This window comes from Mus caroli, unplaced genomic scaffold (genome assembly GCF_978045245.1).
Source record: "Mus caroli unplaced genomic scaffold, Mus_caroli_1 scaffold_8, whole genome shotgun sequence".
NCBI lineage: Eukaryota > Metazoa > Chordata > Mammalia > Rodentia > Muridae > Mus > Mus caroli.
The window spans coordinates 20,467,074-20,539,162 of NW_028227263.1; positions in this window are offsets into that span (position 1 = coordinate 20,467,074).

Below are 72,089 nucleotides of genomic sequence, written 5' to 3' on the forward strand. Positions count from 1 at the left end.
CTCAGAATACAAATGTTTCATGGATGTCATTTGTGTTTTCAGACATAGCAAGGTGTTGGGAACATAGCAAAGGTCTTGACCCTTGGGATCTGCTGTATAGGTTGAGCTCGGTGCTTGCTTGTTTTTTGTTGTTTGTTTCTTCTTCTTCTTTGTATTAGTCAGGGTTCTCTAGAGTCACAGAACTTATGGATAGTCTCTATATAGTAAAAGAATTTATTGATGACTTACAGTCGGCAGCCCAATTCCCAACAATGGTTCAGTCGCAGCTGTGAATGGAAGTCCAAGGATCTAGCAGTTACTCAGTCTCATACAGCAAGCAGGCGAAGGAGCAAGAGCTAGACTCCCTTCTTCCAATGTCCTTATATTGTCTCCAGCAGAAGGTGTAGCCCAGATTAAAGGTGTGTTCTACCACACCTTTAATCCCGGATGACCTTGAACTCGGAGATTTAATCTTCTGGAATCCATAGCCACTATGCCTCAAGATCTCCATACCAAGATCCAGATCAGAATCTTCTATCTCCAAGCCTCCAGACAAGGGTCACTGGTGAGCCTTCCAATTCTGGATTGTAATTCATTCCAAATATAGTCAAGTTGACAACCAGGAATAGCCACTACATCCTTCTTCTCCCTCTCCCTGACTTCCCACCTTCCTCCCCCTCCCCCCTCCTCCTCCTCTTCCTCTTCCTCTTCCTCCTCCTCCTCCTCTTCCTCCTCCTCCTCCTCCTTCTTCTTCTTCTTCTCTCTCTCTCTCTCTCCCTCCCCTCTCTCTCTCTCTTTCTTTCCTTCTGTCAACTTGAAACAAGCTGGAGTTGCTTGGAAAGAAGAATCAGTTGGGCAGCTGCCTCCATCAGATTGGCCCATGGGCAAGTCTTCGAGTGTTTTCTTGGTTGGTGTTTGGTGGGTCTAGCCCACTGTGAGCAGTGCCATGCCTGGGCAAGTGAGCCTGGGTTGTGTAAGGAAGCAAGCAAGCTAAAGAAGCCATGGAGAGCAAAACAGAAGCAGAATCCCTCTACAGCCTCTGCTTCAGTCCACGCGCTGACTTCCTTGAATGATGGGCTGGGATCAGGACTTTTAAGTGCAACACATCCTTTTATTTCTGAATTGCTCTCAGTCATGGTGTTTATCCCAGAGATGGTAAGCAAACTGGGACAGGCTATTACGAGACCTGTAGTTAAGTCCTGTTCAGAAAGTTCATGTACTCTTTCCTGAGTGGAAACTGGGAGTGGGAGAGGGCGCCTCCACTGCTGGATCTCGCCTTTCCTGCCTCCTTCATCTGCTTCCTTCTTGACCACCTTTTCCTCCCCATGGCTGCTTTCTCTTTTCTGGAATGACAGTTGACCATTACCATATCTTCTTATGGATGAGCCCCCCCCATCCCCCACACCTGAAGACATCCTTTCAATGCAAGGAGGGCAGAGAATGCAGCTGGAAGCTTTCCCAGTCTGCAGAGTGTTCAAAGTGAGGAAAACCCACTAGTGCTTCAGTCCTAATTGAGTGAGTTACTATCTTTTTTTTTCACTTTATGCAGCAGGAGGTGGAGACACTGAGGGAATAAATAATTCCTTGAGATTCCAGGCACAGGGCCGTGTCCCTCATCTATGACTCTTCCAGCCAGTGCATTATGCTCTAGAGACACGCCTCGCCCTAATCTATCGCTCTCGTATTTATAACAACGCAGCCACAGCTCATTTTACCTGCTCCAGGGAATCAGCTCCTGATACTTTTGATTCCCAAGAGCAAAATGCCACCTCAGTCTCTATGATCAGCCTGTGTCCTGGGAGCAGTCCCCAGGTCTGCTCTTTGCCCGAATACTCCCTCCCCCCATGCCTTATGGCCATACCACCTGATATATAGCAAAATGAGTTTGTGATTTAGCGGCAGAAAAGGTTAACTCTAAATAATGATGAGAAACTTAAAATATAGAGCCAGAATGTTGCTTTAGTTTTTATAGGTTTTAAATAATTTCACATCCTTCCCTGAAGGATTTAGCATAACTCAATGAGAAAATTGCGTTCGGATCCTGTGGGCTGCTTTGACGTGACTGGGTTGTAATGAGCAGAGGAGAGGCAGAGCTTTTCCAGGAATGAACCTAACAGTCTGAGCTCAGGAAGGGGTGACCTGGGGGGCGTGTCCTGGCTTCCCCAGGCTCCCTACCTCAGGGATCTAAGCAGCACAAGTAGAGAGAGCTCACAGCTGGAGTGGGAGGAGACAGGGCCAGGGCAAGCTTGGGGCTGGGTAAGGAGTAGTGGGGGGAACTGCATGTTCAGCATGGCTCAGAGAGGATCCTGGGACCTTTCCCATCTTCTTGCTTTGAGCTTTAGAGTGACACCCTCTGTGGGTATGTCCAGAGTCCATCCTTGCTATTTACAAATGCTCTGAGCTAGGTCTGCTTTGAGGTGCATGTAATAGAAAACCTAGGTGTGGTGTGATTGAGTTTTGCCCCTGTGACCAAACACTTGTGGACAACTTAACAGAGTAAGGCACAGGGGGTCAGAGGGGTCAGTCTTTCAGGGCTGGCTCCATTGATCCATTGATCCTGGACTTGGGGTGAGGCAGGGCTTTGTGGCATAGGGAGTTTGTGACAGAGGCTACTCAGCTCATCGCAGATGGGGAGCAGAGAGAAGGCGTATAGAAAGAGGTTTTGGGAAGGCAAGGTCCCCAAAGCATACTATCCCCATTGGCCCACTCTCTTCAATAAGATCCCCTCTTAATTTTCATGACTTCTCACTAATGCCTTTCTATTATGAGCCTATCAAAGCACAAACCCATTGATTACGCCAGAATTCTCAGCATCTAATAGTCTTCAGAAACACCCTCCCAGACACACCAGAGGGAATGAATAGTGCAATGTATGCACATGTGCTGTGTGTGTGTGTGTGTGTATGTATGTGTGTGTGTGTGTGTGTGTGTGTGTGTGTGTGAGAGAGAGAGAGAGAGAGAGAGAGAGAGAGAGAGAGAGAATCATGGGAGTGTGTGGTACGTGTGTGTGGTGTATATATATATATATATATATATATATATATATATATATATATATATATATATGTGTGTGTGTGTGTGTGTGTGTGTGTGGTGCATGTCTGTGTATGATGCATGAGAGTGTGTGTGGTACATGTGTGTGCATGTTTGTGTACACATGTGTGTGCTTGAGTGTGTATGCATGTATGTACAAGTATGTGTGTGTGTACTTGTGTACATGAGTGTGTGCAGATTTCTGTCCTTACAGAAGCCAGCTAGAATGTCAGGTGTCCTGTTCTATCATTCTGTCCTATCCCCCTGAGATGGTCTCTCATTGGACCCATACTAGGCTGATATGCATGGAGCCCAGAGACTCTCTTCTCTCTGCACTCCCATAGTGTGGCAGTTACAGGTTTGTGCTCACAGATATACCCAGTTTTTTTGTTTGTTTGTCTGATTTTTAAATTTGGGGGCTGAAATCCAAACTCAGGTTCCTATGGTAGCACAAGTCTCGGGGCTTATCTTTGATCCTGCTTCATTCTCAAATAAATCAATGAAGAATTAAGTGGATCTTTACTGAAGGTTCCATTTGTTAGACTCCACTTCTTCCTTTATCTTTGCTGTTAATTCCTGGTGAGGCTGTGGCTTTCTTTTGGACACCTCTGAGTTCCCACTTTTGACATACTGAACATCCTTTTTGGAGCAGGAATCTCCACACAGGACATCTTGGTTACTTCTCTTGGTATTCCTAGAAGGGAGGTTTTTATTGGCATCCATCTGTCAGATGAGAGAAAGACATTTGCCCAGGATCTTAGAGTGAGCAGGAAACAGTGCACATCAGGTCTAGGAATGAGCAGGCAGATGGTGGGGCATGGACTTAGCGGCCGTCTTTAACTTGAGATTCCTGTATCAGGTCACTGACCCTATCACTCCACACTGGCCCATGTCCTTGCTGTTGTAACCAGGAGCTCACATAGCAGGAGGAGAGCATCACACATGATTCACCGCAGTGCACTGCCTTTCCTGACTGCCTTCTTTAAAAGAAGCCAATTTAGTTTTTATTCAAAATCTATATGGAACAATTGAATAATAAAACTGTCAGCCCCACTGTCTCTTTCAGCAGGGAAACAGGATGGACTCTGAAATTAGTCCTCCCTCTTCTCTCCATCCCATCTCCTCCCTCCCTCCCTTTTAGTCCTTTCCCTCCACTGTATCCCTTCCCCAGCCCTCCCCTTTCTTCCTTCCATTACCTCCCATCCCTTCCTTTCATAAATATGTTTGAACACGTGTGCTGTGCCATGACTTGGGCTAAGTTTTGATTTTTCTCTCCATACACAAATCCCCCATGACCTAATTTCTACCAGAATTGTTGGTCTTCAGACTCAATTCTCAAGCCCTCAGCTGTTTTAGGGGTTTTGAGTCTTTGGACTCTCTGATGGCACAGTTGGTAGCGATACGTGGATTAGTTCAACAATGGAGGACTTGCCTGGGTCTCATCCCAGCTCTGCGGCAAAACAAAACAAAACAAAACAACCAAGCATTACATTTTATCAAAGTGGAGACCTGGACAGGAAGCTAGATTTGCCCAAGATCTGCAGACTTTGGAACCTGATTGGAAAAAGATGCCTTTAGCTAACCACTGTCATGAAGGTTCTGCTGTGCAACCCACCTTTGGAATGTTCTCTCAGGAGCAGATTGAAGCTTGGGCACCATTCATTGCCTGGAGTGATGTTCAGTGCCCAGAAGTTGCTCAGTGTGTATTTTTGGCAAATGGAAGAATAAAAGAAAGCTGGACCCTGATCCTTGTGCCCCAGGATTCCCTCCCCCTCCCATCAAACCCAGAGGCATGGGGCTCCATTCTCCATTACCTTTATGTATGGATTTTTCTGTTACTGTGAGTATAGGTCCCAGAATGGATAATGGCCACTGTGACTATGGAGCAGGCTGGGAAGAAGACTTTTGTATCTCTGTGGCACCACAATCCATTCGATGGGCTAGGTGAGGTGCTCTCAGGAGATGGAGGAGACCTTCTCAGGTCAGTTTTTATGCTGGCCCAAGGCAAGGCAGTTGCCACCTTTCCAGAACTGGGGAACATAAACCCCCTGCCTGATGACAAGCTGCTGCCGGCAGTGGTTATCGGCTCAGTTTATTTTGTGGATGTCATACATAATTGGTGTGGTCCACACCTTCAGGAGTACTGAAGGACCAAGGGGGCTCTGGGCCAGCCAAAAAAGGTCAGATGGCACTCTAGACTTGTGAGACTCAGGGACCCTTTTCCACAGCAGGTGGGGGCTGTGGTAGGCACAGCCTGAAATTTTCTGTAGTTTTCTCTCTCATTCTATTCCTCTGGTCCTGTATGATCCATTGATCACTCCAAGGGGCAGAGGAGAGAATCCAGGATGATGGGAACTGATGATGTGACACAATGAATGTGAAGAGCTCAATGGAGCTGGCCGCCTGACCAGTGAACTTGGTATAGCCTTGTGATGTCTCAGGTAGAGGGGTCCAGTTTCAAAGAATAGGGCTGGGTCACTAGTCAGGGTTCAGATCCCAGCTCCACCATTTCCAGCTGTGTTACACAAAACCCCAGTATGGCTGACAAGCCAGGAGCATTAATAACCTCTTTATCTCAATTTGGCATAGGTTATTGATTCCGCCGTCTCCTCATCCATAGGTGAAGTGCTGATAGGCAAAGGTCAGTAATGTTTGGGTCTCTTTTGTACCCTGGTTTGCTTCTCTGTAAAATGAGAAATCAATAGCACCCAGCTCATGCAGTCATCTTGACAGTTCAATGAATTCCTGTGGAGTGAGCGCTCAGAGCGGAACCTTGTATATCGACAGCTGTCCATAAGGTCTTTGGTGTCTTCTGAGGCTTCCTCTCACCCAACATGGGAACTCTGTCTTCTCTTTGGCACTAGCACTTTTTAATATTGTAAGGATGGACCCTGATTCCAAGTCTTATCTTCCCTTCTGTGATGAGATCCAGGTAGTAGCTGTTTGAGTTCACTGTTCTGAAGAGAGCAATGGCCTGGCCTTTCAAATACAGGCATATTCTAGCCCCAGCTGCCCATGATATGTGAGCATATATTGCAAAGGAGACTTTGTCGATGAAATTAAATGATATTGACTTGAGGAGATGATCCTGATCCAGTTACCCAAGGGGTACTGATGTAATCAAAATGGCCCCTATAAGAGGGATACAGAGGTGAAGGACAGGGGGAAAGGGAGAGTTTTGAGGCTAGCTTTGATGCTGTAGCAAGGAAGGCAGGCATCCTGTAGGAGCTGCAAAAGGCAAGGAAGCAGGCTTTCTCCAGGACTTCCACATCTTTCTGAGCCCCAGTGTTGAGGGAACCTTGTTATAGCATCCATAAGGACCAAATGTAGCCACCTAGCAAGAGGGGAGGGGCAACAAGAGGAGGCCCTGGATCCAGATGGGCTAGGCTCCGCCCTGGTTTGTTGGGTGGTTGAGTGAATGTTCTGGCACCTCTGAGCTTAGTTTCCTCCTCTTGACAGTGAAGAGTTACCACTATTGGAAGCCTGAGCCTCACCATACTATATACCCTAGGCTCTAAGCCAGAGACTGTAGTAGGTGGTAGGTGCTATAGAAAAGAGGCTCTGGCTCTGTCTTCCTCCCACTGAGTCCAACTAGTCCTATTGCTCCCTCTCACCTTGCTCACTCCAATGGCTGGCATGTGGTCAGAAGGCTCCCCGGGGTCATACTGAGGTGCAAGGCAGGCAGAGCTGGGATGACTGGTGCAAAGGACAAGCAGAGGCTTCATTTCTGGCTCCCACTGCACCAAGGCTTCAGCACTGTTCAGCAGACAATAATTCCCACATGTGCCACCCATGACCTCTTCAGTCCTAACAGTTCTGCACCAGGCACTCAAAACTGACTGGAGAAGTAGCACTTTGGGAAGATGGCCACTTCCTCCTCAAAACAGCTTTCAGGCTGCAGATGTCATCAAAGGTCCACTGTGTGCCAGCCACCAGATGCAAGGGAGATAGTCTCCCTTCCCTTTTCCTTCCTTTTCCTCTCCCTTCTTCCATCCCTCCCTTCTCTCTAGAGCTTAAGTTCTGATGGAAAAAGATAGACAATGAACAAATGAAGAGGGACATGAATCCACAAGCAGATGTTAAACTTCAACACCAGGAAGAAACTAAGTCAAGATGCTGATGCAGGAAGCAGGCTGGGGGCTATCTTGCTGGGAAAGATGTCTGAGCTGGGCTTCCATAGGAGACTGTTTGGGTGGAGAAAGTCCCCAGATTGGTCCTGATTGTCAGTGTGAAGCTCACAGCCAACTTTGAACCTGGGCTCTGAACAGCAGGTCTATTGGAAGAGCAGCCAGAAGCTTAGGCAGTCTCCAACTCCTCAACTGTCTTCCCTGGGAGCTCCTTGAAGGCAGGCTCTGTGTTAACTTTCCATCTGTGAGACATACCCTAGAGCAGGAGCTTTGTACTTGAACTCATGGTGTCTAGAGCATCAGTCCACAGTCCATAGGCTCCCTTGCCTGTGAAGCAGAGTGTGATGTTAGTGGTACTTGTTAACTTGACAAAAATCTAGAATCACCTTGGGCCTGCCTATGGGGGATAATTTCAGTTACATTATTTGAGATGGGAAGCCACTGTCCACTGTCCACTGTGGGTGGTGCCATTCCCTGGCTGGAACCCAGAATGGTACAGATTACTGGCTCTTAACCTGTGAGACACGGCTCCTTTGTGTGTGTGTGTGTGTGCATGCTCGTGCATGTGTGTGTGTTCTGTATATCAGATATTCAACTGGCAATTCATAACAGCAGCAAAATTACAGTTATGAAGTAGCAATGAAATAATGTTATGGTTGGTGGTCACCACAACGTGAGGAACTGTGTTAAAGGGTCGCAGCATTAGGAAGGCTGAGGACCACTGGCTTAGATGAACAAAAGGGCTGAGTGACAGCAGGCATTCATCCTTCTCCCCTTCCAGATTGCGGATGCAAGTGACCAGCCACTTTAAGTTCCTGCTGCCTTGACTTCTTCACCATGATAGGCTGTACCTTGAACTATGAGATTAAAATAAACCTTTCCTTCTCAAGTTACTTTTGTTGGAGCATTTTATTACAGCAAAAGGAAAACAAATTAATACACAGCATCATATCTGCAAGGGCCTGTGGGAGAACAAAGTTGCTTATCTCACGGTGGCCAAGAAGCAGGGGAGTGGCCTGGGAGGTAGCTCAGTTGGTAGAGTATATGCAGGAAACACTGGATGTGATCCTTATCAACATACAAAAGAGGCATGGAGGCATGGAGGCATAGAGCTGACATCCTAGCACATGGAAGGGAGGGAGAGACAGAAGGATGTGAAGTTTGCAATCATCCTCAACTACATAGAGAGTTTGGGGCCAGCCTAGGCTACCTGAGACTCTGTCTACTAAAAGTAAAGAGAAGGAAAACTATTACAAAGAAGCAGAGAAGTGGCAGGTAGAATCAGGTTGGTAGTGTAGTCTTCCAGACACACGCAACATCTACTTTTCCTAGTGAGGCTCCACACTCTCAATGCTTCTACCACCTCCTACAGTCCATTCAAGTTTTGAACCTATCAGTGGACTCATCTATCGATGAAATCAAAGTCTTTATGCTCTGCTCTGTGCCACAACCCCACACTGTGAGCCAAGCTTTCTATGCACGAGTCTGTGGGGGAAAATCCTCGTAACAGGCTCCTGCCTAGGGCTGGTGTGTGTGTGTGTGTGTGTGTGTGTGTGTGTGTGTGCACTGCTCAGCTTGGGAGATAGGGCCTCCAGTACCTGCTGCCTCTGATGATTTGCCGCTCTTGGTTGGAGGGGTGGGTATTTCTGACATCAGGACCTGAGACTCATATTTAGTGGTGGTGGGTGTCTATGTGACTCAGAATTCATCTATGGTCCCATTAGTGCACCCACAGAATGGGGCTTACAAGCCCACAGTGTTGAATAGACACCCTGAGCTCTGATCTATGCCTTCTCACTGTTCCACGGCTGTGTGATCTTGGGTGAATCCCTGAACCATATTCCCTCCTGACTTCCTCAATGGGAAACAGGGTGAATCCAGTTCCTTCCGGAGGCTGCTTTAATGCCATATGTGTGGTTGTTTATGAGGCTCTGTTACACAGTCTGCTTGGCACAATAGATGCCAGTGTGTATATCTAGGGCATGTGCACTCACAAGCAATATTCTTGTTGGAGAAATACCATTTAGACTTCTGACATCAAACTCAAAAGAGAGCTGCAAACCCGTTCTATTCAGAGATTGACCTGTGGAGTTTGAAAGAAGACATTTATTCTAAAACTTTAAATGGATGCTCCCTTCCTGGACCTCACTTGCCCACAGGGAACACAAAATTGATAATATTAGAGCACTCCCGTAATTATCATAAGAAGACTATAATTATGCTGCTCTGTGTTTTCTCCTTTCCTAAAGGTGTGAAATTGTTAATCTGTTCACTCGAGATATGCCAGGGCTGTCTGGGTAGTTTAGTTTTTAAAAATGTCAGGAGCCTCTGATCCCCCCACTTTGTACCTGCCTGACTCAGTGAGGTTGTGAATATATGGGGTATGGAGTCTCTAAAACATGCTTTGTTTAGAAAAACGTCAGAATGAGATGTAACATATCTAGTGTCCCGTGTGCTATTTATAAAAAGATTAAAACATCATTTGACAATAGTGAATGGAGGATCAATAAATAAGTCATGGGCCTCAGAGAGTGGAAGGGCTTTGAGCCCCCAGTACTTTTGCAGGTATAAACAAGAAGGAGAAGCTGCTGGCCCCGGCACTCTGAAGACAGAGGGAGCGCGCAGAAGCAGTCTCCTCTCTACAGGGCCCTCTGCTCTGCTTTTCAATCTTAAACAATTTCCCCACTTGACATACCACCTGCAGCTCTGTTAGTCATGTTGCAACCCGGAACTCAGTGTGGCAGAAGCAATTACTGTCAATGCAGTTGTATTGTCACAAGCTTGGCCCTACCCTCACCATCAAGGCCTGACACGGTTTCTTACCTCTCCCCAGCCCATCATCTGGTGTCTGGTGTTTGGAGAAATGAGCAGCCAGCCTCAGGTGCTGGGGTCGTCACCAGATATCATCCCTCTCCTGGCCCTGCTCAGCTGCCTGGGGAAACATAGTTCATTTTCCACCTTAAGTGATGCTAGCCCCAGGTGGGGAAGGCTTTAAGATCTACTGAGAAGAGTGTAGACTTGGGATTTCCTTCTTGTCCCCTGAACTTGGCCTTGGAAACATGGCCTTCTCTTCCATGTGCTTAACTGTCCTGACTTGCACAATGTTCCCCCAAACTCCTATCCCCAAGCCCCAACTTCTATCCTTATTTATTTCTTGATGGGTTTTGACTGACAGCCTTTGTGAGCCCTACCCAAAAGGCACGTGGCTGCAGGACATCCTACATGACTCCTGGCACTTAGAAAGAGCTTGATGGACTGTCAGGAGGCAGGGCTAGCATCTGATGGACTGTCAGGAGGCGGGGCTAGCATCTGATGGACTGTCAGGAGGTGGGCTAGCATCTGATGCTCAGCTCTGAACAGGAGTCTGGAGGGCCTGGAGATCTGATAGCACTGGGCTGCTTTTTTCCTCACCACAGAACACTGCTCAGCATTCTGTGTTTTTCTTCTCCTTTGCCCTCCCTCATTCATTGAGATGTACTTTCTATTTTTACCTTTTTCTTTTGAGATAGACTCTGGCTAAGCTGTCCAGGCTGGTCTTGAGCTCACTCTGTTGTCAGGTGGCCTTGAATGTTTTGTGTTTTTGTTTTAATAGTGTATATTTGTGTATGTGTGTATATGTTCATATGTGAGCATAGGTGTATACATGCTATAGCACATATGTGGAGTCCTCACATACCATCTTTTTGAGACAGGATCTCTCTTTTGTTATTTGAACATGAGATTTGGCTGCCTGTGAGCTTTTGGGAATTCTCTTGTTTCCACCCTGCATCTTGCTGTAGAGATTCTAGGGTTATAGATGCTGTTACCCTTGGCCCCATTTGGGGTCTGAGAATGGGAACTCAAATCCTCATGTCCGAAAGTCAAGGGTGTCATACATTGAGATGTCTCCCCAGCCTAGGCCTTGAACTTTTGATCCGCTCTTAGATCTTTTTACTCTGTGTTCTTTTTTTTTTTTTCTTTCTTCCAGACAGGGCTTCTCTGTATAGGCCTGGCTGTCCTGGAACTCACTTTGTAGACCAGGCTGGCCTTGAACTCAGAAATCCGCCTGCCTCTGCCTCCCGAGTGCTGGGATTAAAGGTGTGCGCCACCACGCCCCGCTACTCTGTGTTCTTAACCTCTGCTTGGCCTTCATCCTGCTGTAGCCCATCCTCCTGGGGAAGCAGAACTCATTCTGTGGCTTCTTCTCATCATGAGTGCCCCAGGCGACTCACTGGATACTGAGCTCTTTGACTTTGTGAGACACAGGGTGGTGACTATTGGCATAGCTGTCTGGATCTAGTTTTGCAGTCATCAGCCCTAGGGGCTGCTGCATTGCCCAGTGCCTAGAACCTCCTAGTTATAGCGCTGTGAATGACTTCACCATAGCAGCAAGAGGCCAGGCCAGCTGTCAAGGGTCTCTATTTCCTGGTAACCACAGACACAGGGGACCACCAGTACCAATAGCAAGTACTGTGGGGTTTCTCTCTCCAGTAAGGAGTGAACTCTTCCATTGGTGAGGCACAGGCATGGGCTGCTGCATGGCATAATCCCGAGGAACCTTATAACATCACACTTTCAATTTTTAGACGAATTATCAGTGAGGTATAATGGCACACACTTGTAATTTCAGCACTCAAGAAACTGAGGCAGAAGGGTCTTGAGCCTGGACTACAAAGTGAGGCCTCATCTCCAAGCATTTCCTCCCCCGCCCCCCACTTCCCCAGAATGACTTCCACAGAGTTGTGGCCCAGTTTCTAATTCGAATACCCCAGCTAATGCCGTATTTCTCAGAACTAAGAAATGAACTTCGGTACAACGCTGTGCGCTAAACCACAGACTTTATTCGATTTTACCATCCCTCCCATGAATGTTTTTGTTTGTATCTTGGGTTTGACTTTTTTACTTGTTATACTTTCAAAGCAAAGGGTCACGATGGACCCTGTTGGTGAGCTTTCCCACACAGCAGGTCTGGAGTCCCTTTATCTCTCTACTCTGCTCCCAAGCTGCATACAGCATCCCCTGGGAGCCGTTGGAGTCCCTGGAGTCCCCTCTACCACCAGAGAAAGCCACCATTCCTGTATGACAACCCTCCGTATAATAGGTGCATCAATGCAACATTGGCTCAGGCAGACTACAGTTTACTCTGCATTGTGTATGCTGATCCCTGATCTAATGTTCGTGTCTCTGCTCTCTGCCTCAGTTTCCTTCTCAATTAAACTGAATTGAAATCACATCTGTTCTCCCACAAATTGCTGAAATTTATTGCATTCTTTATGTTAATCAGTACTTATCAGTTTTTATATCTGGCTACAGAAGACAGAGAACACCTAAGACACTCACTCAGCAATGGAAAACTGAAGTTGTGTAGGTAAAAGGATTTTGCTTGTGCATGTGTATATATGTGTTCATCTGTGTACACAGGTGCATGTGCACATGTGTGTAGGGCAGAAGCTGATGTTGGTGTCTTCCTCCATCAATCTCTGCCATATTTTCTGAGACAGTGTTTCTCATTGAATCTGGAACTGACAACTGGCAAGTCCCTGGGTTCCTCCTGTCTCTGCCTTCTCAGCTCTGATATTACAGGTGTACACTCAGCTTTTACATGGGTGTTGAAGGTTGAATGCAAGTCCTCACGCTTGTGTGACAGAGCACTGTACTGACTAGCCATCTCTCCCCAGCTCTTGGGTATAAGGATTTTAAAAACTCTGCCCATGATTTTAACATGCAACCAGGACAGGGTACAGTGGTTTAGATAAACATTCCTCCTTGGCCTGATTCCAGTCCCTGCAATGAGCAGCCTCAGAAAAGAAGCAATAGTCTCAGTTATGAATGTCTGGCATGAGGAGAGACCAAGGGCAGGGCCCCACCTTGCCCAGTGATGGCAGTGTCAGCCTCTGCATTGGCTGGAGCTTCTTTCCTAGTACTTTACACACACTGCTCTCATGACCCTATGGCCAGGTCCTGCTAATAACACTGTTGCACCTTGAGGAAACAGAGGTCACTTGTTTAAGGATGCACCGCTGTTGAGTGACTGTTAGCTATGCTGTAGCCAGTGTTGTCTCCCAGCAGTGAGCTGGCCTCAAGCTGTCAGTCTATGGCACAGCTTTAATTATAGATCAGAGCAGCAACCATTTGTGCTTCTGCCTTGTGCTTGGTACTGAGCATGACTTCATCTCTCCAACATGCTTGAGCAGTGGCTCATTTCTCTCCAGGAGATGAAGTGACTCACCTCAGGCCACACAGCTGATGGGCAGTGGTGGAGCTGGGAACCCAAAGCTCCCTGGGCTCTCAGCCTCCAGGGAGAAGCCGCTTGAGTAGAAGGAGAGAAAGCCTGAAACATAAGACCAATGCAGGAGCGCTAAGAGGGTTTAGGAGAGCTGGGAACAGGTATACATGTCTCCACAATATTCCCCATCTGCAGAAAGTGATTAACACACCGCTCCATCGACTGACTGTTAAGCATCCTGGGAATATTGTACCTTGCTGTTTTCCACTACCATGGCATCTCAAGCAGAACTTTGGGCACATCTGCCAGTGGCTTCCTGGCTGTGACTTGCTGAACTTGTTGGTGACGGACTCAGCCTTGGAATTCTCCTTTCTGTCCTTAACCTGTATTGGGGGAAGGAGGATGGACCTCCCCTGCATCCCTCCCAACCAAGCCTTATGATTCTATAGCTCCAGGTCTTAAATTGCTTACACCCAGCCTTAGATGCAGAAGAACAGTGGTGGGGTGGGAGGAGGAAAGATAATTATAATGCCAGAGGTGGATATGGACTGCACAAAGATCATGATCCCCCCAACCCCCGCCACTATGTAGAATTAATTGCTGAAAACAGTCTTCTAAACAGTTCAATTTCCCAGTGTTTTTTTTTTTTTTTTTTTTTTTTTTTTTTTGCATCTAAGCAGACCATAAGGCCATTCCTGGCCAATCAATGTGAGCAAAAGTGGTAAGTATCATTTCTTGGATTAAGTAGTTGTGTGGAGAGGATTCTAGAAGAGAGATCTAAAAGACTCTGGATCCTAGAAGGATTTCAGCAAAACCTGGCTAAGCAGAAGTTCCATATTGGGAGAACATTTTCTTGTAGTCTGTCTGTCGTGGCACCCATCTGTCCTTTGACTATAGCAGACCATGGACCATCAGTACACCAGGAGCAGGGCATGTGTCATCTCAGTGTGCCTATGAGATGGATATATGGAGTCAAGGAAGAGGCTCAGAAACAAGACATGCCTCACCCAAAGCAGCAGGACAAAGGAGAGAGGCAGAATGTGTCTCCTATGGTGTCTAGGACCAGACAAGCCCATACACGGTGTTGGGAGGCTATCTTTCCACAATCTGTTTTTCCTCTCCTGAGTTGATCCACCCCGAAGACTTGGACTTCTGCTGTCTCTTGCCTGAGCTCAGGGACCCTGCTCTAATTGTATTGTCTTTCCAAACCTAGTCACCTTCCTCCCACTCATGGATGGAGTCTGAGGCACCACCCTGTAGAGAAAGTTCCTAGAGGAACTGACCTGTTGCCATACTGACCCCATCTCTCAGTGGCACATGATAGAGAGAATGTGGTGTCTATTCCAGGAGGCAAGGCTAGGTACAGATACACATAACTCCAGACAAGGGCAGGGCAGCATTCAAAGGTGGAGGCCAAATGTAGAGGCCAAGCTTAGCTGGGATGAGGCAAGACAAGAGCAGGGTGGATGAGAGCAAGAGACAGGGTTGGAAGAGAGAGTACTAGAGAGAGTGACTGCTGTCCTGGCTCTGAAAGGCACATGAAGCAGGACTCCCAAGTGCTTCTGTTGGCATCTTTCCACATTCATCAGTGGCTATGTAGGACATAGGGGATTTTTCATTTCTCCAGAATTTTCTTCTTAGGAACTATTGATCACCCCTTTATAAGCTGTGGCTCTAACTGGATATCATTTAGAACACCCTGCTTTGACGATTCAGGATGGTCTTGTGACCCTGCTGCAGCCAATCATAGCCTAGCCTTCTGATCTTTGGAGCATAGTGGCAGATTAAAAAATCAGCACATGAGTAAAAACAGACGAATTACAATCATCCCTTGGAATTTAAAATGTTTAACTTTTGGCAGAAGGAAGGATGGGGCTGCATTTACTTAGGGCTCAGGAACTGAGAGGATGCCACACTCTCCCAGATCACTGGGTCTAGAATCAGTCAATATCAAACATGAAGAGGAGTCAGGGAGGAGGGAGTGGGGTGTGCATATTTAATGTGGTTGGGGAGGAGAGTGAGAAGAATAAGAAGAAGAAGAGGAAGAAGAAGAAGAAGAAAGAAGAAGAAGGAGGAGGAGGAGGAGGAAGAAGAGGGGGAGGGGCAGGAGGAGGAGAAGGGGGAGGGGAGGGGGAGGAGGAGGAGGAGGAGGAGAGAGAGAGAGGGAGAGAGAGAGAGAGAGAGAGAGAGAGAGAGAGAGAGAGAGAGAGAGAGAGAGAGAGAGAGACTGAGAGATTGAGTGCTAGTTTACTTAAAAGCTGGACCTGCCTGTTCCTGAAGGTAACGCCATATTAAATCTTTCAGTTGTGTGGACCGGTACAGCAAGGACTGCACTACATAACTCCAGAAATGAGAACGTGTGCTGCTGTTCTGGTCTGAGCATCATGCATCCTGTGTGGAGTGTCCACAGATGTTGGAGGTCACATGTTGGGAGCAAAAAAAAAAAAGGGGGGGGGGCCTGGGGGCCCTGGGGAAAAGTGGGGGAGAAAAAGGGGCCTAACATCCTAGAGTTCCTATGCTCTGGGCAGACGGACGCTTTTCCACTCGGCCCTGGGTGAGCATGCCTGACCCACACGGCAGGGGGTGGAGAAAGGGGCAGCCCCTGACGGGGGACCCCCCCCCCCCACTGGAGCTACCTTGCTAAGTCTCAGGGTTGTGGGAGAGAGGGAATAGGGGAAGAAGTTCCCAACACTGACCAGAGTGCACAGCAGGTCTTGAAGGAGCAGAGACTCTCTATGGTTTAAGAGCTTTATTATAGAAAGCATGGAGAAAGATAGAAAGTAGAAGAGAGAGAGGGGGGGACAGGAAAGGCTAGAGAGAAAGAGAGAGAAAGAGAGAGAGGAGAGGAGAAGACAAAGAGAAAGGGAAGAGGAGAGAGAAGTGAGAGAAGTAAGAGGTAAAGGAACAAAGGAATAAGAGTAAGAGAGCATGGTGGGGGCTGAGCACCTCTTTTTATGATCTTCACTGTTGCTAGGTAACTGGGGAGGAGTTTAGCCTGAAGGTCAGTAGCTTGGGTCATTGCTTATGTGGAGGCTGTGGGAGGTGGTACCTTAGGCAGGGGCCAGAGTTCCAGGAACATGAGGGAACACCTACCGTGTCATGTAGGTGGATTATGACCATCGGGGTTCAGACCTCAGCTCGACTGGATACCAGCCTGCAATTCCCCACAGTCACACACTAGTAGTTTGTGGAAGGGGCCACATGCAAGAGCCCCACGTAGGATTAAGGGCAACCAGAGAAAAAAGGATGGCCTTTGGAGCTGACAGTGATGGAGAGCCATTATTACTTTAGGATTCAACAGGTGTGGGAGGGAAGACTTCCCAGAACCCAAAGGAAACATTAGGGAAGGGAGGGCCATTCAGGAAGATCCAGAGTTTCTAAAGAGAAGGTGTATAGCCACTCATCCCAACCATGACCTGCTAGGAGACTAGAGGACTAATCTTTTCTCAGATTCTCTGATCTGTCTACATTTCTTAGCTAAACCCAATAGGAAGATGGAGATGAGGCCATGGGTAGATGAAACTGGAAATGGTCACCCCTGTGGTGGGCAGTAGGTAGCAAAGGTGGAACAAATCTAGAGGGACCAACAGAACATGTCCCAGACCTTTTGGAAGTGACCCATGGCTCCCTGGACTGGCCTACATTTCAGTACCCACTTAAGTCCAGCCATGATGATGCCACTTCAGAGCAGTACAGGCTGGGAGGGCCATCTACCTCAGATATCCTGAAGACCTGATCACACACCCATGTCAGGTGACCTGATGCCAGCCACCATCTCTTCCATGGGATGAACAATATCCAGACATACTCCATGACTCAATCCCTCATCTAATCTTTGGGGACAAGGTGGCATAACGTAGCCCGAGGATAGTTACTGTTTCAAGTTAAGACATGAAAATACAGCTTGGGCTGAAAAACAAACCAAATCAGGTGAGGACAGACTTCACAGAGCTGAATACCATGAAGTTCCATGCCTAAGAAGACAGCTATCAGACAAAGAGCCTTCAACCTGATGTTGAGAATGGCTACGAAATGCAGCCATGTTCTCTCTAACACAAGGATTCTGTTTATCTTCAGGGAAAAGTTTTTCTTTTTCAGGTGAAATACTTTGGCATGAGGTAGGCAGTTAGAACACACATGAGGTGTTTTGTGAATTACCTGGACTTGAATAGTGAGTGACCCCTCAAACTGTGTGCACATCTGCCAGCTGTATATATCTCTGTCTCATTAGTGTGAGCCAACTAGCCTATTCTGGACCCAGGGAGTTATTTCATTCACAGTTCCTTAAGTACCTCTATGAACACAGCACTGGTGTGCTGCTGTGGACATGATCAACAATACTGTTATACCTTAAGCTTACTGTGTGGCACGAGAGAGAGAGAGAGAGAGAGAGAGAGAGAGAGAGAGAGAGAGAGAGAGAGAGAGAGAGAGAGAGAGAGAGAGAGAACCAAGAACAGACCCCAATACATAATATGAAAGGAAAGTATCAGACTGAGGGTCTGAGGGCTGCTTGAGATAGGGAGGTAAGGATGTGTGTGTATGTGTGTGTGTGGGGGGGGGAACTCTGAGTAACATCAGCCTGTGCAAAGGTTGAGCATGGTGAGGACTGGCAAGCCAGTGTGACCATAGTACATCAGTAGAGTGGACATATTGGGAAGGGGTAGGAGAGGAGGCCTGAGAGAACCTTTGGCTCATGGCAGACTGAGTAAATGATCTGTTAAAGATGAGAAGTCACACCAGGCTGAAGGCTGTGTGAAGGCTGGAGATGAGGAAGGAACTGCTGGCACTGGAGCATTCCTTGTAGACTTCCAGACTGTGACCATATGTTCCTACACACCCCTGGCAGCACCTGGCCAAACTACATCTGTTGCTAGCTAATAGCTAATCAGCCCACTGGAACATGAAGGTCCCCAAGTTGAGGACACTGGTGAGAACAGCGTTGACTATAGCCCAAGCAGACAGAATGCTCTTCTCTTGAGATCACCAAGAATGTATTTGCTGACTCTAGGACCTCACATGTCTTTATTTCATTTATCTATTGTATCCTTTGTGAGTATAACACTAGGTGTGCTCAAAATACTTTTACTATAGTAGAACTTACATTTGGGCTTAAGAGTCAGGAGACAGTTGGCAATCAAGATAGTTTTAGAATATGGTCGATATCGGGACAATATGAATCAGAAAGCCGTGAGGCTTTGCATGGGGGTGGTGCTTTTGGTGGGCAGGGAAGGCTTCTCAGAGGAGGTGACATTTGCAATGGAACTACTGTCATGAGAAGTAAGCCAAGAAACACCAATGGGCAGACTAGTTCAGGCCAAATAAACAGCAGGCACTAAGGTCTAGTATACCACCTAGGTTGGCCTATGCTTCAGTTGCCAGTGGCTGTGTAACAAACTACCCCTAAGTCTAATGGCTTGAAACAAGTTTTTATTTCGTAGGCTTCTATGGACCATTACTACCTAGGCTGGCTGGGCTGTTCTATCTGTGGAAGAGTATCTGTGGGGACTTACAGAGCTGCATTCACCCAGGGCATGGGCAGAGCTGGGGTACCCAAGAAGGCTCTGCTCATGTGTTTTCAAGTTGCTACCAGGTGTTGGCATCTGTTCACTCGCCTATGCCTTGTTCCCTCAGGAGACTGTCCTAGATGCCCAACATGATCTGCTAGTCATTTTTCTGTTACTATGAGAAATATCATAACTTGAAACAAGAGGCCTTTATTGTTGACTCCTAGTTTTAGAGGTTTTGGTCCTTGGTTACTTGGCTCTGCTGCTTTTGGGCCTGAGTGAAGAATGTGTCACAATGGGAGTGTGGGGAAGAGAGAGCTGTGCTCCCATGGTGTCTGGGAACAAGGAAGAGGAGAAGTAGTGGGGAGGGAGTGGAAGATTTGGAAGGAGGAGGGGGAGGATGGGGATAAAAATGGGGGAAGAAGTGGAGGAAGGAGATGAAGATGGGAAAGTGAAGGAAGGGTAGGAGGATGAGGAGGGGATGAAGATGGGATGGAGATGATGATGGTGATGATGATGAGGAGGAGGATGAGGAGGAGGATGGTGAGGAGGGAGGGGAAAGGCAGAAGAGGAGCCATGCCTCCTGGGGCCACAACATCCTCCCCTAGATCACATCATACTTTCTTACTCTAGCTCCCACCTCCTAATGGTTTACCACCTCCCAGAAGCACCATGGACTAACTGTCAAGCCTTTAACACACAGGCCTTTGGGAGACACTCCAGGGTTGACTCCAAAGGATTTATTTATAGAAGTGACAGAAGAGGAGGGACAAACATTTCCCCAGGCTCACATGTAGTATTTTCTTCACAGGGAATGAACACAGAAACCCACAATGAACGACACGAAAGACATTCAGAGAGTGACTTAGGAGCACTTAGACCTCAGTGGGATGCCTTCCTCAGACTCCTCCCCTCAGGGTTCAGGGAGCTCTCTGGAAGAGGATGATAAGAGCCAGAGGGGACAGAGGACTCATGACGGGAAGGAAACAGTGTCCTCCAGACACAACAAGACTGACGCACGTATGAAGTCAGACACTGTAACAGCATGCACAATGCCTGTACAGGTTCAAGCCAGATGGATTCTAATCCTGCAAGGAGGAAGTGGGCACAAGTTCCATCCCTGACCAAGAAGTTATCCAACCTCAATCGATAACTGCTTGCAAAGGAAAACTTAGATTTGTCCAATGGAGTTTCACTGGGATTATTAACCAACCACACTTCAGGGCAGGCCCCCTGCCCAGCAGTAGATGGCTAGTACTAAATGAATCTAATGGTATTTTTGTAGACTTTTGATCTTACAATGCTTTGTTTGAGTGTGTGTGTGTGTGTGTGTGTGTGTGTGTGTATGTTACTGGTCTTTTACTAGTGTGTTATAGTTTTTGATTTTATGGTTTGATATATATGTATGTTTCTTGTGATTTTTCTTTTAAAATGTTATTCTCTTCTCTTTTTGCCTGTTTGTTTTTTAAACAAGAGAAAGAAATCATGTAGATGGGTGGATGGGGAGGCAGAGGGGAGCTGGGAGGAGCTGGGGGAGGGAGATCATAATCAGAATATGTTGTATGAAAAAAATGTTTTCAATGAAAGAATACATTAAAAAACAAGCAAAAAATCACAGCAGACTGTTTACTGCCATCCTAACAATAAAATAGAGAGAGAAACTGAAAACAAGAGAGTTCTTCTTCAGATAAATTACAGAAGGATCCGTGACTGCCCTGGGGGGTGTGAGTAAGAAGTTCCTTTGGGTGCACCACATGGCAGATGCTCTCAGGAGCCAAGAAATTCAGCACTATACTTGGATATGAAAGTCTAGAGATTTGGGCACCTATATAACTGCCTTAGTTTGAGTTTTATTATTGTGAAGAGCCGCCATGATCAAGACAACTCTTATAAAGGGACCTTAATTAGGGCTGGCTTAGGGTTCAGAAGTTAGTTCATGATCATCACTGTGGGAAGCATGGTGACATGTAGGCAGGCAGGCAGCAGGAAGAGACAATGAGCCACTAGGCCTGGCTTTCAGCTTCTGAAACCTCAAAGCTCCAGTGAAGTCCTTCCTCCAACAAGGCCACACCTACTGCAACAAGACCCCACCCTCTACAACAAGGCCACACCCACTGCAACAAGACCACACCCTCTACAAGGCAACACCTACTGCAGCAAGACCCCACCCTCTACAGCAAGGCCACACTTACTGTGACAAGTTCACACCTCCAACAATACCACTCTCTGTGAGTCTGCCGGACCATTTTTATTCAGACCAGCACAACTGACTTCATCCTAAAGATCATGTCCCTTATTTGTGTTGAGCCACTTGGCTCCAGCATCAGGAAGATATGGCTTTTCCTGGCCAGTTCTCTTGTAGCCCTGGAAGCAATGCTGACATCCATGGCGTAAGCACTTGGTGCTTTTCTTAACCATTACTTTACAGATGGAGAAACCGAGATGGAGACCAGGCAGCATGCTAATGGCAGAACTGCATGCTGATGGCAGAACTGTCACATCCTTGCTCACAGCTCAGAGCATTTTTATATTCTTCCATGCACTGTGGGGAAAAATCCCAATATTAGCACCAAGGCCTTAAAGATGGAGAATACATTTTAGCTCTTGGTTTCACAGGTTTTAGTTCAAAGCTCTTGGCTCTGTTGACTTTGGACCTGTAGTGAGGCGACACATCGTGGGGGTGACATCATGTGACAAAAAACTGCTCACCTCAGGGCAGACAGGAAGCAATTGTGGACAGGCCCTTTTGCTAAGGGAATGGTTTAGTGCATAAAATGCTTGCCTCACAAGCATGAGAACTTGAGTTTGGATCTCCAGATGAACATGTAAAAAGTCCAGCATGAGGGCGTATGCCAGTGATTTCAGTGCTATGGGAATGGAGGCAGGAGGATCCCTGGGGCTCACTGGCCAGCTAGTCTTGTTGAGTTGGTGAGCTCCAGGTAGAGTGAGAGTCTGTCTCAAAAACTAAGGTAGGCAGTAATAGAGGCAGACACTTGGTGTTGACCTCTGGCCTCTGTATGCACACATAATTGCATGCATACAGCCTTCCCCCAAACATGCACAAACACACAAACAACAACCACACATACATCCATATACCACACACACACACACACACACACACACACACACACACACACACACACACATACAAATGGCCCTTGCCTCCTCTATGATTCCTGCTTCAGTTGCTTCGCCCTCTACTGGCAGGTAAGTGTCAGACGCTTTTACATCACCAAAATAAGCCACTTGGAGTCTTGTGAGACCAAGGCTGGCACATCGTGACTGTTCTCCCTCCCTTACCCATGGCTGACAGTGCCAGTTGGGTCTCAGAACTCCTTGTGAGAGATCCCTCAGGTCACTTTCCGCCTAGCATTCCAGGCAGCTCCAGGGTTAGCAGGTGAAGTTAGCCCAGGGGATGGCTTTCCTATGTGGTATGGAAGACAACATGTAAAGAGAAAATAACACAGAGCCAAAATTTCAGAAAAGTGTGTCAAATTACCCATGAAGACTCACAAAGTCTGTTATTTGGTACAAATTGGGCTTTTTCCTCTGTGAGTCTGACTTGGCCAGTTTTTCACTGAAATTCATTTTAGATGATTGAACGCTATTGGAAGGGAATGACCTGCAATTAGAAGCCATTTTGGGTCTACCTTGAATCCCTGAAGTAAAACTCACAGGGACGTTCCTCAACTGTCCTCCGTCATCTCTCTTCCACAACACTCCTCCAGGCTGTATCTTTGTCTCCTCTCACCAACATTAGCTAATGTTTGTGGGTTGCTTACCACTTAGCTGAATGCTTTCTAGAGGCTTAACTTGTGCCGAACCACTTGTGAGCCTTATCACAACCCTTTGAGTGACTATTTAATCCTTGTGACAACACTTGTGACAGCTGTCACTCTTTTCAAGTGGAAAAACAAAAAGAAAATCAGAGAGGGTGAGTATTTTCTTGTTCCATGATGCTTCTCAGTGGTAGTCATGATTTCAGCCTAGAACTTTCAGTTTACCACTTGAACTCTTTGCTGCCCCAAGAGCCAGCTATGTTGAATAGCGCTCCTAGCTGGACATCTTGGCTTCCCTGCCTTGTCTGGGCCCGCCAGTTGTTGGATTTATCACCATTGCTTGCCATGGTCTCTGGCGCTTTGGCTAAGCATGTATTGCGAATCCTACTTGGGCAGTCTGTTCAGCTTTATCGGTCTTGCCTGGCATTTACTTCTCTCAGGCTCTCAGTCTGGTGCAGATGGACTAGTGCCCTCCAAGCCAGAGTCCCACAGCCACAACTGTTTATACAACTCAAGGCTCTTGCTTAATGGAGAGGGCATGGCATGGAGCTCACTGAAGCAGTTGGGAAAGGAAGTTGGTGTCCCAGGAACCCCAGAACTCTAGAGACTTCAAGAGGCATTGTTGCAGAACTTTTATGTTTTAAGAGAAGTTTTCAGCTGGGTGTGGTGGCACATGCCTTTAATCCCAGCATTTGGAAGGCGGAGGCAGGTGAATTTCTGAGTTCGAGGCCAGCCTGGTCTACAGAGTGAGTTCCAGGACTGCCAAGGCTACACAGAGAAACCCTGTCTCAAAAATACTAAAAAAAAAAAGAAGCATTTTCTCTGAGGTCCTATGACATGAAACTGCTTCATAAGGGTTTCTGAAGTGGGACCAGGGCCCACTCTTCACTCTTGATGGTGATGAAGATGGAGACGCAGGTTCCAGGGAAGTAAGGCTGAGATGCTCTTGTAGATGAACTGCAGGTGGTCATTACTTAGCTGGCATCTCGGTGTCACTTCCTGCACTGTCTCCTGACTCACTGCACACTTGGCCTCCCAGAGCAAAAAATGTGGCAAAAGCTGGTGAATTAAAAAAAAAAAAGAAATTAAAAGGAGGACATGACTGCTCCTGGGTATGGTGAGGGGAGAAAGTTTATTGTAGATGTGAGGGAGAGCATAGCCAGAGGCAGAGACATTTGTGAGAGTCCAGAGTGGGCTCTGAGCTGGGCCATGTGTGGAGGAGTGGAGGTGGGATAGGAGATCCAGGAGACCAAGAGGCCAAAATGACAAAAGAGTAAAAGATAAAAAGGACTAGCGTAAGTAGCCTAAATGTCTGGATTACATAGAGAAGAACTGCTAGGGGAAAGGCAGTCCAGCCCCTGAGCTGGAGTGTTCAGGGTAGGGGGCAGGTATGCCAGCCATACCCAGTAACAGGTAGGGAGTGAGGAATACTGGGAGAACCTGGTGGACAGAACAGCTTTGATATGTTAAATAGGCACCACAGTTGGCCATTTGTCTCTAGTTTGAGACTAACAGCTGGAACATTCTTCTGCATTAGAGATGCATTACCTAATTGCCAACCAGAAAATAGCCTCTGCCCTCATCTTGGGTTTTGAAGTCGGAGCTCCAAAGATCTCCTTGACTGTCAGTGCACAGAGGGAAAGCTGGGTTTCTGAGAGCATGACTTGAAGCAGTATGAGGCATGCCTCGGGCAAAATGCTCAGTCAGTGACAAGCAGAAACCACTTCTGCAGAGCCACGCATGCTTCTGCCAGCTGTAACATTAGCTCTTGTGTGATATTAGCTCCCCTCACAGTGTGGACACCATGATGTGTGTGCTACTGCATCTCTCACACATAAGGAGAAGGAGAACACCTAACAGATAATTTCACATCTGCTTAGGAATTTGCAAGGAGAGGTGAGTTCCCCCATCTCCATCTCTGCCTGGGCTATGGTTACCTACTCTTTTCTGACTTCTTCTCATGGCAAAGGGAGTTTCCTGCTTCCCCTTCCTTAGTGGTGCTCAGGTGTTTGTAAGGCCTTCTTCCGACTGATCTAAGGATTTTGAGGATAGAATCCAAGCAGATCAAGTGACCATAGGTGTGTGGGTTCACTTCTGGGTCTTCAATTTTATTCCACTGACCTACCTGCCTCTCACTGTACCAGTACCATGCAGTTTTTATCACAATTGCTCTGTAGTACAGCTTGAGGTCAGGGATGGTGATTCCACCAGAAGTTCTTTTATTGTTGAGAATAGTTTTCGCTATCCTAGGTTTTTTGTTATTCCAGATGAATTTGCTAATTGCTCTTTCTAACTCTGTGAAGAATTGAGTTGGGATTTTGATGGGGCTTGCATTTAATCTGTAGATCTCTTTCGGCAAGATGGCCATTTTTACTATATTAATCCTGTCAATCCATGAGCATGGGAGATCTTTCTATCTTCTGAGATCTTCAGTTTCCTTCTTCAGACACTTGATGTTCTTGTCATACAGATCTTTCACTTGCTTGGTTAGAGTCACACCAAGGTATTTTATATTATTTGTGACTATTGTGAAGGGTGTCATTTCCCTAATTTCTTTCTCAGTCTGTTTATCCTTTGTGTAGAGAAAGGCCACTGATTTGTTTGAGTTAATTTTATATCCAGATACTTTGCTGAAGTTGTTTATCAGGTTTAGGAGTTCTCTGGTGGAATTTTTAGGGTCACTTAAGTATACTATCATATCACCTGCAAATAGTGATATTTTGACTTCTTTCTTTCCAATTTGTATCCCTTTGATCTCCCTTTGTTGTCTAATTGCTCTGACTAGGACTTCAAGTACTATATTGAATAGGTAGGGAGAAAGTGGGCAGCCTTGTCTAGTCCCTGATTTTAGTGGGATTGCTTTAGGTTTCTCTCCATTTAGTTTGATGTCAGCTACTGGTTTTCTGTATATTGCTTTTATTATGTTTAGGTATGGGCTTTGAATTCCTGATCTTTCTAAGACTTTTATCATGAAGGGGTGTTGGATTTTGTCAAATGCTTTCTCAGCATCTAATGAGATGATCGTATGGTTATTTTCTTTGCGTTTGTTTATATAGTGGGTTATGTTGATGGATTTCTGTATATTGAACCATCCCTGCATCCCTGGATGAAGCCTACTTGATCATGATGGATGTTCGTTTTGATGTGTTCCTGGATTCGCTTTGCAAGAATTTTATTGAGTATATTTGCATCAATATTCTTAATGGAAATTGATATGAAGTTCTCTTTCTTTGTTGGGTCTTTGTATGGTTGCCCTCTGATTCTCATGTGTATGCTGTGGCATGTCTGCACATCCCTGTACTCCCACATTGGGGGAGAGGAGTGGGGATAAATACGTAGATATAAATAAGGTAGATATGACCTGGTAGGGGAGATGCCAAGATAAAAATGTTAGTTCTATAAGGTGCAGCTTATCAATTGGACTCCTGATGACTGCTGTATAATTTGTCATAGTCTGGGATTGCATTCGTGCTCTCCCCTAAACAATAAAGTGTAGAGTGTGTGAAGAAAGCCCTCCATGTCAATCTCTGCCTCCACATGCACACACATGTACATGTTTGCATGTGCACTGGCATACACATGAATACATGTGTGCACATGTAAGTTGGCAGTTATGTGAAAAAGCTTCTTTGGAAAGAGGTAAACCCAGTTTATATCTGTTCGACATCGTTTGTTGATTGTAAGAAAAAAACAAAACAAAGCAAAACAAAATATTGGCAGTTCATTAACAACCTCTGAAAACAGACTGAAAAGGATGGGTCTAGTGTGTGACTCTGGCCAGTAGGCAGCCATGTGAGTGGAGCTCCTGTCTGTGTGGATGACTGGAAGCCTCTTTTTGTGGTCAGTCCTTTCCCCAGATGTGCACTGTGCCTGGCACAGAGCCAGGATTGAGAGAAGGGTGCTTTATTCAGTTGGCATACATGGGCAGAACTTGGGCTCAATGTCTGCCCAAGGCCAACTCTGTCCTCCAAGGGAAAGAAGAGGCTAAGGGATGGTTAGGAGACGTTGTCTGCTGCTTTGTAGTAGAGGAAGAGCAACTGGGGGAAAAAGGACCAGAAGAAGTCTAGAAGGGAAAGACATCCATCAAAGGGTCCAAGAGAGCCCGGTGGGACTAGGTTTCAAGCCCTGGATAGCAGTGCAAACAAAAGCCTGAGAACACAGTGCCAGGGGCAACCCAGGCAGTGGTTGGAGGTTGCCTCAGTCCTTTGGGGCCAGTGACCTGAGCTGTATATGCCTCAGTGTTCCCAAGGGCCTGATATTGTAATTGGTAGCTGGGTCAGCTAATATAATATGTTGAGAAGCAGACACACATGGTTTTGACTCGAATGCCTGGGAGGGCCCTGGTCACCCAGCCTCTTTTCTCCCATGTCAGCCCAGGCTTAGGGCACTGCCTGCCCTTGTCTGTGTTCTCTGGTCCTGTAGTTCTCATCTCTAGCTACTAAGAGTGAGTGTGGCAGATCCCTTCCTGGAGAGATGTCAGGAGGAATTTACAACCTTTCTATGGAGGGGTAAAATATTACGATTGGCTTGAGGCTTCTCATCCAGCTGGGCTCCTCCCACGGTCTCTCAGAGATGGGATTTTGAGTGATGTGGGGAGGAACAACCAGTGGGGTGGGGTGGGGACAGAGAGATATGGGGATGGAGGTAGATTGATGAAGGCATCTCTCTCTCTCTCTCTCTCTCTCTCTCTCTCTCTCTCTCTCCCTCTCTCTCTCACACACACACATACACACACACACACACAGAGTCTGTGTTGTGGTTTGGATAGGAAGTGTCCCCTCCCCCAAAGCTTAATCCACTGAAAGGTTGATGTTCAGCTAGCAGCACTATCCAGGATGCTGGAAGGAAGGAGCTAGCAGAGGAAGTACATGGATCCACAAGGGGTTCTATTCCTTGCTCCTTCTTGTCTCACTCATTGCATCCTGCTGTGCTCTGTGCAACCTACCTGCCAAGAAGTAAACTACAGCTTTAGTCACACACAATCCCTCCACTCCCCTGAGGTTCCGCTCAAGCACACAGGACCACACAACTATCTACCCAGCACTCCAAAACTGTGAGCCAAAATAAATATAAGCCCACTGTAAGCTGCTTCTGTCCAGTGTTCTGGTTCAGTGTTTTGCAAATGTATGTGCCTACTGTAGTGGCTATGTAGAGCAGGATATCATAGTCCCCCTAGCCCTAGGATGCCCTGGACAATAGAGAACGGGATCATGAGCCAGATACTTACCTTTGAGTCTAGGCTGTGCACCAGTGTTCTCCACACTTCCTGATTTTGTCAGTCAAGGGAAGGGAGGCTGCAGAGTGTGGCTGAGCAGATAGTGGTGACATGAGTGGCTTGGTCAAGTTTATGTCCATCTCTAGAACCTTATCTGCAGTCACCTCTGAGGTTGGTTACCACCCCACCCTCTGGAAGCAGTATCTGAGTTTGAATAAAACTGTTAAGCTGTTTCATGAAGGTCTGGTAGGGTATACAATGTTGCAAAGTGACGAATTTAAGAGGCTGAGGCTGCTCATAAAGGTTTTTAGGGACTGGAGAGCCCTGGCCACCCAGGTCCTACTGGGGAAAGCTCTAGGAAGAAGCAGGTGTCACCAATTTTCAAAGACATCAAGAGAAGCCTTCAAGTTCAAACTTTAGGTGCAGTGTCATTTTATTTGTTTATTTTGTGTGTGTTGTATGTGTCTATGTGTGTGTAAGTATGTGCATTTATATATACATGAGGTCATGTACTAGGCTGGAAGGCATCCAGCAAACCTCTGCAACTGTCCTGTCTCTAGTCCCCACAGTGCTGGGATTACAGTTGCACACAGCCATGCCCAGATTTCAACACAGGTACTGGGGATTTGAACTCAGGTCCTCGAGTTTGCAGAGCAAGCATTCTTATCCACTGAGACACTCCTCCAGCACCAAATTGCCGAATTTAATGCCATCAACAAATATTGTAAAACATACTCAATATGCAGGTGGGCTGCTTCCCAAAGTTCCCTGCAGAGAAGCTAAGTCCTGTACCCTCCCCAAAGCTGGGTCCTTCCCAGCTCACAGAAGGGGCCCAGCACCTACTCATGACACCCTTCTGGGCACACAGGAAAACATAACAAAGTGTTAAATAAACACTAATTACCCTGAGATATTTCTATGTTGAGGTTCCCTCATGTTGAAAAAGAAATTATTGAAACATACATTACCCACCGTGCTGTAAATCACTGGCAAATATATTTTAAATACAGCCATACATTAGTAATTTAGCCTGTCTCCTGGAGAATATGCCCCACATCAGACAAATGTCCCAAGCTTCAGAGCCAAGGGAAAAATTTCCCCACCTAGTTAATCTTTATGTTCTCTCTGCAAGGAAATCCCAGCTGCACCAGCAGGAGAAATGTTCCCCTGGGGCCAGTACTGATGGCCACTGCCCTTGAGGAGCTTGTGAGTGAGGAGGGGAAGCCACATCTCTGGGGAGGGGCCAGGAGTGGGTGGGATGACCAAGGCATGCTTGTCACATTCCTAGTTAGTTAACGCAAATGCAAACTTGGAGAGCTGAAGATGCTCTAATGCATGTTTTGGAAGTCAGTGGTCACCATAGATGTGTCTGGTTGAGATACTAGTTATAGGGTTCTTTATTGTCCTCTGTGCAGGCCATTTGCCTGACTCTTCCTCTAAGTCCGTTTCTGGGACCGATCTGAAAGGTACAGTAACAATGCAATAAGAAACACCCCATCAGCTTCAGCTTTGGAGACCAGCACACGAGCTTCTCGGGACCCTGTAAGCTATTTGTTTAGTTAACAAACATCTGCTGAGCATCCGTTACGGACCAGGGACTGCTTTAGACTTGGGGGAATGAGTGAACCATGACAAATGCTGTCTTAGGGAACCTACCTGTGAGGTGTGGAAAATAAATAGCAAACACGTCAAATAGCTAGTTAGTATGTAAGCCTTTTTCAGAGCAGATGCTAAGAATCCAGACAGTTTCACAGGGGACCAATGATGGCAGAGTGGAGGAGGTGGTGGCTAGGAAAAATCTGGTTTGGCACTTAGAATCCAATTTTGATCCTAGAGGAGAGAGAGAGGGAGAAACTGATATCTTTGAGGTTGTAAAAATCGAGTAGATGGTGCGTTCTTTCCTGTATTCTGGAACTCACAAAGGAAAGGGAAGACATTGGGTAAAGAGAAGGACAGTGCTCAGTGTAGAAGACACTGAGCAATGATGTGGGTAGCTGGGCCGGCTGTTCAGGAGAAAGGACACAGGGGCAGGTACTGAGTTGCTCCTTTTGGTACATCTGAGTTCTCTGTATAGGGGTCAACAGTTCCCTTTGCTTACACTCCTGGGTGTGTGTGCATGTGTATGCGTGTGTATGTGTGTTTAGCACTGACAGAGGTTCTGGGTAAATACCTGTCCTTCCTGGGGATAGCTTCCCACAAAAACTCCTGTGGGACCGAGCCCAGCTGCCCGTAGAACCCCTTTGTCTGTCACTGGGCACTTGCCCGTAGAACCCATTTGTCTGTCACTGGGCACTTCTCCAGGCTTTCTTCCTCACTCTCCCCCAACCCCTTGTCCCACTGGATTCAATACACCCTCAAGCTCCCTGGGCTTCAGTCTGTCTCAGGTTCTTCTTTGTGGTGTGATGAAGTCAGGATGGACATTTCTCAACTGCCTGAGGGGACACATAGGATTGCTCATCACCATGCTGACTGGCATGGGATGGAAATGGAGGGATGATGGTGCAGGAAACTATGGCATGTGGATGCTGGGGGGAAGAGTGAGTTCTCAGTGCACACAAATAAACTACTGGGAGTCGGTACCAACACCCAAACACTTGGGAAAGTCTCACCTGCTGCTCTTCCTTCTTCTGTTTCCTCCATGGGCTTTGAGGTCAGAGCCATTTTCAAAATAGCTTGGTGGCTTGTTTCTCCCCACATCACCCAAATTCTGCAGGTTCAAAATGTGGTAAGATTGGAGTGAGATATGTGTGTGTACATGCTTGAGTGCTAGTGTACATGCGTGTGTGTGTTGTAGCAGTTAAATCCACCTACATGACGCCCCTGAGGATGAAGTAGGCCTGGTGGATTTCCAAAGTCATCTCTAGTTCTTGCAATTCCTTTCTTGGCTGTCTCTAGTGAAGAACCCCCTCATTGGCACCCCTACACAAGCAGTCATACCTGGTCTGTGGCTTTGCAGATTGGCGTGGATGGCTTGCTCTATGCATTTCCAGTGTTCAACTGGAAGGACAGTAGACAACATGGTGAATCCCTCTTCTTCCTTCTTTCCCTTTCTGCCTTCTCCTCTTCTCCTCCTACAGTGCTGGAGCTCAATCCTAGGGCCTCACACATACTATAAAAGCACCATACTGAATGATATCCTCCCCTGCCCATGCTCTTCTTGAGGAGAAAATTGAATAGTCCCCTGGGGTGTGTGTCTTGACTCTGATTTCACAAACCTGCTTACCTTACCGGATAAAGCAAGTCCTGAGTCAAGTCCCCTGAGACATGCATACAAGGTAGCACGTACCCTGCACAAGGAATGAGCACACGGACCCGTAAACATGCTTGTTAAGCTTTTGCCTTGATTCGGGTCCCAGTGTGCACCATGCTATCTCTGCGTTCCTTATGGGATTTACAACCTGCTCCCCTCCACGGTATGCTTGTCAATTACACGTGCACTTTATCTCCATGCCACACTAGACATGTCTTCGGGGTAGAATCCATGTCCAACCCCTCTCAGCACCTCCCCACCAATCACATTAGGAAAGGGCTATTGTGTACAGTCCTCTGGGGTCACACACTGGGTGTTTTGAAGGGGGAGTAAAAGGAATGTGCTGATGGACCGGACATGTGTGATGTATGGGAACAAGGCAGATGGTGAGGTTGGCTTTGACCTGAGCAACTGAGAAAATTGAGTTGCCTTACACAGATACAGGGGAAATGGGGGAGGAACCCACACTCTGAGAATGGAAGGCCATTAATATCTATTTTATTGCTTACAGCAGTGTAGGATGCTCAATATTTATGAGTGGTGGAGTGTCTAGGTGATATTTTGACCCAAGATCAGTTAACATGGAGTCTGAGAGTTAGAAGCTATTTATCTTTCAGTTCTTTATTGGCTTCTTTGATTAGTTAAAAGCAGTCTCAGCTTGGTTGTGAATATGTCTTTAAATGTTTGCTGATTTCTCATTTTGCAGGCGTGGGGCTATGGTTGGCAACAGTGTCCAGCTCAGTTTAATAACAGTGCTTTCTCTTTCTATTCAATATATGTGTGCGTGTATGTGTGTATTTTTCTTTTCTTTCTTTTTTTGGGGGGCATTCTCTTTATGACTTTGAATGCTCATTCATTTACAGTCCAGATATTCTGTTTCCTTTAAGATAAATTTACTTATGTTAAAAAGGAAATCAATTTGCAAAGAAGCTCTTAAATAAATTTACCCGTCCACATATTTAGTGATGAGGATCGAGTGCTAAGTACACTATGGGGTCCCAGGGATTCGGGAAACAGGCACACATACATGCAAAGGTCATAATGAAACCCAGCATTTTGCATGCTTATTAGGAAAAATGGTAATTAAAAAAAAAAAGAAAACTCTGGGTCTGGAGCCCAGTGGTAATGAGGGGTGCGGGAGTGGGGGTGGGGGTGGGGGGCGGGGACAAGAAGCATGAGGATCAGAACAGAAGAAGCAAGGGAGGGCTTAGGAGAGGTAACATCAAAGAGGGTGTAGGTAGAAGATCCTGAGTGACATTTGCAGCCTGTGGGGAATTCTGAGTAGAGAAGTGACATGATCTGACATTTCCCCTCAAAGCATCCCTCTGGTTGGATCTGGAACACGCTTGGGGAGCTGGGACAGGAAACTGAACTATGCAAGGAGAGAATGCTGCAGACATCCAGGCTGGAGCCTGACACCTTGGGTTTGAATGATGATCGTAGGGCAAATGGCCAGGTTTGAAGGTGGGAACTTCTAGTTTGCTGAAACTGGGTGTGAGCTGGGGACATGAACAAAGGTGGCCTTGATGCATTTTTGACCTGAGCAACTGAATAAATTGAATTGATATGTTTAGATTTCTCAGGACTAGTGACACACGGGCAGGGGAGATGGGAGGAGTCCCCTGGGGCCTGCTGACCTTAAAGGACTTGGGCATCTTGGTGATCATGTTAAGTGAATCAGGGCAGAGGTCCCAGCCAGGGACATAAATGACATGAGACTGCTGGATGAGCCAATGCTGGGCGGCTGAGGGGAGGCATGGTTTTCTCCCGCGGCCTTGTGTTCTCAGTATTTCGGGTGGTTAAAGGCTCAAGTCTGTATTCCAGAGTGTCAATGCAGTTGACACAAGGCTATCTTCCTGGTGACTCTGGGAAAACACCTCATTTTTGTGTGGCTGCAAAAGACAAAAGAAGATTTGCTTTGAAAAGCTGCCCTCTTGGCCCAGGTACTGTGTGCCCATCTTTCCATGGTCAGCTTTGCAAACCAATCCTGCCGTTATTCAGACTTCTTAGACCTTGCCTTTTCTTTGCGCGGCTCACATTTCCACAGGGAAGGGCTTGTCTGAAGCCTGAACTGTATGTGTCAAAACACCGTGTTAGGTGTTTCTGAGGGTTCTGATGTTGGGCAATTTGGGGCATTATTTTGTTTCCACATCACAGGAAGAAAACTTCTCCCTGTCATTACATTTCTGCTGAAGATCAGGTATAACTGCTTCAGGTCTTGGGGCCAAAAGCAGATGCCTGGGATGTGTATGACTTTTGCTCAGCCTGAGGACAGGGAGGAAAACAGCTTAAATAATAACAGGCAATGCCTCGTGGCCATTTGCCAGATTCTGTTCTGTAGCATGTGACAGGAACGTCTTTGCTGTGTGCTTATCCATCTGCAGCTGCTGTGAGCGGGGGCTCTGGGTAGAGGAGTCCAGGCAGATGTGGATTTCTAGAGCAGGAAGCAGCCATTAGTGGTGACTGTGGGCTGAAGGGTAATAGATGTCTGGACCCTTGGGGGAGCAAAGAAAAATGGTTAATTAATCATGGAGATGCGTTGAGTTGCTATGGCCAGAGTAAGTAGATAATCTGAGAAAATCCAGACCCACTCCCACTAGATTTGGAGTTCTGCTGTCTCCAGATTTTGTACATCACTCACAAGCAGCACCAGTTGCTCTAGGCTCCAACTCAGAGGCCACTGGGTAGAGTTATGGATCTTACGAAAAGAAGCACAGCCTCAGGTATAGGAGCTGTGCTTATTTCTCTAGGAGCTATCAGTAACTAGCAAGTCTCCTCCTGCGAGTTTGCAGAGCAGGGGAAATGGATCTGTCTTCTCATCTGTGAAGCTGGGAAGAACAGGAAGTGATCTCTCTCCTGGTCTCTATGATAACCACTGCACGCCAACAAAGGAGTACAAGCTGCTCTTATAAGAGAGGAGCTTGGATGGTTGAGCCTGCTGGGTGAGGATTAGGTCTGACCCTTGTATAACTCATCCAAGAGTGTGGCCTAAGGGCCTCTGTTGCACCAAGGCCAACAAGAACAAATGTGACTACGGTTCAAACATTTGTGACACACATACTGGATGTGAGAAGGTTGGCGAGAGGACAAGCCATGCACAGAAATAGATGGAAGGCTTTTTTGATGGTCAGCAAGGTCAGTATCTGTCAATCGTGATGGTGAAGAGGAATGTATACAAAGGAGCATAAACGTCACTTTCCACCGTAGAGAATGTGCTGCACCATGAGGTAGAGATTATGAGGAAACCCAGGAGCAATGTACCCGCCATTTGCTGACTTCATACACTGCATCTTGCATGGGCATGTCTTCAATTTTTACTGCCTCATGTGCCCTATGAAGGAACATTTTTGCCCTCAGATGATGAAGTCAGAACTTAGAGAAGCCATTCGCACTGTGCCCCAGCCAGTGAGTCAGTCCTCACCATGGACGGAATGTTCTGGAGTGAGCGTGTATACTGTGGGTCAGGAGATTAAGCTTCTGAGTTGGGGTCAGATATCAGAAACTATCACTGCGCACTGTGAGTAGTAAAGTTTAGCTTGTGAAATGACCTTTGGAACAGAACCCGGACTGGGGCACCTGTGTGGGTATGATGTAAAATATGTCACTTACTGTAAACTGTAATTTAAAATTTTGACTCAACACGCACATATGTTTCATGCCCACTTTGGGCTTCTGACTTTATGAGGAACAGAATAACACAAGACGTGCCCTGGAGGGTGACTATGGGACAGGAGAATACAGCAGGCAGAGCAATGCCTCCTGCCCTACCCTTTCCTCTTCTACATTTAATTTTTTTTTCAGTAGATTCCGTGTTTGAGAGAAAACAAGAGATGTTTGTTTTTCCTTAGCATTTTGGTGTGTGTGTGTGTGTTCATGGCATATATGTGTATGTGTATAGAAGCCACAGGCTGGCATGGGGTATCTTCTTCTATTGCTCTCTACCTTTTGAGATACTGGTCTCTTGCTAAGCCTGGAGTTTCCCAGTTCACTAGACTGACTGCAGCAATCCCCCAGGGATCCTTCTCTCCCTCCCCCTCCTTCCCCTCCCCTCCCTCTCCCTCTCCCTTTCTCTCTCCCTGTTCCCTCCCCCCTCTCTCCCTCTATCTCTCCCAGTCCCTCTCTCTCCCTCTCTCTCTCTCTCCCCCACTCCCTCTACCCTCTCTCTCCCTGTCTCTCTCTCCCTCTCCCTCTCTCTCTCTCTCCTACTCCCCCTCTCTCTCTCTGTCCCTCTTCCTCCTTCCCTCTCTCTCTCTCTCCCACTCCCTCTCTCTCTGTCCCTCTTCCTCCTCCCCCCCTCCAGCAGGTTTCCCTCATCCTTTCTTTCTTCATAGCATGCACATGCTCTGTTACCCCCCTCTCTCCCACACCCCTAACAAATCTTCCCCCTCTCATGATTCCCACTGTAGTTCCATGACTCCCCCCCACAATCTGTGACTACATGTAAATTTAAATCTAGGTTTCACTGTATGAGAAAACTCTTACCCATCTACTTCCCTGAGATGCCTTGCCTCCATAGTTCTTTAGAGAAGCCTCCGACTCTCTACCTGTTCCATTGATGGGCACCTAGGCTGGCTCTGAACATGTTGCAATAAACACAGATGTCAAGTATGTCTGTGATATGCAGGATTAGGATCATTCCAAGACATACCCAGGAGTGGGGTCAATATGACAGCTATGGTTTCATTTTGCTGAGGATCCATAATGGCTGCACGAGCATGTACATTCCCTGAAACCCATCTTTCTGTGTCTGGGATATTTCACATAGCACGGTGACATCCGGGAGCATTTATTTATTTGCTACAGATGGCATAGTTCCCCTTTTCTTTATTTCAGTCCTTTGCAGGAGGCTAGAACCCATCTGTAGGTCACCACTTTCCAGGCTACCATGATCTGCCTGTCGCAGTGTGCCACAGTGCAGGTAATGTCAATGCAGGTAGCTCCCTTGGGCACTGGTCACCACCCATCAGAGTGTAGGTCTGATGTATAGGCCAAAAGGAGGGTGTGAGCAAGGAAACTGCACCACAGTGAAGAGTCATGGCTGGAGGTTAAGGACAAGGCCAGGTCTGGGGCGGGATGTTATCTTAGACGTCGTAATGGCCGCAACAGAGGGGAAGTTGGCAAGGAAGTAGAGAAGGTTTTGGGGGAATAGTGGGTTTGAATTTTAAGTCCTGTTCTTGATGAGAGAAGGAGAAAGAATGGCACTGCAAACAGAAACTTGAGCTTACAAAGCCAGTGATTGATGAGAAAGCATCGAAGGTGGGAGAAGAGCAAGATATTAACCAAGGTCATTGGCTCTGGAGCCAAGCTGATGCTAACCTTCACTTCCCCATGATGTCATAACAAGGGGGCTGTGCCTCTCCAGGTAGAATTGGGGGAGAGTCAGTAGGGTCACTGAGACATGTGAGACATGGCCACCTGGAACCTAACTGTAATGGTTAATCTCAATTGTTAAGTTGGTGAAATTTAGGGTGACTTGGGAGCTGGGCTTCTGGGTGTGTCTATGAGTAATTAGGTTAATTGAACTAGGAGGACCCACACACTGTGGGCATCCCTCAAGCTGGGATCCTGTACCAACGGAGGAAGGGAAGTGTGCACGAGCATTCATTGCTCTCTGCTTCCTGACTGTGGATGTGATGTGACCAGCCGCTTAAACCTTCTGTGGCTCTGACTCCTCCTGCCATGATGTAATTTTAAACTGAACTAAACCAATCCTTTTCTCCTTTGAGTTGTGTTTGTCAGACCATCTTATCATGGTAACTGGAAAAAGAAATACCAAGTTTTTTTGTTATAGACACAACAACCTGTGACTCCCACCCAGATATTTCCAGACATTTTCCAGAGCCTGCATGAACCTCCTCTGAGTTCCTGCCCCTGAGTCGTCTTCTGGTGGGTACCTTTGGGAATGTACACATTGTAATGATGTCCTTTAGTGGGAAATGGATCCAAGATGGAAGTGAAGGGATCAGGAGTTCATGGCTCTCCACTACATAAGGAAGTCTACTCTTTGAGTTCCTATGTCTTCATTTCCTCTTCTATAAGGTGGGGCTCCAGAAAAACTCTGTAGCATTAGAATTAAATAACAGAGCATCTATCTATCTATCTATCTATCTATCTATCTATCTATCTATCTATCTATCTATCTATCTATCTATCTATTCAACATAACAGTTTGCTCCCAATTCAATGGACACTCAAGAGGCAGCCTTGCAGATGGGGTAGCATGCTGGGTTTAGGGCTGGAATTAGAGCAGACAAAGGCAGAAGGTTCCACCCAGAGGCAGAGTACCAGTTAAGAGCTGGAAACTGTTGGCAGACATTTAAGTGGACTTGAGGTATCCAGACAATGGGCCCAAGATGAGCCCGTTGTGTCACCGGAGTTGGGAAAGCACACTGACTCTCTGATGGAGGAGGAAAGCAGGTTTTCTTCAGCTGAGCCTCAGAATGCCAGCATGAGAGTCTGTCATGGCTTTGCTAAGTGCAGGGTCTGTGGGGCCCAGTCCAGTCAGTCATTGAGAGCACCAATACTCACAGTTGCGTTTGTGGACCACAGGCACAGACGTAAGGCCAGCTGGGGACTACTGACTGGGTGTTAGAAATGTGGAATGGCGTTGAAAAGAAGGGAGCCTTACAGGTAAGGGAAGAAGAAGCTGTTATATAATATATACTGGCTGCAGGGTCATTTTCCAAACATAAAGTGAGAAGCAAAGCTGAGTAAGAAGAATCGGCGGCAAAGATGTTGGAAGCCACTGTTTTGAAAGTGGTTCGTGTGTGTGTGTGTGTGTGTGTGTGTGTGTGTGTGTGTGTGTATGTGTGTGTTTCTAAGAGATTGCAAATCGATATCCCATTTCCCTTGGAGTTTACACAGCTGCCCACAGGGCGATTCCTGACGGGAGGATAAATAGGACCATATAGGTCGGCTACAGAACAATGAATTTTCCAGATGGGCCACACATCCTCTCCATGGGCCTTTCAGGAGCCAGGCCGGCCCCTGAGAAGTGCAGTTAATACTTTTGTACCCCTCCCAGCCCCAGCTAGTTCCCTAAGGTGCATGGATGGCCAGAGTCATTGTGTGTGTAAGAATGGTGATATTTGGTGGCTGTGCCAGCTCCTTGGGAGTCACAGGAATGTTGTTATTCATGGGAGCCAGGTTCTACCTAGATGGTGGCTGTATTTATGGCAAGGACATCTTCTGTTTCTCAAGCCACTCTGTATTTGTTAGAATGAGCCAGCCTATACTTTGTTATCTGTGGCAAAGGTTGACTCCTCTTTCTAATAATGTCTCTATCATGTGTCAAATTAGGGCTGGGTTTTATGTGACACCCTCACTCAGGGACCTGGACTGATTGGTGGCATTGTGAGTGTCTGGCTATTGTCTGTTGCCAGAGAGGGAGGGAGATGTGGTAGAACTCCACACTGAATCCCAGCGTCTTCAGAGACTGTCAAGCAATATCACATATGGTTCCCGAAGATGGAAATCACACGGTCTCAGCATACCTCAAGTACAGTGTTGTAGGTTTTCCATAGATGAGCTCACAGAAACCCTCAGGAAGTGAATCATGATCAGAGAGGTCATGCCACCTGGTTGAGGTCACACAGCGCATGCTGAAGATGAGAATTGAACCCAACTCCCATGTAGCATATATACTCCAGACCGTGGGGGTTCAGCTTGCGTTCTTTGGGGATTTATTTGTGTCTGGACATACATATGTCTGCATGTTCATCTGTTTACCATGTGTGTGCCTGGCATTTGTGGAAGTCAGAAGGCGGCACTAGATTTCCTGGAACTGGAGTTATAGGTAGTTATGAGCCATGGTGTGGGTGCTGAGACTCAAATCTGGCTTCTCTGCAAGAACAGCAAGTACTTTGAACTGATTAAGTGCATTTCTGGCCCCTGTTCTAGTTTTTGGAAAGGGAGGCAGCTGTATTGAGGACTGACCTGAGTTCTCTGCCTGGTTTCCCAGTTGTGCACACCTGAAGTCTCCTTTACCTGGGCACACAGTTGCAAGTGTTGGTTCTAGCATTTTACCAGAAGGCTGTGCGGGGCATTCACAATTAAAAATCTTGAAGCTCAAGATGTGAATGCAGTCATTCCACACTTCCTTGCTTATGGAGGTAGGTAGAATCTGAAATGTGAATGTGGCATGTGTTTGTAGTGTAAGTATGTGAGTGTGGTATGCCTGTCTGTGGTATGTGTTGGTCTATGTATGTGTGTACTGAGTATGTGTGTGTATGGTGTGTGCATGTGATATGGATGGTGTATAAGTGTCTCTGTGGTGTGTGTTGAGTGTGGCAGGTGTGTGTATGTGATGTTATGTGTGTGTCTCTGTGGTGGGCATGAAGTCTGTGTGATTTATGTAGGTGTTTATGGATTGTGTTAAGTGTGTGTGTGTGTGTGTGTGTGTGTGTGTGTGTATGTGGAATATGACCTACTGGTGTCTTTGAACTAACCCAATCTCAAGATGCTTCTCTGGAAACTAATGATGGCTTCTGCACCAGAAGGTCAGATGGTCTGCATCAGCATCAGCCTTTGGAGCTACCAATGACAAACAAGAGATGTGAGTGCCCACTCCAGCCAGGAGACACTAATACCCTCTAGAAGACAGTCAGAAACTCTCCAACTCCTACTTGAGTACCAGGTACCACACACACACACACACACACACACACACACACACACACACACACACAGTGCTGGGACTCAGCAAGCATGTAGTGAGACTTCTGGACATGGTTGTTGGGAACTGGTCCTCTGAACTTATGGATGAGGATCAGGATGTAGGCTCAGGCCTCCAGTCTCAGATCACGTGACTCCCCATCAGGTCCTGCAGAAGCACATGGGTACCAATGGGAGCACAGGTTCTTCTCCCTCTTCTGTTTTCTCCTCTCTAGGAGTTCAACACCAACCTATGATATAGCCCAGTAGGGAGCTGAGTGACAGATTGATAGAGAACTATAAAGTATCATACTGGGGAAAAAAGGCTTGCTCTATTTCTTTCTTTTTTTTTCAGTAGTCTGGCTTTGAGTATTGTTCCACTGGGTTGTGTGAATCAACCACAAAGTCCACGGACTCAGAGAAAGCCTCCCTTTAGTCTTCTCTACCTTGTGCTGGGACCACACATTGTTCCATATATCACAGAGGAGGTCTTAATAGTGATGTTACCTTCAGTAAAATGAACATGTCAGGGCACACTTACTGAAAGCCCCTGGGGAGGGACAGTTAGATGAACCAACTGGGCAGCAGCCAGGAAGGTGTATAAGAGTACACTTACCTTTTGCTACCTAAAGGGGGCAGCACCCCTCAGCATCTGCTACTGAGCCAGAAATATAGGAATAATCCTGTATGTTTTTCAGGTATTTCAAGGACAGCAGGTAAGGTTTATTCTCCAAGCCACTGGGTACTAAGCAGAATCAAGAACTGGGTCAAATGTGGCCAGATTCTCTTCTTCCTCTCTTTCTTTTTCCTCTTCTCCCTCTCCCCTTCCTTCCCATCTCTTCTCCCTTCCTCTCTTGTCCTTCCCCTTCCCCTTCCTTCAAGACAACAATCTCATTTTAGAGTCAGGGTTGACCCCAAACTCACCATCCCCGTGCCTCAGCCTTCTGAGTCCCAGAATCACAAATATGGCACAGGGCAGCATTTGTGAATGTGTCCCCACACAACGCCAGCATGTAGCCAGCTTTCAGCTGCTGCAAAGTATGCGGGGAACCTTGGTGTCATCAGAAGGAAAAGAGAGGAATCCCATGATAGGTGGAAGCTGTGTGCTTGCTATCTTAATGGGTTAAGTCTTACCATTAAATTTTCCTGAGTGGATAAGGCTTTCTAGAGAAACATCAGCCAGGCCCTGGACACCCTGAGAGCTCTATTAATCTCTCTGTAACCCCATTAACACTCACTGCATATTTTCTGTGAAAAGGATTGGGGATGACCGTAGCCTGCAGAATGGAAATATCTGTCACATATGAGGCAGCTGGAGGACGGCTCTGTGGGCACAAAGGGAAAGGAGGCTGGTACAGGCTTCCTTCAGGATTGGTAAAGGCTGGGGGGTGGGGTGGGGTCTGTTAGCCTGGAGAATCTTACAACTTGACAATCATTACAATGGAGCCTCTTGCACTTTCTATCTAGAAATATCTATTACCTTGAACCTGGGGTGAGATGCCCACTCCCCGGGGAGCCTCTGGAACGGGAGGTTTATTCGGGCGGCAATAATTGAGGAGTTCATTTGACTCCAGTGTGGATCTTTCAACAGCAATCAATTTCACACTCTGTCATAAATAATAGAGGTCGCGGAGGCAGTCAGGCGGGGCGGGGGATTGGCTGGCAGTGTTGACAGTATTCAAACAGCATCAACACAGAGAGGGATGGAGCCCACTGTGACAGCTGCTCCAGAGAGTGACTGGCAGGCTTCTTCTGCTCCCACCCTTTAAAAGAAGAAAGTCTTGGGCTACTGCAGTTGGGCCACGTGGGGGCAGTGAGGGCTCATTGGTGGACCCTGCACTCCACCAGAGCCTGGAGGTGGGGTGGTGGTGGTGTGTGTGTGTGTGTGTGTGGGGGGGGGATGTGCTGTGTGAACCACTTCATACTGGGTCCCTCAGGCCTTCAGGCCCATTTCTTAGGGAAAGCTGTCAGTGGAGAATTAATAAGTGACTGCTGTAATTGGCAGAGTTTCTGAGATGCTTCAGGTTAGGTGCCCCAGGCAGTGTAGGAAATGACTGTTTGAAGTCAGAATTATATGAGAATAGGGAAGAGGGGGCAAGAAAAAAAACACCCTCAGTCTGAGCTGCTTTATAGAGATTTTCTTACACTTATAATAAAATGAAATGCAGAATTTTAAAACTTCATGTATGGACGATACTGACTTAAATACCTTCCAGCAAGGGCCTTCCCCTTAGCCCAAGGGACAAGGACTGCTGGCTGCTTCCCAGCCCCAGGGTCTTTACACACTGCCTCCCTGGCTTTGCCCCGCCCCCTCCACCTGCCAAGCTTTACTGAGCTTTCTCATTTGGGCTTCAGCAGAAGTTTGTCTTCCAGATGGAGTTGTGCTGTCTTCTTTGCAACCTGCATCATACTCTCCTGGAGCCAGTCTCGGTTTGTGTAAGGAATGGGCGTCCTCCTTATTCTGTAGCCTGTTAGAGAGCCAAGGTTGGATCTCTCTTGCTTCATGTTAACTCCACCCAGCAGCTGATGGAAACAGATGCAGAGACCCACAGCCCAACATTAGATGGAGCTCTTGTTGGAAGAGTTGGGGAAAGGATTGAAGGACCTGAAGAAGATATGGACTCCATAGGAAGACCAACAGAGTCAACTAACCTGGACCCTTGGGGGCTCCCTGACACTGAACCACCAACCAAAGAGTGAGCAAGGGCTGGATCTAGCCCCTCACCCCCATGTTACTATCCATATAGATGGGTAACTTGGTCTTCATGCAGGTCCCTAAACAACTGGAGAGAGGGCTAGTCCTGAATCTGTTGCCTGCCTATGGATCCTGTTTCCCCTAGCTGCCTTGTCTTGCCTCAGTGGGATAGGGTACACCTAGTTCTGCAGTGACTTGATGTGCCAGGGTGGGGTGATACCCAGGGTGGGGCTTCCTCTTCTCAGAGGAAAAGAGACGGAAGGAATGAGGAAGGAGCTGTGTGTGTGTGTGTGGGGGGGGAGGCTGGAGGAGGGGAGCAGATATTGGGATGTAAAGTGAATAAATCAATGGGTGAATGAATGAATGAAAGCAAACCAGAGGACATACTAATGTGTCAGGAGCTGTCACATGCTTCTTTGTATTGTTAGAGTCTAGGAACCAGGCTGGGCAAGAGAAAGAGGTCTTGGGAATGAGCAGAGTTTATTTGGGACACTAGACCCTACTTTTTGACTTCTTTTAGAGGATGTAGCCATCACTCATCACACTGTACCTGGAAGTCAGCTGGCCTGGGCATAGATGGAATACCTGGGAAAGGATACCAGAGTTGGCTGGAGGCAGCACCATTAATTATGTTACTGTGAGGGGGTAGCAGACAGGTGGGGCAGATAACTCTCAGCTCAATTCTTGGACTGAGCACCAAGAAGTATGGAATTAGGTGTAGGTGTGGAGCCCTGAGATCCCAAGCTTCTCAAAGCTCTGATGTCACTTGGAGGTGGAGATCCACGTGGGAGACCCGAGGAAGAGGCTCTGACCTTCGCTAAAGGCAGCTGTTTTCACAGCTGGCCTGACTTCTGGAGCCTTCACTCAAATCTCAGTAAAGGCCCTGGGCTGCCTGAGGCAGAGGCTGGTGTTTTATTATGTACTTCATAGGTGAGGACCAGATTAATGGAGAGGCTGGGTGCTAAGTGTTGATGGGACACCTGAGTTCATGTGCTGGAGGCTTAATCACCAAGGACAGGGTGGGGCCTAGTGATAGGCCTTTAGGGATGTGTGAATGTTGTCATGGGTCATGACAAACATGATGGGGCTGATCCTCTCTTTCTTCATCCTCATGTGCTCTCATACTGCTCTGGCCTCTTCCCAAGGCTGAGCCAGCATGAAGGCCCTCAGCAGATCCCCATCCCATGCTCACGTTCTTCCTGGGATCCAGAGAAATCTCTACCATTTATGAGCCTCTCACCTAAGGTGCATCATTAGCCACCAAGGCATGAGGCGCCGTGACCTATGTCAGCTGTAAGCAGGAGGCAGAGTCAAGACAGAACACAAGGACAAAGGCTTGTTTCATGGCAAACCCTTTGCTGTTAGGGACTGAAGGCTCACCTAGGCTCACAGGAGGAGGGATGGTGACCTAGTTTGGGCCTGTACACTCTTGCGTGTGTGTGTGTGTGCGTGCGTGTGTCTATCTTTTCTGTGAATGGGGGGGGGTCACTTCTTTCTTTCTCACTGATTCCAGTTAAGTGTCTGCTCTCATTTCCCTCTGTTTACAGTTACAAGCTGAGGTGATTTTTATTTTTTTATTTATATCATGAAAAGGTGTTGAATTTTGTTGGATGCTCTTTTTTCTTTAGTTGAGTTACCCATGTGCCCCATCAGTGTGGCCACATCCACCAGCTTTTGCATATTTAACTATTCTTGCATTCCACTAACAAACTCCACTTGGTCATGCACTGTGACATCCTTAATATCTTTTTATTACTTTTTTTTGAGATTGTATCAACATCTTTCTCCATTTGTAAAATTCCTTTAATATGTTGTTCATCTTGTTTACTAGTATTTTGTTGAGAATTTTCTTCCTAATATTCAGATGGGACATTGGTAGGCGTTTTGTTTCCTGGTAGCGCCTCAGTGGCTGAGGTATTGAGGTAATGCTGGCTCCATAGGACAGGCTAAGAAGGGCTTCCAACTCCTTGCTTTTAGGACTAGCGTAGGAAGGGATGACTTACTGCAGTTTTAGTGGAATTCATCAGGACCAATCAATCCTCATTTGTTTTTCTGAGGTTTTAAGTGACTGGCAAGCAGATCTGTTCAGATTTTCTATCTCTTTAAAAATATTATAGTTAATTAATTTGTGTGTGAATGTGTTTGTGTGTGTAGACACATGTGTGCATGCATGCGTGCCACAATACATGTGTAGCCATCAGAGGACAGCTTGAAGGAATTGGTTCTCTCTTTCTACCAGGTGGTAACTGGGATTGGAGTCAGCTCATCATGCTTGCTGGCACGTGCCTTAACCCACTGAGCTAATGCATTGATGCAGACATTTTTTTATTCATAATTCAGTCTTGGTAGGCTATGAACTTCCAGAAATTTCATCAAAGTTATCCAAATGGCTAGCACGCAATTATTCATTATATTTTCTTACAATTCACTTTCTTTCTATAAGATTATTACCAGTGTGTCTTCTCTCTCTTTTTTTAAATTATGGTATACTATTTTCCCCCTTTAACCAATCCAGTAAAATTTTGTCAAATAAAAACAAACAAGCAAACAAACTTGAAGAACTGACTCCTACTTTAGTTGATTTTATTTTCCTTTTAAAATCTTCTACTTGGGGCTTGGAGAGTTGGCTCAGTGGTTAAGAGCTCTAGCTGCTCTTGCAGATGGCCCAGGTTCAGTTCCCAGCATCCACATGGTGACTCACAACCATCTGCAACTTTAGTTCCTGGGGATCCAATTTCTTCTTCTAGCCTCTGTGGGCACCAGACACATATATGGTCCACTGACACATGTGCAGGCAAGACACACACATACATAAAATAAAAGTGAAAAAATTAAAATAAAATTCTCTACTGTACCTTAGGACAATGTTTCGAATTGTTCTTCTCTATCCTCTAGCTCTTACGTTCTTTCTACGTTCAACTTTCACTGTCAGAATTGATGTGTTATTTCAAACATGTTTGTTTGTGTTCTCTTGGAATTTATGCAAAAGTCCCTCATCCCTTTCTCTTCCTCTCCACCCATGTATTAATATATATTATATGTGCTATTATATATAAAATATGTTATGCAATTATGCAATATGTTTTAATATATAATATAAATATCCAAAAATGAGAACTGAATGGTCCTGATGAATTCCACTAAAAATGCAGTAATTCAGTCCTTCCCAAACTAGCTGTAAGAGCAAGGAGTAGGAGCCCTTCTTAGTCTGGCCTATGGAACCAAAACTACCTCAACGCCTCAGCCACATGAAGGTACTACATAGACACAACATTTTAAAAATATATTTTTTTTCTTGAATTCTTTGTCTGGGATTCTATCCAATTCACTCTCATCTGAGGACCCTACTATAGGACTAATAATGCTGGAGGAGTCATTCTGCTTTGCACTATCCTGGTTTTTTTTTTCTTTTTCTGTCCTGTGTTGTGAATTGCACATTTCGGGCTTGTTGCTGGTTGGACTCACTTCATCCTTCTGTTCTTTCAATGAAAGTATTTGCATTTTCCAGAGAGACTAGGTTCCAAGAGTTGAAATGTCATAGTTCTTTGCTAAAGTGGTGTAAGAGCCAGCGTGCAATTATTATTTACCTGAAATTAGGATATACTCTTCAAAAACCATTCATCATTAAAGAGAGGCCCACAGTGAAATACAATAATAGACAAATAACAATAACCCTTTGGTGTCAAGCATTTGGAAGAATAAAGGTGCATTGTCAGTGCAGTCTAAAGTCACAGATTTGTTTCTATGGGTACAAGGGGGAAGGAAATGATGAGAGGAATACTTGCCATTAATAACTTACTGATTAAGAAAAAAACAATAGACAAACAGGAGAGCAGCAGAGACAGGGTGCAGAATGCATTTATGACTGAAGACGGAATGAGAAAGAAAAGGGACAGTCATGTGATCAGGTGATCTAGAAGAGTCCTACCTGACAAGAAGCTGAGATGCAACCAACCATACAATCCAGCCAGCCTATGGTGTTTGTGAAAGGTTATCAGAATGAAAATGTCAAGAATAGAGAAAAATAGGAAAAAGGTAGAAAGAGGGAGAGAGGGAAAGAGGGAGAAAGGAAGAGATGAAAAGATGGATGGAGGGAAGGAGGGAGAGACAGGAGGAGGTGGGGTGGAGCTGCCCTGTTAAGTTGACATTGGATAATATATGGGGGGAGGGGGTAAATGGGGAGGGGAGAAAGCTGGTGGAGCTGTAGAGTCTGAATGAACACTTGTCGGATAGCTGGTCGCAGCCTCTACTCTCTTAGAATTCTTCCCCATGTTTCCACATCCCTGGGTAGGCTTTTGAAAGACCAGGTCACGGACATTGATTCTGTAGTGCAGTCCTTCATGAGCTGGGTCATGGTTGCTCTTAGAACTTTTGGGCTGTCCTTCAGAAGTCTGGTTGCTAGTGCTGGCCCCTGTACCGGGGATGTTCTTCCTAATATTGGGCCACCCATTTGGATTTTGTGTCCAAGTTCCTCTACAGACTCTGCCTCTGACATTGTGCTGAATGCTGCACACCTCCGGTCTGATGTTTCTTCCCTGAAGTGCAGAGGTGTTTCAGTGTCTGGCCCCATTGTTTACCTGGCTGTTAGACTAAAGGTTTGTTTGTTTGTTTGTTTTGACGGTCATTGGCTTCTTCTGATAGCTCTTTTCTACCTTGTCCCACTCTATTCCTCTCAGAGTCAAGCAGACAGTGTCCGCCTACCATCTACCAGCATGCATTTCATGGTGCAGCATCGTAACTGTTACAGTTAGATCTCCCCAGCATCTCCAGGCTCCTGCTTACCTCTCTTCAACTCTTCTTCATCTCTGTTATATTTTCTCTGGGGTTTCCAGAGACCCTTACTTACATGGAAACAAAACTTTAGTATACACAGGGATTGTTCAAGCCTGTGGCTGAGAAGGATTTCTTTCCTCTTGACTAAGAGCTGGAGGGAAAAGATAGTCTATTAACAAACAGCATTGTCACAGGAATTATATCTCGCAGGACTCTAACAAAGGATACTTCTCATTTGATGTCATTGTAACGTCATGAGGTGAGGGAAGGAAGGAGTAGATGAGAGGGACTTACCCTGGTCCTCCAAGGAGATCAGGGAGAGTCTGACTCATAGACTTAGATCTTCAGATTCCTGGTTTAGTAGTGCTAAGCACAATGGCTCCTCCTTCTAACGGGGTCTCACCATGTATCCCAGGCTGTCCTTGAGCTTCGATCCTGCTGCCTCTGCCTCCTGAATTCTGGGATTGCAAATGTGTGTTACTACACCCAGAGACAGTGGCTCATTTGGTGCAGACCTAGTGGTGGTACTCATGTTCATTCGTTTTTCTGAGAATGAACTGAAAGGGGCCATGGGTTTCACATTCAACCGGGGTGAGTGTTCCCTGTTGTTTAAGGAAGCTAATGTCTTCCATAACTTATACTGTTCCATGCCGATGAGGACTTGCCTTAGGGCTCAGCCTGGCAGAGCACAACTGGATGTTCATGAATGAGAAGGTCTGCTTAGACGTCTAAGTTTTCATAATGGGTTATAGAAATATTGCCTGCCAGACTCCAAATCTGAGAATAATCTGGTCCCCTGGTGTGCTTTGGTGCAGTCCTGAATATGTGACAGAAGTCTGAGAATAGATGAAATTAGGCTGCTTGAGATTCTCTATGATCCCGCCCCAGCAGCAAGAGAGGAACAGTTTCTCAGAAGGGGATCTCTCTGGTCTCCCACATCAACTGGCTCAGAAATGAAGCCAGAACAATTCTCTCAACTTAACTGTCTTCAAACCTTATCTTTACCTCCCATGCCACCACTATCCAAAGATGGCCACGTGCCTATCCTACTGAACAAATATATAAGACAGCAGACATCAGGTGCGGCACCAATTCAAGTCTTTTCTCGGAGTGTAGGATGTCAGCAGATTCTCACCTTCATCGGCATTGCCACAGAATCATCTCTATCAGCATCATAAGCAGCACGTAAGGCTTTGAGAATTGACATTTATTGAGCAGCATTAGGCATGCCCTAGGCACTTTCTGCATGTCATTTCACTTAAGTTTCATGACCTAGATTCAGATATGGTCTATCTAGAGTTACAGATTCATTCATGTAAAAAGTGGATTTTGATCCTTAGTCTCTCTCATCCCCTCCCCTTTCCCCAGTGATTAGGGCTAATTTTTAACAGGACAGGATCTAGAATCACTCTGCAGATAGGACTCTGAGCATATCTGTGAGACAGTCTCTTGACTGTGTTAATTGGGAAGACCTGCCTACTGTGGGTGATACCATTCCCTAGTCAGGGGATTCTGTTCTCTATAAAAGTGGAGAAAGGGGGCTGAGGACTAGCATGCATTCACTAATTCACTACTTTCTTTTTCTGACTGAGGTTGTGATGTGGCATGATCAGTTGCTTCAGGCTCCTGGTACATTGGCTTTCCTATCATAGTAGACTCTAAGCTGGAGCTGTCGTGGGGACAGGCGCTGCTGTGCGAACAGGAGCTGCCATCGGATCAGGAGCTGCTGTGGGGTTAAAGAGGCTAAATGAAAGCTCGAGGCACTGTCCAAGCAGATCTGGACAATGTACCAAGGAGGAGCAGAACTCTCCTCTCAGAGGGAGGCAAGTCCAAGCTCCCTTTCTGGAGGCATGTGGCATCCTCTCCCAGAGGTGGTGCTGTGCACACACCCTTCTTTCCCTAGGCTTTTGGCAGACATCTTCAGAACTCCTAGAGCCTGTCCATTCTCCACCAACAGGGCTGCTCGCACACCTACTCTCAGAAAGGAGAGAAATTTGTGTAACAGAGCCCCTCCTCCGAATCTCTCTGTGGAGGCTCCAGCCATGCGTGCTAGCTTTGGCACATGTCTCACAGGAGTGTGAAGGGCATGGGGGTATCTTGTTCTCATCTGCTGACCCTGGAGTCTCCATCTCCAGCAAAGTCGCTTGTGGGAGGCTTTGGAGTTTATCACAAGTCTCCGCACCAGCTGACAGTGAGGTGGATTGTGCTGGCAAGAGAGAGAGAGAGCCCTTAGCCACTTGTCAAAGCATCATGGAGGCCCTGGTTGGTGTTGCTGATGTGCTGGCACCTTCTCACCTCAGCCAAACAATACACCTACTCTTCTGTCTTGGGAATGCCCGTGACTCTGAATAGGACAAGGCCCCTTTAAGAAGCAAGTCTCCTGCTTCAGTGCTGCATCAAAGAAATGTCAGAGGCTGAGTCGGCTCCAGAATGTAATGCACACTGTCAATCAAGCTGCTGCCCGCAGACCTGCCAGGCTCATTGACAGAGGCCCAAGAAGATTTATTTTGTCTCACTTAATTGCCCTTTTTGCTTTGCAAACATAAAGGTTGCAGCTTATGGTCTGACAGCTAGAGCAGCCCTTTCCTTATTGGAAAAAAATGACATTTGGGTTCTTAGAAACTGTTTCTCTCACACCTATTGAATAGCCCCCTTGCTGAACACAGGGCTTTGGAAGCTTGTCTGGGAAGACCCCTGCATTGGAGTCTGTTGTAGCTTCAGGACCTCAGGCGAGCAGCCATTCTTCTCTGGCCTCAGCTTATTCTCCTACGATGTGGAGGTGCTAATAAGCCTTACTTCAGGAGGGTTCTGTGAGATACTTAGGCATGGTGCCCTGGAGGGACTTACTTAGTCTAAGCTAGGAACTGGAGATTCTGGACTCCAGGCTCAGCCTCATCTCTCACTAGCTATGTAGTTTAACCTCTCTCTGCCTCAGTTTCCTTCCCTGTCAATCAAGGTTAGCAGCAAGTGATGCTACCACCCCGGCTGTTAGGTGGGTTTCCTGAGTTCATGAGGGTAAGTTTAGAGCAGAGCCTGGCAAGTGATCAGGGATGCTGCATGATAGTTGTTTAAATAAGCATTCAGAGTCTACTGAGCTGGAACCTCACTCATGAAGGAGGGAAGCTGATATTAAATTTGGGATGATGCTGTAAGGAATGCTTTGTTTATTTGGGATTAATGATTAGCATCTAGGAGTGGAGGCCCATATCTGTAGTCCCAGCACCCTGAGGTCGAGGCAAGAAGATTATGAATTTAAGGCTAGCTTGGGCTACACAGTGAGACACTGTCCCAAATAACAAACAATAGAACTTGTGCATTCCACGTGAAATACAGATTTCTGGCTCTTTCTTTCTTTCTTTCTTTCTTTCTTTCTTTCTTTCTTTCTTTCTTTCTTTCTTTCTTTCTTTCTTTCTTTCTTTTCTCGACACAGGGTTTCTCTGTATAGCCCTGGCTGTCCTGGAACTCACTCTGTAGACCAGGCTGGCCTCAAACTCAGAAATTTGCCTGCCTCTGCCTCCCAAGTGCTGGGATTAAAGGCGTGAGGCACCGCGCCTGGCCCTGATTTCTGGCTTTTCTTGAGAAGCTGGACACAGCTGAGGCAGTAGCAGACTGCACTGCTGAGCAGGGCTTCTGCTGTGCTCTCAAGCCCCTGGCCAGTTTCCCCACAGCAAAGCCATGGATGCTCTAGAGTTATTGTTGAAGCCATGGCCTCCAGAATCTATCCTCTCTTCTAAGGTTTGCATCCAGCATCAACTACCCGAGCTGATATATCTTCTTGCTGTGAATGAGCTTCTGGGTTTTAGATATGACCATGCCCTAGCTTCAGTTTCTGAGAAGGTCCCATTCCTCTTAGATAACACTGGGCTTGCTGAACACCACCCTCCCAAAGGCTCTCTCTCTCTCTCTCTTTCTCTCTCTTTCTGGAATTTCAAGATACAAAGTCCCAAAGAATTGCCATGTTGCAGCTAATGAAACCCAGGCCCCTGTGCATGCTGGGTAAATGTTCTTTTCCTGAGCTGTTTGCCTAGCTGGTTGCTGCTTTCAAATATACCTGGCCATCATGGTATAAAACATGCTTTTCATTTTGGCTACAGGAAATGTGGTAATCCATAAACAAGTGTGTGTGTGTGTGTCTGTGTGTGTGTGTGCGCGTGTGTGTGTGCATGTGTGTTGTGTAAATACCCCCATACTCCTATCTGTACCCTCTCAAAAGTTATTCATCTATTAAAAATTAGATTGGCCTATTTTTATTACTTCATGTGCATGAGTGTTTTGTCTGCATGTATGTATGCGCACCATGTGCATGCCTGGTCCCTGCAGAGCTCAGAAGAGAGTATTAGATCGTTTAGAACTGGAGTTACAGACAGCAGTGATCCACCATGTGGGTGCTGAATATTGAAACTGGATCCTCTTCAGGAGAAGCTAGTGCTCTTAACCCCTGAACCATGTCTACAGGCCTCATCTCCTCTTTTGTCCTGTCTTGTCAGACACATCAGCTTGGCTGTATAATAGTCTAGGAACAAATGCCAGCAGTTGGAGCCTGGAGAGGTTCTCCTTGAAAGACAGAGGGAGGAGGAGGAGAAGAAGGGATAGATTAGGAAAAAATCCCCAAAGTTGCAGCAGGTACCAGGTCAACCATACAAATAATTCAAAGTGCTGGGCATATGGAAGTGGATGGCGATGAATGTGGTAAGCAGGGCACGAGCCCCTGGGAGAGGCAGCAGGACTGAGATCTGAGGTCTGGCTAACAGTCTCCGAGTGGCAAAGATAGGGTGTCTGAGTCACTAGACAGTCTAGTTTACAAAGTCAGAATTCTTGATTCTTTTACATTTAAATCAGAAATCTTCTAATTTTTAGATGTTGGCAATTACATCACAGTTTTAAAAAACCACTTGTGAGCCAAGAAAACTCATCGGTAGTATCAGCTTAGACTTGATGCAGAGTGGACTCTGCAGTGCGTACTCCCAGTGGACAGTGGGATCATGGAACTGGGAGATTGGGGGACTGGTGGATTGTGGGATCAGGGAACTGGAAGATTTGGCAACTGGTGGATGGAGACCTGGGGACTGAGGATTTGGATGGCTGGGGAACTGGGGGATCAGGGGACCAAGGAACAGGGCGGGGGGGGGTTGCCACCAGGTGATGCCACTTAGGAGCCCTTCAACTGTCTCTGCTTTGGTTTACTTTCTTAGTGGACATGACATGATACGGACATGACTCCCCACTGCAAGAGTTATGGGTGTGGTGAGATGAGAGACTCCCATGTACTGCTCTCAGATTGTAAGCAACTAAAACATAACCTTAGTCACTGTGGGAGTCCTGGGTGGGAGACTCTTGTCATCTTTTGGTGGCCCATAGCTTGTTGCCACAGCCAGAACAGTGGGTTGTAACTAATTAACCAATCAAATGAGGACAGGACTTGACTTGGTCACACCGGGGCACATACCAAAACTAACAACTTCCAGCTCTTCTGCTTCCCTCTCTCCTCCTGCTGGCTTCTTCAGAATTGAGCTGGGCAGGCAATTCTGCAGCTCCCCTTCTCCCTCATGCTTGGACAGAGAGGCTCTGTTGTTTGTCTGCCACTGACTTATTCAGGGAGGACCAAATTGGGGGCAGTGTGACATCACACAGAGTCCAAGAGGCCCTGGGTAAGGCTGCTGTTGCCAAGTCCTTCCTTGGCACAAAATGAGCAGTCAGCAGAAGGTGTTTTATACACTGCCTCAAATCCCTGCAAATTAGCCTGCCGTTAGCATGAAAAATATTAAGCAATAAACAGTTGCGATATTTAACACTCGCTACAGAGGGTGGTTGCCACCAGTGCAGACTGCGTTAATGAGCTGTGGCAAGCTATGCTGCAGGAAGGACCACACTAGTTCTGCATAAGCAAGCCCAGGCATTGTACTCTGTCCCAGGCTGAAGAAGGGTGTGTGTCTGTACAGGAGCTTGTGTATCTCATTATTCTTCCATTGGGCAGGTATCTATACTAACACAAACATGCACACATACATACACCTGTTCACAGCAAACATACACTGAAGCACAAGCACATATATATGGCACCTTTCCTATCCTATAGTGAGGTATGGTGGCTTGATCTGCCTTGAGAGGTCATTGGTGTCTTTCTATGTACAGAGCTGGACATCTGATGACTTTACTTAGCAATAGAAAAATCTTACTAATAACTCCATGGGGTGGATTTTTTTTTTAAGAAATGAGAGTTAGCTCTATTAGAAATGGCTGTGAAGAGCCAGGGATACAGACATTTAGGTTAAAGGAATATGAGCCCATGTGACCTCCCCCTGGCCCTTAAAAAATGTATTTATTTTCACTTTACATGTATGAGTGTTTTGCCTGTGTATCTGTTTATGCCCTACATGGATGCAATGCTCACAAAGCCTGAAGAGGGCATTGGATCCCCTGGAATTAGAATTTGTTGTTATATATGGACTGTCATTAGCTATCATGTGGGTGCTCGGTCTTAAACCTGGCTCCTTTGGAAGAGCAGCTAGTGCTAGTTACTGTTGAGCCATGCCCCTCCCCCTAAGCCCTCTAAATACCAACAGCAGAGGTGACTCAAAGCAGGAAGACCCAGATCATTTGATATATTTTAAATGTGCTAAGAGCCAGGTTGATCCAAGGCTTTAACAGAGGCCCTCAAAAAAGGACAAAGGGAAGCTAGTTCTTTGTCTTCAAAGCTGTGTCTTTGTCCAGGGACAGACTTGGTAAGGTCCAGGTCTGGGTCTGGGTCTGGGTCTGGGTCTGGAGCCAGAGCCTTGAAGGAGTTAAGGTTTTTGATTTCTGGGAACTTTGCTTTTTTCTCCTTTAGGGGACTGGAGTTACCTGTTCCAAGGCTGTTGTATACTTGGTATGTTATGCTGTGTTGGTGTTGTGTGTTGGTCTGTGACACACCTGAGATATTGTGTTCCCTTTGTGAAACACTGCTAGACTTTGTCTTGTTGTATAATAGCTTTCTGCTGGATTTGTCTCATTTCCCTCTGTAAACTGCATATAAGATGCCATACAGCTTGTGCAAGATCTCCTGACACCAAACTTTCCTATCTTCTTGATTTTCTGATCTCCTGGCCCTTTCACTGAAGAGTGGCCTGCTGGTCCAGGCATGGCCGTATAGTACATACCAGGAATCTTAGTAGTAAGGAGGCTGACACTGGAGGATCAGGATCAGTAGTTTGAGGTCAACCTGTGCTGCCTAGGGAGTACAAGGGCAATTTCTGCTACACAGTGATGCACTCATGCATGCACACACACACACACACACACACACACACACGTGCGTGTGTGCACGCTCAGATGGAGATACTGCAGTTTGCGGGGATGCTTTGACTATTGCATCAGACACAGTGCTGAGACTGTGCTCATGTCTCTGTGCCCCTACAGCAGCTTCCTGAGATTTCCCATCCCCATTTTCCCCTCCTATGTAGTTAATAAATTAACCTAAAAAGTTAAATAAAATACTAAACATATACCCCAGTGTTTACAACCCCATTAATCAAGGTTTCCCTTTCTCTATCTCCCTCCTCCTGCAACTCTTATCCCACTTTCGGGTGCTAGGAGCCTGATGTGTTTTCAGGCTGCACATATAAATGAGGTTGTGTGGGGTTTCTATTCTTGTGCTTCCTTTATTTCACTTAGCACGATGCTCTTCAAGTTCATCCTTATTGTCACAAATTATAGTTTTTTTTTCTTTTTTGACGTTGAATAACGTCTCATTGTGTATATCCCCGCAAACTGCAGTATCTCCATCTGAGTGTGCGTGCGCGCATGCGTGCGTGCATGCGTGCGTGTGCGTGTGTGCATGAGTGCATCACTGTGTAGCAGAAATTGCCCTTGTACTCCCTAGGCAGCAGAGAGGTTGGCCTCAAACTACTGATCCTCCAGTGTCAGCTCCAGGTTTTGTGCATTTATTCTTGAGTCGATGGGCACTTGAGTTACTTCCATGTCTCAGCTGCCGTGAACAGCACTAAAAGAGGGCTGTTCAAGGAGAATCCTGCACTGGGTGGTTATTGCAATGACAATGTATTGTGTGTTTTGAACTGCTTAAAGAGTAGATTATAAATGTTCTCACTATTAAAGATGAGTGTGAGGTGAAGGATATGCTAATTAGCATATAAGCATTCCACTAAGCAGATGTCAACACACCATGCCTCAGGCATGTATATTTTATATGTAAACAGGCTCTAGCTCTATGCGCATGCGCCTTCTGTGGCTCCCCATCATGCGCAAAACAAATTCATGGGCAGAGTGCTTGCTTGGTGTCCTGCCTTCAGTGTCCCTTTTGTCACATTGACTTCCTGCTGTTCTCTAGTCATGCTAAGATGCCTCCACATTGTGTATTTTTACCTGGACTGTTCTTTGCTGAGTGGTTGGCATGGCTGATTCCCTACCTTCATTCAGGTCTCAAATCTGGTGTCCCCTCCTTCACCCTAGGCCCACTCCTGCTCAGCCTGCCACTCTGCCCTGCCCCCTCTCTAGGATATATTTACTCCTTGCTGTGTCACAGCTTGTTGGTTTGTCATCAGTTTCTGGCATGAGTGAAGGAGTTCCAGGAGGGCAGGAAACAGTACTTGTCACCTTCAGCTGAATCAGGCACATGCGTACTATGACACCGTACTATGACACAGGTAGGCAGATAAGCACCCAACTTACTAAGCAGGAATTTCACCTAGATAATAACTCTCCCTTGAAACTCAATGTGTCCCAGACTAAGCTCTCCACTTGGCTGCCCTTCAGCAGATGTCCACACCTATTGTCATCCAACTACCTTGCAATAGATGTCCTCACATGTGATTAATCTAGACTTCATATAGATGTCTACACCTATATTCAACATGACTACCTTGAAACAGATGTTCCCATCCTGGATCTTGGGCCAGCCTTCCCTGACCTCTTGAGGATTCTGATGTCGGTTGCTTTGTTACACACATCTCCCGCTAGCTACTCTCCTCTATTTACCCAGTTACAGAAAGACTGAGGGGATCTGTCCTCACGGAGGCTGCTTTCAGCCAGGATGCATGCTTTCAATGTGCAGCACCCTCCCCAAAGGCTCGTGTGTTTAGTTCCCAGTGCAAACAATGCTCAGAGAAGGGACCTTGGAGAAGTGATGGGTCTGTAAAAGTTCGCACTTCATGAGTGACATAATCCATTGATGGGTTCCGAGTTTAACAGAATTATGGAGAGGAACTAGGGTCTGGGACCTCCTGAAGAAAGCTTACTTTCTTTGGGAAGATTAAGCTCATTCCTGCTTCTCTCTCTCTCTCTCTCTCTCTCTCTCTCTCTCTCTCTCTCTCTCTCCTTCTTGGTGTGCCAGGAGGTGAGCTATTTTGCCCCTTTTCACCATAATTTTCTGCCCCCCACACTCAAAAACAGTAAGGTTGATTGACTATGACCTGAAAGAGCGAGCCAAAGCAAAGCTCCCTTACACTAAGCAGTTTTTCAAGTGTTTTGTTGTTGTACCATGGTTTGAACATATACAGTCCTCATAGACTCGTGTGTCTGAATGCTTAGTCTATAGGGAGTGACATTATTAGGAGGTGTGGACTTGGGGTAGGAATGGCCTTGTTGGAGGTAGTGTGTCACTATGACACAGGCAGGCTTTGAGGCCTTGTATGCTCAAGCTACACCCAGTGTGGCTCACAGTCTCCTGCTGCTGCTTGCAGATCAATATGTAGATGCAAGCTCATGTCTGCTTGCACACTGCCATGCTTTCTGCTATGATGATAACTGGACAGAACTTCTTGAAACTGTAAGCCAGGCCCAATTAAATGTTTTCCTTCCTAAGAGTTGCCGTGGTCATGGTGTCTCTTCACAGCAATAAAACCCAAACTAAGACAGTAACTAAAGGTGACTAACATAGGCAGGTAAATGGGGCCTTTTGCCAAAATAGAGATATCAGTCAGAGAAGTTATCATGTCAAGTTCCTGTTTGGTTACATCATAAGAAGCTTCCAGTGGTCAGGCAAATGTTATGCTGTATAGAAGTCAGATTTCAGGGAGGAGTGAAGAATTTTCATCTTATAGACAGTGGTTAAATACAAGGTGTTGAGATGCCTAAGGGAGTACAGACAGAGAAGAGGTCTGAGGTCAGAATTCCCCAGGGCATTCTGAGATACAATGGCTGGAAGCAAGAGGTAAAAGCAGCAAAGAAGACAGAGATGAAGGCACTTCAGACAGGAGGAGATGTTCCAGCAAGCACACATGTTGAACTTGCTGAGCAGTAGAGTCAGGCAGAGGAACAGGATGGAGGTGGTGACCAGTATGGAGGGAAGCTTTAGAAAGCTGGCTGGAGAGGGTTCAGAAGGATTGAACTTGGAAGGGAGGCAGGAGAGGAACTCAGAATGGACTTCCACATCAGGCTACATGCATACAATGAAATATGATCACTTCTGCCCCCACTTCTCCTTTGGCTCTCCTCCACACCCTTCCAACACACCCAATGGAAATCTGAAAATCTCCCAATGGGCGTACCCGCAAAGAAGAGTGATTCTTCCTCTCCCAGCTGCCATCAACGACCAACCGCTCCTCAGTAACGCAAGGGACACAGAGATCACCTATCCGTTTGCTCTGGGATTTTGGCTGGCTTGATCCTGTTTAGGTCTTGTTGAGGAGGCAATCATAGCTGCTGTGAGTTTGTGAGTACAGCAGCCATGGCATATCTAGGGGACAGGGTTTCACACTTTCTCCTCTGGCTCCTACATCCTTTGCCTCGTCTCGTCTAAGATGCTTCCTGAGCCTTGGTGATGGTGGGCTTCATAGAGATGTCCCATTTGGGGTCGAGCACTCGAGCTTTTATTCTCAGCACTCTGGTTGCTCATCATACAGAAAGAAGCTTCTCTGACCAACGTTGAAAGCAGTCCAGGCCTATGGGGACAAACATAAATATTCAGAAGGCAAGTTGACAGTGACATAATTGGACAAAATAACTATGGTAGGTTCTAGATTTCTGGGAATAATCCTATGTGCAGAGCCTGATACTCAGGAAGCAAGTCTAGGCTAGAGACAGAAATCTGAGAATGCCTGTGGCTCCAAGTAGTAGATTTTAATAGCCCAAGCTGACACAAACAATAGGGGGACTTCTCATTATGAAGAAGTGATGGGGCAGCTCCAGAGTTGATGTTCTAGCAGCTCAGTGGCATCCCTCAAGATGAAAAAAATCCATCTGTCTTTGTTCTTTGTTGTTTGGATTTCATCTTAGGGATGCCAGTGGCCATAGAGGCCACACACTTCCGTGTTCAAATAAAGCCGATTCAAATGTTCAAATAGAACAAACCTTTTGCCCATTGGTCACAAAAGCTTTCTTCCTCTGTCTGTTTAGTCATGTGACACAGTCCTAGTTGGGATATGCAGACTGGTTAACTGAACTTTACTTTTGAAGCTGGAGATGAGGTCAGCCTCCCACGGCTCTCACAGATCCATGTGGAAAATATAAATACTACCTGTTGGGAAGGCAAGAGGGAAGCTGCTGGATGGGTGCTGACAAAGCAAACATCAGGTTTACCTGTGGTGACATCAGGACACAAGGGGCAATGAGTGTTCTTACAGAGTTTGATGTTGATTCCCCAGCCAAGATGCTTAGACACAGAAGGGCCAGGCCTCTCTAGACATGAGGTTCTTTGGAAAGACCTGTTGGGTAGAACAAGCATGTCACTGTTGTATGACACTGCTGATAATTTTTGAACCAATCCCCATGGCTCAGGAGAGGCTAAGAAGTAGGAATGAACCTCTTCTAAATGCAAGGGCAGTCGTTTACCTTATTCAAGGGAAGGGCTGAGATGACACCAACATCAATACGCTGCTTAAATCTCCACACTGTAGGGATAATAGAAGAGAGCATAACAATGGTGGAGGAACTCTGCCTTCTTTGTGCACTTCATCATGGACAGGGAGCGAGCACGTATTCTATCCAGTTCTCCTGGGCCCATTGCTATTCCTGGTGCAAGCTCACGGTCTGTTCACACCCGCAATTACTCACCCCCGCTGACAGGAACAAGTTTCCAATCCTTCATTTGACTTTAAGATCTCTTCATGACCTAGAATCCTCCTTACAGTTGCTATGCTTGGCTCTTTCTTCTCTGTTCTTTCATTTGTACTACTGAGCCAGGCACCTTCACACTTCTGGACGTTTGCACTTGGCATCATGTCAGCTTAAATTGCTCCTTCCTGAACCCTTCTATGACATCTAGCCCTCTCCTTCTGGCCTCATGCAACCTTTAGGTGTGAACTTAGGTGGTGGCACCAAGTTTTGCTTGGAGAGACCTATTCTATGCCTCACACTACTTGAGTCAGTGCTCCAAGGGCCAGGGCACTTGAAAAATTAAAACCTGAAATGTTCCAAAGTCCAAAATGTTTTTAGGTGACAGCATGAAGCTACAAATTGAAAATTCCATACCTGATTTCATACAATGAACCACAGCAAAAATTCAGGTTCACTAAGATCTCATACAAGATTCTCTCCACGCTGTGGGAATGAGGGATATAGGAAACAATAGTGAGTTTCATATCTGCACTCTAATCCCACCCCCAGAGTTTCCTTCTGTCTGTACAAATACACTTAAATCTGAAAAAGTCAGAGGTTTGAAATACTCCCTATGTCAAGGACATTTGTTAACCCTTAGCACCTTGGCATTTTTTATTGTATCTGACTAGTTAAAATTACTTATTGGGGTGATTTTTAAGAATTTCTTTCTTGCTGGTTTGCAAGCTTTATAAGGATGGACAGACTATTTCCCAGAGAAAAAGATACACTGTGTGTGGTAAGTGAATCAGTGGACAAGGATTCTTAATTTTTCATCCATCCATTATCTAGGTCCATACACCCACGCGTTCATCCATCTACACATCTATGCATTCGTTTAGTACCACCCACACTCACATGACAAAAACTTGGAAGAACTGCTATGAATTGGTCCTGAGGACATTCAGCGACTGTGCCATGCCTTTAAAATATGTTACTAGGTGCACTTCTATGCCGTGTGAGAGCACGGGCAAATAGGAAAACATGTAGGTTATCTGAGGAGAATGTTGAGGTGTCAAAACCACTAATTTAACTGGTGTTTTCAATCAAGAGATGGGGCAGGGTAGTGGACTGTCCATGGTGACCTGGAAAAAATTCAACTGGGAAGATGCTATTGGTGAGTGGTAGCAAGTCTGATGGACAGGAAAGCTGAGAGTGTGCAAGGCTCTCAGTTTCTGAGATGTACTATAGTCTGTAAGCTGTGTACTTCATATCCCAGAGAAGGCCATCAGCTCTTGACCTTTCAGATGGCTACCTGCTGGCAGCCCCTAGTTTGCCCATGTTAGCCCAAGCCTCTTGCCTACATGTTTGCCTTTGTTTTTATGGCAAGGAATTGAGCCCAATCATTTGAGTTGGACCCTTGATCTCTTCTATGCACCCCAATCCCTGTATTCTTAAACTCAGGGGGGGGGGTTGTACAGATGAAATCCTCATCACACTGACAAAATACCTGATGGAAGCAACCTAAGGGAGGTAAGGCTTGTTTTGACTCACAGTTCAGAGTGCATCCATCATGGCAGCCAGAATTTGTGGGTGCTGGTGATGTCATATGGCAAGAACTAGAGAGTTGATTAGAAGCTTGGCTAAGAGCGCCCCTCAAGATCTCATCCACAGTGACCCTCTCCTTCCCCAGATGTGCCTCCTACTCTCAAAATTTATAACCTTCTGTATTAGTCAGGGTTCTCTAGAGTCACAGAATTTATGGATAGTCTCTATACAGTAAAAGAATTTATTGATGACTTACAGTCGGCAGCCCAATTCCCAACAATGGTTCAGTCGCAGCTGTGAATGGAAGTTCAAGGATCTAGCAGTTACTCAGTCTCACACGGCAAGCAGGCGAAGGAGCAAGAGCTAGACTCCCTTCTTCCAATGTCCTTATATTGTCTCCAGCAGAAGGTGTAGCCCAGATTAAAGGTGTGTTCCACCACACCTTTAATCCCAGATGAAAGGTGTAGCCCAGATTAAATCTCCTTAAACTCGGAGATTTAATCTTCTGGAATCCATAGCCACTATGTCTCAAGATCTCCATACCAAGATCCAGATAAGGATCTCCAAGCCTCCAGATAAGGGTCACTGGTGAGCCTTCCAATTCTGGATTGTAGTTCATTCCAAATATAGTCAAGTTGACAACCAAGAATAGCCACTACACCTTCCAAACAGCATCAAGAGCTGGAGAGCAAATGTTCAAACATATAAGCCCATGGGAGACATTTTTTATTCAAACCACAGCATGAGCCTTCCACTAGAAGATGATGTCATCCCTATTAGAATTAAGAAGCCTGAGGGTGTGAGATCAGGAGGGCTGACCCACCCTCTTGCCAGCTCAGCACTCAGGACAGCAGGCCTATACTTCACCTGGGCAGCACAGTAGAGCTAGCTCCAGTGGTGTGGGCATTGGTGAACTGGCTCAAGGGCATGAGTCTGCGAAAGCTGGCCCATCCGTAAAATCTGTGGAATTGGGTAAGCTAGCCAGAGTAGTGCTGGAGACCTCATTCTGGTGGTGTGAGATAGCTGGCAGACTGACAGATTCGGTTGGCTCACACCAACATCTACCCCATCTATGATCTGATGGGGCACACGAAGGGGATGGTTCCACAGATCCAAAGCTGCAGGATCTTCATGATACGGGGCAAAAATAGGATATCTGAGAGGAGTCTCAGTAAGGATCCAGTATTGACAGTGCAGCAGAAGCCGGAAGCCTCCAACCAGACCAATGACTCATGGTAACAAACATTTGTAAATAAAGAAGTAGGGACAAAATAGTATCCCGTGAGACACAGTGACGCACTACAGCTTCTATCATGAGATGCTTGGGGAGTTTGTTGTTGTTGTTTTGTTTTTTATTTGTTTTTTTTTTTTTAATTTTCTTTTGGGGGCAGGTTGCAAAGGCAGAGGGATGGGAGGATACATGGATTGGGGAGCATGATGTGAAAGAATTGAAGAAAGAAACTGGGTCCACCAAGGCTGCAGCTTCACTCTTAGGTCTTCTAGCTGTGTGGATGCCTCCCAGCCCAGCCTGGCCTGAACTGGGACTCAGTTATGACTCTCTGATCCAGCTGGCTTTCAGATGGTAAATGCCATTTGTTTCTTCTCTCAGGATCCCCATTCTCCATGATACATTTTAATCTCATATACCTGCTGAACAATTCCCTATCCTTCAGGAACTTTGGGAACTGGGCTTCAGCTCCCACAGCGAGGCGTCCCTTCCTCCACATTCCCATAAAACTGTACCTTCATCTGCAGTGAGGAACTCTCTGTGGTGCCGGTCTTCACCATTTATCTGTGAGTCCCCAAAGTCGGTGCTATGAGCTTTATCTTTGTTGCTTTCACACATGCAGTAGTGGAGGTACACAGTAGGCACTCAATAAATACGGCATTAAAGAGTTTCCACCAAGCTGCAGTTTGCTTAAGCTTTGCCACTCCCCCAAATGCATATTTTTTTCCTTATGCACTAGAGGATGCTGGGTAGATCAGCATAATATTGTGAAGACCTGGAAGAGAAGAAGAGAAACTGCTGGTGGATGGTGGATTTGGAGTTTTGTTATCCAACTGATGTTGCTGCTAGGAGTCGCTGCACTCTGTATCTGCCAGGGGCCAGACAAGAGAATGAGAAAGTTGTGAGGGGAATATGATGGGAATGGCAAATTGGGGGAAAGTTCAGTTGGCAAAAGCTGAGACCTGCAGCCTACAAGCCCCTCATTTACATTAGATTAGCAGGGGAAAGATGAAGGGGCCGCCACAACAATTCCTTCCTGCCGCATGAACTTCTCATTTATAAAAATATTGATCCCACTTCTTTGGACATAATTGATTAATTATATTTTGTGAGAGAAAAATCGTTTCCAGGTCTCTGCAGGGCTTGCCTGGCCTCATCTCACAATGTCCCATTCCCTCAACTATTGATACCTTATTTTTCAAGACTGCAGCTCCTCCCTCTCTGGACAGGGAATGGAGTTTAAAAGATGGCATGAATCTGTCTCTGAGAACTTGGGAGTTTAGGAAAAGCCATAGCCTAAGTGTGGAACAGTAGGGTGAGGATCTTAGAGATGAGAATGTAGGAGCCATCCAACATAGAAGTCTTACAAACCGGCAACAATTGCATTTCTGGAGAGGAGGCTGAGGAAGGAACACCTCCAGAACTGCTTTTCTAGTGATTAAGTGCCCAGTATCCACTCTGATGGTTAGAAGCATATAGAACAAAGACGACGACGACAATGACAACAACAACAACAACAACAACAACAACAACAACATCCAAAGTGAAAATGGTTTTCTATTGCCACATCTCATTAAGAAGCCACTGTTAATGGATGCTTTAAGTATATATCTCTAAGTATACAATCTTATGTATAACACTTTCTGACATCACACTCGCTCTTCTCACTGCTGCACAGCCTCTCTTTTGCTCACTATGAATGTTGTATAATTTCCTATTATGACCTTTTAATTTTTATTACATTTTATTTACTTATTTGTGTGTGTGCACATGCACACACATGCTTATAAGCCGTGGCTCCCATGTGGAGGTCAGAGAAGACATTCTGTGTATTGGTTTTCTTCTTCCACTGTGTGGACTCCAGGGATTGGAGAATCCAGGCCATCGGGCTTGGTGGCAAATGCCTTTTCACATCAAGCCATCTCACTGGCATGGCTTTTATGCCTTAAACATGTCTTAAAATAGATGGCTAATATTTTGTTATGGATTTGTACAGCAATATCCTCAAATAGTTCCCTGTGGTTGGATAATTAGGGTATTTATAGTTTTCTTGTTTTGCTACTAAAATAACCACACAATTGATATTGTTGTATATGAAGTTCTGAGGATCTCTCTAAGTACTCCCAAAGGCTATATTTTCTAGAGAGGAATTGCTTGAATAAAGACTATTTGTATTCTTCAAGATTTTGATATATTCATAAAGACTGCGTCCAACAGATATGCATCGGTTTGCTCTTCTCTAAGATCTGACTCTTTTTTTTTTTTTATCGATGTGAAGGGATGAACTCGTTTAAAAAGTGAACTTTAAAGTTCGAGGAAATGTCTTACTGTTTTCCTTGTGTTTCTCTTTATAAATGCTTAATTGAAATGCAGCTGGATGACTCCATGCATTTAACTCTGGGAGAAACTGCTCAACTGTTCTGCAAAACCACAGTGCTCTTCACTCCTGGCTCCACGCCACTCACTTCCATAGCACTAGCGAGCACTCTCAGCTCCTCACAGCCCTCTCCAAACACAGTATGCTTGCTCTGATCCTTCCCCATTTAAATATCGGATTGTCTTTTCACTTGTAGGTTGAAGATGTTTTTAATAAGTTTACATGTAAATTCCTTAGTATATCAATTATTTGAAAATGTTACTTTCTCTCAAACTGAGTTGTATAGTTCTACTTTCCTGAGAATATTATTGTGTGTGTGAGCATGTGTGAGAGCATGCGCACATGCATGGAGTATATGTGATTTGTTGACGTGAGGTGTCCTCCTTAATCAAAGATGGGGTTTCTTGATGAAACTGGAATTTACCAATTCGACTGGGACCCTTCTGTCCCTGTCTCCCAGTGCTGGGATTTAGCTGTGCTTGGTCACATAGGACTTTTTATATGTGTACTGGCGATCTGAACTCATGTCACCATGACTGTACAGCAAGTACTTGAAAAGCAGAGCTGAGTCCCTGGTCCTTCTGATGGCTGCCTCTGGAGCATACTTGTTGTTTTTTTTCCCGCATGTTTGTTTATTTGGAACAGAATCTCAGTAATTCAGATTGTCCTGAAAGTGACTATTCGATGCAACCTGGCTTCGAACTCATGCGACTCCTCCTGCCTCACTTTCCCAAGTGTTGGGATTATTGGTATGAGTCGCCAAGTCTAACTGTAGTGGCAATTCCTGGTTGTCAACTTGACTATATTTGGAATGAACTACAATCCAGAATTGGAAGGCTCACCAGTGACCCTTAGCTGGAGGCTTGGAGATCCTTATCTGGATCTTGGTATGGAGATCTTGAGGCATAGTGGCTATGGATTCCAAAAGATTTAATCTCCGAGTTCAAGGTCATCTGGGATTAAAGGTGTGGTGGAACACACCTTTAATTTGGGCTACACCTTCTGCTGGAGACAAGGACATTGGAAGAAGGGAGTCTCGCTCTTGCTTTCTTGCCTGCTTGCCGTGTGGGACTGAGTAACTGCTAGATCCTTGGACTTCCATTCACAGCTGCGACTGAACCATTGTTGGGAATTGGGCTGCAGACTATAAGTCATCAATAAATTCCTTTACTATATAGAGACTACCCATAAGTTCTGTGACTCTAGAGAACCCTGACTAATACACCGACTCTTTGTAACATACAGAATTTAAAGTTTGATGACGTCCAGTTCATTAATTTTTTTGTGTCATTTTTTTCCACTAGAGAATGTTTTATTGGCCTCTGTAACAGAACCCACACAGTCAAGACTTTACATATTTAATACAATGAGTTACCATGTACAAATGGAAAAATATGTTTAGAGTTTAAAGTTTGTAGAACAGCATGGATGTTCATTTCGGTAAACGTCAACTCAACAAGGTAACCTAGGATACCTTTTTCCAAAGTTGACAGCATTGCTAAAGTTTTCCAAAATTCAAATATAAGGAGACCAGCAATATGTGTTATATATTTTCTGGGTTCACAGTCACATGAACAATACTTACAGAGAGATTCAGCAGACACCATTTTAAAAAAGGAGTAAAAACAAAATTTCTCCAATGTTTTTTGATGTCTTTGAAGAAACTGTAGCCTTCATCCTGATTTTTGACACAACTCCTGGGGAGATGAGAACAATGTCTCTTCTCTCAGACAGGGAACCAAGGACAGACCAAAGTAACAATATCACCTAAGTCCAACTTGGTGAAACAATGGGTTTATTGGCATTACTTACAGGTGTATTGGTAAGGGCTTCATGGAGGGACAGAGAGGACTTTAAGACAGCTGCATCACCAAAGCCCACCCAGCGTGAGTGACAGCTCACCAAATCGAGAAACCCGGAGCTCACTGCACAGCTTACAGGCAGCTCAAACAGTTGAAGAGTCTTCTCTGCAGATAGCTCTATTCGTCTGAGCCTTGACCAGATCACTGGGCTGCTCTCTGCTTATTCTAGGCAGCTTGGCTAATCTTTGTACTTGGCTAATCTTGGTGACTCAGCTGGTCTGACTCTCTTTTAGACAACTCAGCTTGTTAGAGAGTCTTCTGGGCAGGTTGACTGATCTGTGAGTGACTTCCAGCACTTCCTACTGCTTATATCCACTCTTGGGGAGGGAAGGGCCTAGTGAATCCTACCAGTTTCAAGGGACTTCCTGAAGCTCTTTTGACCTGTTTACTTCTTGTGTTTATGACTCTCCTTCCAAGATAGAAGGTTAACCTCAGAGGAGACTCCCACATGAGTCCAAATCAGGCAGGTTTGCTTGTTTTCTTCTAGCAGTTTGATGCACTCAGCTCTCAGACTAGGTCAGCTGAATTCAAAGTGCAGGCCCAGGCTGTATATTCTCATGGTCCTTCTTATGAATTTTACCCTCATCTGCTTTGCTCATTTTCTTACTAGGCTATTTTTTGTTTTCCTTATTGATTTAAAAAAAATCGATGAATGAAATGCTTGTACTTTGTTTTATTTGCTGAAGTTTAGGTTTTTGGTTTTAATTTTGCCTAATAGTTTTAGTTACTGTAAAAAAAATTATTTTTACAAGTTGCTTTATAGCCAGACAACAGGGTCTTGGGTCCTGGGTCCTGGCATCTCTGGTTGACTTTGTGGTAATGCAATGGAAATGTGGCTAGTTACAATTTCCTGGAAAATAAATGAGGAAGAACTGGGGAAGGACGGGCATTCAAAGCTGTCATTAGGAAACCAAAGTTTAGCATCAGGCATCTTCTGGTTCAGATTCCTCCTTCTGATATTTATCACTTCAGTGACTTTGAACACTTTTATTCTTGCTCATCTGTAAACGTAGTATGATAATAGCTATCTCTTAAAGTCACTGTAATGACCCTCTGGGGGCCTGTGGCACTGAGAATGTAGCTGTAGTCTGTTTTCTGTTACTGTAACAAAATACCTGAGATTAGGTAATATCTGCAGAATAAAGATTTATTGGTCTCATAGTTCTTGATATTAGCATCTGCTTGTGTTTAGGGAGGGTTTCTTGCTTCACTATAACATAGCAGAGGTATGCATCATTTGCTGGGACAGAACAAGCATGCCAACTCGGGTTTCCCTTCCTTTTCTTATAAAGCCACTGGTGCCCTCATAAGAGACCCATTCTCAAGATCCCACCTAGCCCCCAGTGTGCATAACATGAATGCGAGGGTTTCTGGATTAAGTTTTCAACAGAGGGACTGAGGGGTCACATTCAAACCTTGTCACAACTCATTAATAACTTAAAACTATTTCTTCTAGAAATTCTGGGGGGTTGCATGGTGGTCACTTAACATCCATGATGTATGTATGTATGTATGTATGTATGTATGTTATGTATTTTAAAAGAAGGGTATTTGATTGACTGATATCTCAGTCAATGACATGGCAGCAAGGCCATCCCGGTGTGAGGCTGTGTCTATTCTGCAGCCTGTGAAAGGCTGTGTTGGGCACTAAAGATGGTAACACTGCCTTTAGCACATGGTGGTGCTGGAGCTGAGACCTTCTCTGATGAACAATGCCCTTAAAGAGATGTGTCTTCTGTGTTTGCTAGGCGCCGACATAGTCTCACAAGAGACAGCTACATCTGGGTCCTTTCAGCAAAATCTTGCTAGTGTATGCAATGGTGTCAGCGTTTGGAAGCTGATTATGGGATGGAGCCATGGGTATGGCAGTCTCTAGATGGTCCATCCTTTCGTTACAGCTCCAAACTGTGTCTCTGTAACTCCTTCCATGGGTGTTTTGTTCCCAATTCTAAGAAGGGGCAAAGTGTCCACACTTTGGTCTTCATTCTTCTTGAGTTTCATGTGTTTAGCAAATTGTATCTTATATCTTGGGTATTCTAAGTTTCTGGGCTAATATCCACTTACCAGTGAGTACATATTGTGTGAGTTCTTTTGTGATTGGGTTACCTCACTCAGGATTACGCTCACAGTCAGCTATTGGATGGATCACAGGGCCCCCAATGGAGGAGCTAGAGAAAGTAACCAAGGAGCTAAAGGGATCTGCAACCCTATAGGTGGAACAACAATATGAACTAACCAGTACCCCCCAAAGCTCATGTCTCTAGCTGCATATGTAGCAGAAGATGGCCTTGTCGGTGGAAAGAGAGGCCCATTGGTCGTGCAAACTTTATCTGCCTCAGTACAGGGGAATGCCAGGGCCAAGAAGTGGGAGTGGGTGGGTGGGGGAGTTGGTGGGTGGGGGAGTGGGTGGGTGGGGAAGTGGCTGGTTGGGGGAGTGGGTGGGTGGGGGATCGGGTGGGGGACTTTTGGGATAGCATTGGAAATGTAAATGAAATAAATACCTAATTTAAAAAATAAATAAAATAAAAAAATAATAGATCATAAAAAAAAAGAGATGTGTCTTCTGAGCCACATTAGGCTCACAACACCCAAGAAAGAAATCAGACCTCTAGCAAAGGGTGCCAGAGAAGTCATTCATTTCTGCTCCTTTTGGAGAGAAAATACTTGTGCTCATAGGGCAGCCCTCTGTTCTTCAAGAAGACTTATTATTTTTAGATACCAACAAGGTACAACTATAACTACAACACAGAGGACTGGTAAGTACAAATGGTCACTTGAGACCAACTCATCCCAACACTCGTCAGACGGAGAAAGTAAGCACTAGTCTTAGTCCTTTTGTCTTTTTCTCCCATGAGTCTTTAGAGGAGAAGGCACGTATCTGATGAGACAATGTTCACATCAGTGCTCACAAAGAAGGAAGGCAGGACGATTTCACACCACACTCACTTATTAACATGGATGGAAAGGACCCCAACACATGGTTATCAAAAGGGAATCCGGCAGCACGTTCAGCAGATCACATGTCATGTCCTGGCGGGACTCATTTCAGGATGTGAGTCTGGATGCCGTTAGAGAAGCAATTAATAAAATTCACTCCACCAGAAGATTAAAGGGGAAATAGCTTGAAGTAGTTCCAGTGTATGTAGAAAGGCTGCTAAAATGTATTAGCGAGAGATGAATGAGGAAATTCTCTTCAGCTTGTTCTGAATTCTTCTAGGAAACATCATGTCTCACAGGAAATTGGGGAAAGCATCTCTTTTAAGATCAAAACCGAGGAGATGCTATTTACAATTGCTGCTTTTATTCAGCATTACGCTGGCAGTCCCAGACAGCTTAGTAAAGTAAGGAAATAAATAAAAGCCATAATGTTTGAGAAGAAGAAAATCATTGACACTTTCAGGTGATATGATTATTTACATAGAAAACACGAAAGAACCCACAGATAAGTTATTGGCAGTAATAGTGGCCACCTCTGCTCTTTCACACAAGTGTAATACAGGAAGGTAAATTGTGTTTATAGTAAACCAGCCACCAATGGGCAGAATGTGCAATAAATAGATGCCATTTGTAATAGCACATATAAGGAAATCTAAATCTAATGGTTTGTAAGACCTTTAAGGAAAAAATGATAGATTGTTATTGGAAGAAGTTAACGGAATCATGGAAGGATATTTTACACTTGTGAATAAGAAGGCTCCATTTCATAAAGCTGCTGGCTCCTTGCAAGTTACTCCAGACCCAGGCTGCTCCCCTTAAGAGCCTGGTGGGGTTTCTGTGTGTAGAATTTGATGCTAATATTAAATTTTATGGAAGATTAAAGGTTACAAATATTTAGAAGGCCAATAAAGAAGGAAAACGAGAGAAATGCTCCACCTTGTTCAAAACTGGCAAAAGCTGCATTGGTTAAATTTTGGGAAACCCACGTTAGTTACAGCAGTGTAGCCTGTGTATCCTTTTCTCACACGGTACACTGCACCAGACTTGGGCAGGGTAGATATCTACATCAGAAATGTAAGACCCTTTAAGAGATGATACTGGACAATAGCCAGGTGATTCTACATCAGAAGGCCGGGTCTTAAAAACAATACATCAAAAGGGAAGATGAGAAATTTGATTACTTAATTAATAAAAACAAATGGGATTACATGAAATAAAAATGATTCTGCACAACCATGGAAACAATCACCAGAAAAATTCTCTGCCAAGTATGCACTAGACTGGGGATTAACATCCATGATAGATAAAAACTACAAAAATTATACAGGTCCATCAAACAAATCAGTCAACCATTGGGCTGATGAGCTGAAAAGACAGTTTTCTGAAGAAGAAACACAAGGGGCTGGAGAGATGGAATGGCAGTTAAGAGTGCATGCTGCTCTTGCAGAGGGCACATATTTGGTTCTCAGCACCCACACTGGACAACTCACAGCTGCATGTAACACTGGTGCCAGGGGATCCAGAGCATGTGTGGCCTCCATGGACACCTACGCTCACACATACACCCCCATACATACAATTAAAAATTACAATGATCCTGTAGAGATCATGTCTCTAGCTGCATATGTAGCAGAAGATGGCCTAGTCAGCCATCATTGGGAAGAGAGGCCCCTTGGTATTGCAAACTTTATATGCCCCAGTACAGGGGAACGCCAGGGCCAAGAAGTGGGAGTGGGTGGGTAGAGGAGCAGGGCAGGGGGAGGGTATAGGGAACTTTTGGGATAGCATTTGAAATGTAAATAAAGAAAATACCTAATAAAAAGATTATAATGATCGAAACAAGTGGAGAGGAAGCACAAGTAGCCGATACATGCTCAAAAGGTGTTCAAAATCCTGAGCTACTGGAGAACTAAAAATTGAAACTGCTTTGGCACTCCTCACTCCAATCAGAATGTGTGTCATCCAGAAAGAAGTGACCCAGTCCCCACGTGGAGTGACCCATGGTGCTGGCCACATAACATGGCAGAAGATGGCCTTGTTGGACTCAGTGGGAGGAGAGGCCCCTGGGCCTGAGGGTGTTCAGTGCCCTAGTGTAGGGGAGTGCCAGGACAGGAGGATGGGAATGGGTAGGTAGGGGAGCACCCTCATAGAGGCAGGAGGAGGGGGATGGGATGGGGGTTTCCGAAGGAAAGGGGAGAGCTGGAAAGGGGAAAACATTTGAAATGTAAATAAAGAAAATATCCAAGAAAAACAAAACAAAACAAAAAAACAAAAACAAACAAAAAAGACAAAATAAATTTTAATAAAGGCAAAACAACAACAACAACAACAACAACATAAGTGACAACAAAGGCTGGTCGAGATGTGAGACAAGGCTCTTCATCCACTGCTGGCAGTGTGCAAACTTGTTACAGACGCTTGAAATATCAGTACGGAGGCTCCTCAAACAACATGAGAATAGAGAGAGACACTGTGATCTAGCTTCACAGCTGTCGGGCTTATGCCGAAAGGACTCGATCCTACTACAGCAATACTTGCACATCTATGTTTATAGCCACGCTGTTCATAATAGTCAGGAAAAGGACCCAGCCTAGATGCCCATCCACAGAAAACGTGACACGTCTATCCAATGGAGTCTCATGGTGCCACCAAGAAAAATGAGATGATGACATTTTTAAGACAATGGATAGATTAGGAAATGATTAATTCAAGTAACTCAGATTCTGAAAGAAAAATGCTGCATATTTCTCTCTTATGCATGGGCTAGGTTCTCATTTTTTATATGTGTGCATATGTGTGTTTGTGAGCATGGGCATGCATAGGTCATAAAAGAAGAAGGGGGGCCTTGTGAGGGGAAAAGAGGAATTACAGAGGGGGAGGAACACAGAACCAATGAAGGGAGAAAAGGCACAGCCGAGAAAGAGCAAGAAGATGGGGAGCAGAGTGGGAGGGGCT